Genomic DNA, 72,089 nt, shown 5'->3' with positions numbered 1-72,089 from the left:
TTTGTTTTATTTCAAAAAAATTTGGGGTACATATATTTTATCCTAAGAATATTATTAAAAGTTAAGTTTTACGTAATGCATATCCTCAATACTTACTCGTGGTCTGATGCGGAGGAATGTCTGTAACTGGGGAGCAGCGCCTTAAATATGTTTAGCACTATCGGTAGAGGATGAGGAGGCAGAGTCGCACACTGTCGCAGGACCAATGGCCTGAGAGCGTGGAGTCGGAAGCGGCGTGACCTGTCCAAGTTGCTGTTGTGGCTGCGCAGGAACCACATTCACCCAGTGGGCCGTAGAGGACATGTATTGTCCTTGACCGTAGTTATAGCTCACACGTCGGCGCTGCCGTGCACTTTGGTACACACCGACAGGTTCAGGGACTGGCCCACTTCTCTTCCAAAAAATTGTTCAGGGCTGATACTGCCTTCTTTGCAGAATAAATGACGACTTGGGACTCTCCACCTCGGCTCCACACAAGCCATCAGTTCTCTGAAAGGTGCAGAGTACACCACTTGAAAAGGGGGGACTGCAGCACCAGCAACTTGGACAGGAGCACATTCAGCTTCTGCACCTTTGAATGAGTGGGCGCATACTGTTGTCTCTTGGACATGGCTTCGCCAATGGATTTCTGGTGGAATGACTGAGGAGTAGGAGGAGCAGGAGCATCTGGAGCAACAGAAGATGGGTATGACACACAGCTCCCTTTGGCTGAAGTGGTGGAGCTTTGGCTGGCTGAAAGGCGTGCCACCTGGTGATGCAGCAGGCTGGACCACCACATCGGAGCTACGGTTCTCCCAGGCCGCTTTATGGTGACGCTGGATATGTTGACGCAGGGCCGTGGTGCCAACATTGGGACCCTGGCCACGCTTCACCTTCTGCCGACACATCTTGCATGTGGCCACACCGCCGAGTAGCTGATTTTCCCACCAACAGTCCGCACTGATTGACTGCTACTGCCGCCGACTCCAGGAACCCCTGTACCACTACCTCCCGGGAAGGTAGGCTGCCGCGAAGCAGGTGGTCTACCCCGGGCATGTTTGGCTCCAGAATTTCCACTTCTGCCACCATGCTGACAGGCAACCATGCTACCACCTTGCTGGTTTAGCTGCTGCCTCAAGGGCAACCTGCAACCCTCTTCTCCTGATGATGATGAAGTCCCTTCTGCACACGGCTCCCAAGTGTGATCAGTGTCATCATCGTCGAGTTGTGTCTGCACGTCACTGATGTCCTCCTCAGGTTCCTCAAAAGTGTCTGTTTCAGGAGCCTGAACGCTCGCAACACCACCGCCCACGCCACTCTCCTCATCACTACTTGCCTGGCGGATGTCTCCTTCACTTCTTGGCTGGGCAGTAGCTGCTGACTGTCCTCTAGTAGATCGTTCTCACTAAATAGAGGAGCTGAACCCACATCATAAGATACTTCTGTGGGGAAGGGAACAGCATAAGACAGAGGCAATTGGAGGACAGGGACTGCTCCCGGGCCATGCCAACTGAGTGTTGTGTCTGAGGAACCCACCGACTGTTGACTGGGGGTGTCAGATGTCACTTGTGATGAAGTGGATGACCGTGTTAACCAATTGAGGAGGGCAGATGGGTTGCTGGTCGAGACAAGACCGCTTGCTAATACCAGGAGCTCAGGCCTCTCGCTGCGACTCCTGCTACCACTCGCCACTAGTCTGCTGCGACCTCTGCCTGATGAATTTAGGCCTCTGCCACTCCTTTGTGCACGTCCTGGAACTTCTTAGCCTGACATACTTAGTGCGTATATGAGGGGAGTACAATACGCTCCAGTACGGATAAAACAGTATTTGTCTACAACACCAGCAGGTGTGTACTTTTGCCGGGCCTTTCACAGTATCTAGGCCCTTAAGACTTTAACAGGAACAAAATGGTACACGACTTAGATGTATGCACAGGTTACACTTAATAGAGGACAATATGCTTTTAGTGCTCTGCTCACCCTAACTGACTGGCTACTTTTAGCTTTTCAGTTGTTATACACATCAGTGCTGCAGCACACAGTCACTGTGTACTACACCCAAAATTGCACTTTCTCTCTCAGTCTCACTCCCTTCCCTATCAGTGCTTCAAGGCTGGATTTGGGCTTGAGGTGAATAGCTGCTGTAAAAAAGCTTTTCTGTGCAACACATACTGCTCTCTTTGTCCCTATCTCTCTCTGCAATAAAAGGTTGAAGTGACTGGCTACAAGATGGCTGCCGATTATAAAGGGCTGTTACATCACAGGGGTGGCTGGCTGCTGATAGGCTGCATGTGATTAAGGGTCATCCCGCTTACCTGCCTTCCCAGGATTCCTTGCCCCATGTCCTCACATGTGGATCCGCCATTTTAGATGCCTTGGAGCCTGGACCACACTAAATGTAGTTTAATGAAGCAATTTGCTTGATCAAATCGTGGTGATATTCGCATTTGTTGCGAATCGAATTTCTCCTGAAATTCGTAAAAAATTCGGATTCGTCAGATTCGATTCGCTCATCCCTAATACCAAACTTAATTTTGTTTCATTTTATGGTAAAAAATATATAGAAAGCCTGTTCATTGCCATGTTCTAACCCCTATAACATTTACATTTTTTCTCCTACGGTGCTTTGCTAGGGTTAATTTTACATGAATTGTAATTTTTAACGGTGCCACTTTTGTGTAGTTCTGGCTTTTAGATTACTTTTTATAAAATTTTTCTGGGATGTGATGTGACCAAAAATCGGAAATGTTGTTGTTGTTCGAAATTGTTCACAAAATTTATAGTTTGCAAAATTTATAGTTCGGACAAAAATGTACGTGGTTATACCAGGGGTTAGAACAGGGGGTGAGTTTTTTTTATTTTTATTTTTTTTACACTTTGTAGTAGCCAGTAGAAAGCAGGCGGTGATGGACAAGTGCTAGTATTAGCCAGTGGACAGCAGAAGTGATACTTCTAACCAGAACTTGTGATGCCGCGCCACGTGCTTATGTAGAACCGTAATTCCTAAACTATGACCCTGGCTATGCCTTACCTTTTTATCTTGTAGATACAGCACTGGGCTGGTTTTCTGCATCTGGTAAGATAGAAAAGAATTTCCATACGGCTGGACACTACCTGACTGACCCTCCTCTGGAAGGCTTTTTTCCTCAAGCTTGCAGATGCAGCAGTGTCGCCATCACCTGCTTCTAAGCTGATAAAAGCAAGAGGCCTCCTGACACAATCATCATCAATCTCCCTTTCATTGTCTCCACCAGTCCTTTCAGTATGAGCTTCTAATCTCTGCTCTCCTTGTTCCTCTTAGGCTAGGTTCAGACTACGGAATTTCCGCCTGCAATTCCTCTTTGAAATTGCAGGCGGAAATTCCGCTTGCTAAAATGTATAGTGTAGTGAATGGGTTTCCGTTCATAAATTCACACTTCGGAATTTGTGAAGCGGAATTTGTGAACGGAAAATCCGCTTGGAAATTTCCGCCTGAAGAATGGGGTTGCTCTTTCTTCAGGTTGAAATACTCGCGGAACACATTGCAGTCTATTGGAGTCTGCAGTGTCCGCGCTGTCCTAGCGCCGACTGATCCAGTCAGCGCTGGCCACACTCAGAAACTCCGGGCAGAAATTTTCTGTCCGGAGATTCCCTAGTCTGAACCTAGCCTTAGTGCTATGCTTGGCTACTGCTTCCACATCCACCTCCAGAACATACATTTATACTGTATCATGGTTCTGTCATCAAGTGAGAAATCCATTGACACCTTGCACAACATCATATTGTCAGACTTTTTTTTCCTTCAGCTGACCTTAAAAGAGTCAACCAGTTCACAAAGGCCGTACTATGCTCTTAAACCACACAACCCCTGGAGGACAATGACAGCTTTGGCTACTACTACCACCTTGCCGCTGCTACTACTTCTTCTGGTGCTGATACTTCCGCCCACATTCTTACTGGCAAAGACTTTGCAGGGATGCTCTGTTCTCTACTCCATTCAACAATTCCTTTACCAGACATATTTTTTATTATTTAAAAAATTCGGAGGTTACTCTCTATATATATTTTTTGTTTTTGGGATGAAATCTGAAATGTGTATTTATGTTAAACAAAGGTAAAAATACTGTATTTTTGATAAATACCCAGCAAAAACACATACTTTGACCTTTGATGGCTATTCCCTGTTCACTCTCAATGCTTTCAATGCATATTTATGTTAAACCCAGGTAGAAATACTAGAGGTTTGATTCAACCCAGAAAATACAGGTAACTTGGCCATAGTTGGCTGTTCACTCTCATCAGTTTTAATTCACATTTATGAAAAACCTTAGTAGAAATACTACATGTTTGTTTAAACCTAGAAAATACATGTAACTTGGCCTTAGATGGCTATTCTGCGTTCAATTTCAACATTTTAAAGGAGTACTCCAGCGCAAAATAACTTATCCCCTATCCAAAGGATAGGGGATAAGTTATAGATCGCAGGTGGTCCGAGTGCTGGGGCCCCCCGGGATCTCCTCGCGGCAGTCTGCCGTAAGTGAAGTTTCGTTCCCTGCACTAGAAAGCCGCGGCAGACACTCCCCCTCCATGTATCTCTATGGGATTCATGGAGGGGCCGCCACGTCATGCGGGGACGGAATGCCCCCTTTCCTGTATATTGCCGCGGCCCCGTACCGAAGATGGCGGGGGGCCCCAGAGCTCGGACCCCCGCGATCTATAACGGTGGTAATAGTACCAGAAGGGATGAGGAACACATATCGTTTTGGCACCCAAATGAATGAAGGTAGTACTATGAACACTGAGAAGATGTCAGGGTAGCCCATCATGGATAGGGGATAAGTTATTTTGCACTATAGATGTCCTTTAAGAGTAGTATCACGCGTGACATATTTTACTGCATATTTTCTACAGGTTATCTTGCTACCCATTGACAGTGCATAGGGCTCTATCAGCCTCCTAAAAACTCACCCCTATGCTGTCTCCTAAATGGCCTTGTTACGCTGAGCGCTCCGGGTCCCTGCTCCTCCCCGGAGCGCTCGCGGCGTTCCTCTCTCTGCAGCGCCCCGGTCAGACCCGCTGACCGGGAGCGCTGCACTGACTCTGCCGGCGGGGATGCGATTCGCATAGCGGGACGCGCCCGCTCGCGAATCGCATCCCAAGTCACTCACACGTCCCGGTCCCACGGCTGTCATGTTCTGGCGTGCGCGTCTCCGCTCCTTAGGGCGCGCGCGCGCCAGCTCTTTAAGATTTAAAGGGCCAGTGCACCAATGATTGGTGCCTGGCCCAATCAGTCTGATTAGCTTCCCTTGTGTATCCCAAGCCAGTGTTCCAGACCTCTTGCCGTTGCCCCTGACTACGATCCTTGCTGCCTGCCCTGACCTTCTGCTACGTCTGACCTTGCTCTTGCCTATCCCTTGTACCACGCCTATCTCAGCAGTCAGAGAGGTTGAGCCGTTGCCGGTGTATACGACCTGGTTGCTACCGCCGCTGCAAGACCATCCCGCTTTGCGGCGGGCTCTGGTGAAATCCAGTAGCAACTTAGAACCGGTCCACCGACACGGTCCTCCTGCCTTCCGAATCCTAACAGGCCTGAAAGCTGTATGTCACATAAATGCAGGCAATGATTGGATAACCTGTGGGTCATGGGATCTTGCTGCTAGCCACAAAGTATGATGGGCCACCCTGACATCTTCTCAGTGTTCATAGTACTACCTTCATTCATTTGGGTGCCAAAACGATATGTGTTCCTCATCCCTTCTGGTACTATTACCACCATTGCCAGGCCTGGGCAATCTCAGCCTGGCAAAGTTTGATAGCTTAGTGAGCCTCTGTCATCCCAAATTTCTAAGTGAGACTGGGTTCGCTGGGCTCGGCTCACATGTCTGTCTGCCAGTACGGATTAATGCTGGACCTATTTTACAGTAAATCACCTTGTATATGTTTATTGTGGGTGTTTGAGACCGTTAAGGCTGATTCACAGTAAGGAATTTCCGAGCAGGAGATGGCGCGTGTCCAAGCAGTCCTAGTACTGACTGATATCAGCAGCTGCTGCTGCATGCATATTATCTACCCAGAATTTCACCAGGTGGATATTCCTTATTGTGAATGGGCCCTTACAACTGGTTGAGGTAATTTTTTACTGCTCCAAGGGTCTGACAGTATAGAGATCTGTACTGTCACCTAAACAGTTACGTGCAGGGCCACTTTACCTCACAATTCTGCAGAACAGCCACTGAACCCTTGAAGCAGAAGACTTTACTACAACCAGTTTAACCCCTTAAGGACCAAGCGTTTTTCAGTTTTTGCACTTTTGTATTTTCCTCCTCACCTTTTAAAAATCATAACCCTAAAAATCCATATGATGCAGCAAAAAATCCATATGATGGCTTATTTTTTGCGCATCCAATTTTACTTTGTAATGACATCAGTTATTTCAACCAAAAATCTACGGCAAAACGGGAAAAAAAATCATTTTGCGACCAAATTAAAGAAAAAACGCCATTTTGTAACTTTTGGGGGCTTCCGTTTCTACGTAGTACATTTTTCGTACAACTTTATCTTTATTCTGTAGGTCCATATGATTAAAATGATACCTTACTTATATAGGTTTGATTTTGTCGTACTTTTGGAAAAAATCATAACTACATGCACAAAAATTTATACATTTAAAATTGTCCTTTTCTGACCCCTATAACTTTTTTGTTTCTCTGCGTAAAGGGCTATATGAGGGCTCATATTTTGGGCTGTGATCTGAAGTTTTAATTGGTAACATTTTTGTTTTGATCAGACTTTTTGATCGCTTTTTATTCATTTTTTTATAGTATAAAAAGTTACCAAAAAATACGCTATTTTGGAATTTGGAATTTTTTTGCGTGTAAGGTTTAATTAACAATATATTTTTATAGTTCGGACATTTACGCACACGCCGATACCACATATGTTTATTTTTATTATGTTTATATATTTTAATATCGAATTTAGGAAAAGGGGGGGGGTGATTTTAACTTTTAATAAGAAAGTGGTTAATGTGTGTGTTTTTAAACTTTTTAAAACTTTTAAGGTAAAAAACATCTCATCTCAAAAGGACAGAAGAACCCTAATATATAGGAAGGGGAAAATAATAAACAATAAATACTCAGGGCACCCTAAACAATCATAGCATAGCATAGTATTAACCTCTTCAGGACGCAGGGCATATCCATACGCCCTGCGTCCCGAGTCGTTAAGGATGCGGGGCGTATGGATACGCCCGTGGGAATTCCTCTCCCCGCCGCTAGCCGGTTGGGGACCGGATCAGGATGCCTGCTGAAATCATTCAGCAGGCACCCCGGCACATCGCCCAGGGGGGTCCTGAGATCCCCCCCATGTCGGCGATCGGAGAAAATCGCATGTCAATTCAGACATGCGATTTTCTCCAATTCCGGGCTGATCGGGTCTCTGGTAGTGTTGCTCACGAATATTCACAATATGAATTTTATTCGCGAATATCGCATATTCGCGAATTCGCGAATATTAGCGAATATAGCACTATATATTCGTAATTACGAATATTCGTTTTTTTTTTTTTTTTTACAGTACACATAACAGTGATCCTCCCTCTCTGCTTCCAGCTTGTGTGGTGTAAAGAAGGCTCTAATACTACTGTGTGAAACTGGTGTGCGAATTTGCGCATATGCGAAAATTAACATATGCAAATTTTTAGCTTGAACTGATTTTTGTATATGCTAATTTTCGCATATGCTAATTTGCGCATATGTGAATTTTTGCATATGCGAAAATAATACGCGAATATTCGCGGACATATGACGAATATTCGTCCATATATTCGCGAATATTCGCGAATTCGAATATGGCCTATGCCGCTCAACACTAGTCTCTGGTAACCCGATCACCCGGAAAATAGGGCTGATCGGAGTTGTCAGCGACAGCTCCGATCAGCCTAAGGGATAGGAGTGAGGTCACAGAGCTGCGATCTCCTCCTATCCCCTGCCATTAGTCAGAACGGAGTTCTGACCAATGGCAGTGCAGGACAGGGGGTTGCCATGGCAACCCCCGTTCTGCCTACCCCTGGATGTCGAGGGGATCCTGGGAAGAAGATGGAGCCCGTACCTGCAGGAGAAGATGCCTGGGGACCCGGGATCTTCGCTGGAGACTGCTGGATACTGGATCAGGTAGGGAATCGATGGAGGGGGGGGGGGGAATTGAAAGTGAAAGTAAAACGTTCTTTACTGTGGCAACCACTAGGAAGGCCAAACTGCAACTCCCAGCATGCCCATACAGCCAAAGGCTGTCTGGGCATGCTGGGAGTTGTAGTTTTGCAACATCTGGAGGGTCACAGTTTGGAGACCACTGTTACAGTGGTGCCCAAACGGTAGCCCTCCAGATGTTGCCAAACTACAACTCTCAGCATGCCTGGACTGCCCAGGCATGCTGGGAGTTGTAGTTCTGTAACATCTGTCCCTTCAGATTTAGCAATTTTCATGAATTTTTTGAAAATTGCTGCTCTACTTTGAAGCCCTCTAGTTTTTTCAAAAAGCAAAAATATGTCCATTTTATGATGCCAACATAAAGTGGACATAAGTATGGACATTTATCAACGGGTTTAGTCAGGTTTTCTTTACTATAATTGTCGCAAAATTTTCGCAACTGCGACTACGCGATTTTTCGTGAAACATTTTGACTGGAAAGCGAGAAAAGCAAGTTTTCCAAAAATTAACTTAGTTTGTTCAAATAATGAATTGTCATTTGATTTTTTCCATTGGCTGATATAGTGTAGTTAATTGCATACCGATAGTAATAACATTACCAGTTCTCAGTTAGTGATGATAGGCCATATTCAAATTCGTGATATTTCACGAATATATGGACGAATATTTGTCATATATTCGCAAAATTCTCATATTCGTTATGTTCATTTTTTTCCGCATATGCGAAAATATATGAGCATATTTGCGAATATTGAGCCCTCCCTTCTTTAATGGTATAGGGACCTATGACTAGTGCATTAACTCTGTGATATTTTGCCTGTTGAAACCAATAGGCCCATTGTGGTCTATGGGGATTTCATGGCAAGTAAAACAGTAAGATAAGCAGGACCGTCCCGGCAGCACAGTGGATGGGAGACCTCCACTGGTTCGAGTTACAGTGTTGTGGTTAAACTTTACTTTCCTGGAAAAGCTGCTGAGTTGCCCATAGCAACCAATCAGATTGCTTCTTTCATTTTTCACAAGGCCTCTGCAAAGTGAAAGAAGCAATCTGATTGGTTGCTATGGGCAACTCAAACTTTTCCTGGAAAAGTTTCTGAGTTGCCCATAGCAACCAGATTGCTTCCTTCATTTTTCAGAGACCTTTTCAAAAATGAAAGAAGCAATCTGATTGGTTGCTATGGGCAACTGCACAACTCTTCCTCTACACTGGTTTTGATGAATCTCCCCCATAGAGGGAGATTTATCAAGCCCTGTCCAGAGGAAAAGTTTCTGAGTTGCACATAGCAACCAATCAGATCGCTTCTTTCATTTTTCAGAGGCCTTTTCAAAAATTCAGAAACCAATTTGATTGGTTGCTATGGGCAACTGCACAACTCTTCCTCTACACTGGTTTTCCGCATATTCGCGAATATTGAGCCCTCCCTTCTTTAATGGTATAGGGAACTATGACTAGTGCATTAACTCTGTGTTTTTTTTTGCCCATTGAATCCAATAGGCCCATTGTGGTCTATGGGGATCTCACGGCATTGAGTCCCGGGGTGGGACAGAGTGTTACAGTGTTGTGGTCAAACTTTACTTTCCTGGAAAAGCTGCTGAGTTGCCCATAGCAACCAATCAAATTGCTTCTTTCATTTTTTAAAAGGCCTCTGAAAAATGAAGGAAGCTATCTGATTGGTTGCTATGAGCAATTCAGAAACTTTTCCTCTGGACAGGTTTTGATAGATCTCCCTCTATGGGCGACATTTTGACTGGAAAGTGAGAAAAGCAAGTTTTCCAAAAATTAACTACGTAGTAATAATTTTAAAATGGACTACGGGTAGTCAGGTATTTATTAACTGCGACAGTAGCAACTGCGCAAAGAAAATCGCAACAGGGTTAAAAATGTACTAAATTTACTCCAGCTCGAACATGGAGCAGAAAAAGCTACTACCAAAGTAAAAAAGGAAAAATTGCTTACGTGAAAGAAAATTAACAGGCTCTGAAAGCAGTTGATAAATAAGTCACACATAAGCAAAAAAAAAGTAAGGAAAAAATTACTAAAAAAAAAAGAATACATAAGCAAACATTGATTAATGTCCCTCCATATGTCCATATATCAACCTTGGGGGAACATGACTGTCTGGTCTGATCATACAGAATAGGTATTGTGGTATTCAAAAGGAATGATGGATATGTTGCTTAACAGTGTGGTGTTAACCCAATGTCCTTTTGTGAGCCACAGAACAAATTGTTAAAGCAAAATGTAATGCCAACAAGAAATGCATTATTAAAGGAGTACTCCAATGCAAAGCATTCCCTGTGCCAAGTAACCAGTTAGTAAAGTTATATAACTTACCCATGTACTTGCATTTACAATTCTGAAGTGATCATGGACTTTTCTGCATTTTTCCGCCGACCGGAAGCTGAGTAGTTCTCCCTGGTTTGATGACGCTCGACCTTCTTTCTGCAGCGGGTGTCCGCCATGTTTAGCCCGATGACTCATCAGTCCCATGCATCTTTGCGGCTTTTCCCTGCCTCCAGGCCCAGAGTCGGCTACGCCCCCGTTCATAAATATTCATGTATTCAGTGTTTGCAAAGCTGTAATTGGTCAGCTCTGCAAATGCCCATCTTTCAGCCTTGTCACAAAGCCGCCATGTGTTCTGCCTGGGCCAATAGGAATGCCCCTATCTACGCTAGCGTAGCTACTACGCCAATTCACAAAATGAATTGCACAGTTTAGTTACCTATCTCCATACAGTAGCGTCGGCGCTGGAAACACGGCACATAGCAGGCTGACTTAGATTGTATTACTGCTAATGTTTGCATGTATTCTGTGTATTGTAAAGCTCATATTCGGCACATGTGAGGAAGGACATATTTTGGACGGGTGGGGATATGGAGATGGGAGGCCAATGGGGGCATTTATTATAATTTGGGGAGTGGGCCGAGCTGGGGAAAAGCAGGGTGAGGGCAGGAGCGGACTGGACATTATGCTAGGGCATTGTGGGAGATGTAGTCTTTTACACTACAATCCCTATGCACTGAACCTGGAAGTGACAGGAGCTTCGGACGGGCATAGCGGAGGAACTGCTGGACTGATTAGCGCGATAGTGGGCTCTATCAACAGGTACAAGCCTAGGCTACATTTAGGGATTACTTTATTTCTAATTGGGAGCATCGGAGTTTTCCTTTAAGGACTTTAATTGAAGCTTGCTTATGGGGCTGTGTAGCCACAGGCCAGTCAGAGGGCCCATGATGATAACCACCAAAGGCTTATCGGATATGTGAACATCCTAACTGGAACAAGGAGCAATTTAAAAAGATGGCTTTGTCGGTTAGACACTGTTTTCTTTTACATAGTGTAGACAGCCAGGTGTGGGTTCACTTTTTACCTAAGGAACAGATGGCACCAGAGTGCAATGTGACTAGACAGCAAGTAGATGGAGGCAGTGTGATGCTCTGGACAATGTTCTCCTTACAAATCTTGGTCCTGGGACTCATGTCACTGTTAGGCTGGAACTCCACTGAGGTTTTTTTTTGCAAAAACGCCAATTTTCCCGCACGGCATTTTTTCAGTGAAAAAATGCCGCGTCCATATGTTAGCTGCAAGTCAATAGTAAAGTGCAAAATGTCAGAAGTGTCAGAAGTGATACCCGCTGTGATCTTTCTTTAACTACAAGTACTACTACTCTCAACATGGAGTACACTCTGCAGATTTGAAAATTACTTCTATTAAAAAATCTTAATCCTTCCAGCACTTATTAGCTGCTGAATACTACAGGGGAAATCCTTTTCTTTTTTGAACACAGTGCTCTCTGCTGACATCACGAGCACAGTGCTCTCTGCTGACATCTCTGTCCATTTTAGGAACTGTCCAGAGCAGCATATGTTTGCTATGGGAATTTTCTCCTACTCCTGGACAGTTCTTAAAATGGACAAAGATGTCAGCAGAGAGCACTGTGCTCATGATTCAGCAGAGAGCTCTGTGTTTCAAAAAGAAAATAATTTCCTCTGTAGTATTCAGCAGCTAAGAAGTACTGGAAGGATTAAGATTTTTTAATAGAAGTAATTTACAAATCTGTTTAACTTTCTGGCACCAGTTGATTTTAAAAAAAAGTTTTTCACCGGAGTACTCCTTTAAGGTAGGCCTTTCCTTGCTGCAGTTTCTTCATAACCGCAATAATTAATAATTTACCAAAATGACTCCTAACACCAGAAGAAGCTCTAAAGTCTTGGACACGAGGCTTCTCTCTTCAATCTTCTCTGCAATCTGCTGTCCACTATTTGTTCCATTTCTAGTAACAGACACAGTAAAATGGAACATAGAAGGTGGCAATGTGCAGGAGAGAGGAAGAGAGAAGACTGAGTACCTGCAAGCTGTTTCCATTCTCCAGAGGTCTGTTACTAGAAATGAAACAAGTAGCGGACAGCAGATTGCAGAGAAGAGAGAAGCCTAGTAGCCAAGACATTAGAGCTTCCTCTGGGGTAAGGAGTCATTTAGGCAAATTAACCCCTTAAGGACCAAGCGTTTTTCCGTTTTTGCACTTTCGTTTTTCCCTCCTTACATTTTAAAAATCATAACCCTTTCAATTTTGCACCTAAAAATCCTTATGATGGCTTATTTTTTGCCCCACCGATTCTACTATGTAATGACATCAGTCATTTTACCCAAAAAACTACGGCAAGGCGGGGAAAAAAAATCATTGTGTGACAAAATTGAAGAAAAAACACCATTTTGTAGATTTTGGGGGCTTCCATTTCTACGCAGTACATTTTTCGGTAAAAATGACACCTTATCTTTATTCTGTAGGTCCATACGATTAAAATGATACCCTAATTATATAGGTTTGATATTGTTGTACTTCTGGAAAAAAATCACAACTACATGCACGAAAATTAATACGCTTAAAATTGTCATCTTCTGACCCCTATAACTTTTTTATTTTTCCGCGTATGGGGCGGTATGAGTTTTTATCAGTACCATTTTTGTTTTGATCAGACTTTTTTATGGTATAAAAAGTTACCTAAAATACGCTATTTTGGACTTTGGAATTATTTTGGACGTACGCCATTGACCGTGATGTTTAATTAATGATATATTTTTAAAGTTCGGACATTTACGCACGTGGCGATACCACATATGTTTATTTTTATTTACATTTCTTTTTAAATGGGAAAAGGGGGCGATTCTAATTTTTATTAGGGAAGGGGTTAAATCACATTTATTAACTTTTTAAAAACTTTTTTTATGCAATGTTATAGCCCCCTCTAGGGGCTATAACATTGTATACACTGATTGCAGGCACTGTTCAATGCATTGCCATAGCAATGCACTGATCATTGTTTTCTGTGCTTGATTGCTCAAGCCTGGATTTCAGGCTTGGAGCAATCAAATGCTGAACAGAAAGCTAGGAAGAAGGTAAGGCAACTCCCGCTGTCCTCTCAGCTGTTCGGGACACCGCAATTTCACCGCAGCAGTCCCGAACCACTCTGCTGAGCTAGCCGGTATGGATTCCTCACGTTTTAGACACTGCGATCAACTTCAATCGTGGCGTCTAAACCGTTAATACCGGACATCAGCCCGATCAGTGACGAAGCATGCTCAGCTTCTGAGCACGCTTCACAGATCGGGAGCCGGCCACACAGACGTAAATATACGTCCGTGGCCGTTAAGTGGTTAAAAGGGTACTCTGAGGAGCTAAACCCATAGCCCATCCTTTCCCTTTCATCAACCAATTTAATTGTCTTAATATCATTCATTAGTTATATAGAGCAGTTTCCCCTCTTTGGTTCACACTTACATGCATTAAGTGAGGGAATGACATCATCCAGCCACCCACTCTGTCTCTGTCCAAATCCCTCTCTGAAAGCAGCCCTTACCCTCCTGAGAGAGGGTTTCTGCCCTGCACTGATGAGTCATGCTCTCTTTATTGCTGAGAACTGGGAGGTGTGTGCAGCCTCAGCCAATCAGACACTGAACCTCTCTCTGCTCCTCAGAGCATGTGGGTGAAAGTTTCTCTCAGAGAGTGAGCTGGCTGGCAGAGATGAGCTGCAATTATTGCTGGGGGATGTAGGCAAGGGGAGGAAAGGATGGCAAAGAACATCAAGCAGCCAGAGAAAACAACAGGGGCCACAGGAGCAATGTGCATGAATATCAGGCAGGATGGTTTACAGGGAACATATCCAAGTAGTGGGGTGGCTTTGGAGCTTTTTGTTTGTAATTTACAGAAATATTGGCAATCACATAGTATTTTAAATAGAGGGAATTTGTTTGCAGTGACTCACAGTCTTCACCCCATAAAAGAGGGTGCTGGCACAGCTTTTATACACATGCTGTAACTAAGATATACATTTGTGATAAGGTTTGCATGGCTATACACCCATTATAATTGTATTATCTCTCGCCCGAAACAGCTTTTAAGAACAATTCTGCAGAATTTGCATGTAACTTGCATGCAGCCTAATTCACCCCAGGTTTCATTGATGAATTTGCTGTGTGACAATTGGCAGTATATCTCATGAAAACTGTACGTTCAAGAGACTCAATGGAAAGGTTTATGAAAACTGAGATTTTGTTGCATGATAGCTCTCACAATCCTAGTCCATAACAATATATTGGGTGTAATTTATGGAAAAGGTCCAGCGGAAATACTGTCTTTATTGCCAGAGCAACCAATCAACGTACAGTTTTTATTTCTTAGGCTGCATTCACATCACGATTTCTCCAATTTCTCCATCCGACCTGAGTACACGATTTTTATAACTTAAAATCGTATGAAATCGTATATAAAGTCTGATCCATTGACCTCCATTAAAAAATCGGATCCATTACACACATCCGATTTGATCCGCATCCGATTTCACACGATTTTTGTTCAGGTCTGAAATCGTGGTCAACCCCGATTTCAGACCTGAACAAAAATCGTGTGAAATTGGATGCGGATCAAATCGGATGTGTGTAATGGATCCGATTTTTTAATGGAGGTCAATGGATCAGACTTTATATACGATTTCATACGATTTTAAGTTATAAAAATCGTGTACTCAGGTCGGATGGAGAAGTCGTGATGTGAATGCAGCCTTACAGTACTGTATATGGCTATGGACAATAATATACAGTTTTGTTCCTTTATTTTATTCATGCAACTGTAATCATTCATGCTACAAAATCTGGCCTTAGTGTCACAAATGCAGAGTATTGCCACTGCTTCACTAAGTATTGATTCATGTTTCTGACAATACATAAATAAAATATTTTTGCAAAAAGGTTAAAAAGAGGGCCTCAATCTAAGAACAGTAATTCCTTTATTTTCCAATTTTGCTTTTCTACATTGATGAATGACACAATAAAGCCTGAGAAACAAACATTGGTTATCAAATTTAAATGTCAGTATTTTCTTTTACTATGGAGAGCTGTATTTGCCAAAGAAAAGAATATTTTTAGTTTCATTATGCCTGATGAAGAAGAGAAATGGGTGATCTGCATTGAATTCCACATCAAGGATCATGCACATCATTACAATCCCAGCAGTGGCAGCCGCAGCCTCTGTGCCTTCTTCATTCACCTCCACAAAAGATTTATGAATTACTTCAGATAGGAAAAGATTCTGAGATCCTGATAACCCGGATAGATCTGCACAACCTGCATTAAAAATATCAACCATTCCCAGTGCAGATAGTGTTGATTTAAGCCGATAGCTTTCTTCTAATTTGAATTTAGGCAGATGCACACGTACATCAGTTGGATTCATGTTTTCAGGTCGTGTCCATTCCTGAAGTTTTTCTAAGGAAATGTCCTTTTCAAGCTGAAACAAAATATACATATTTTGTATCATGTATCCTACTTTTATTGATGAGTAATTCTCACATGAGTTTATTACAAAAAAAGTTATTCCACAAATATACACATTTCCTACCATTTCAATTATGTGATATAACTTCGCTTGATGTGAGTTTAGAAAGCCTTTATTGTACACCCGTTCAATATTTGCACATTTTGTAGAGGCCTTGTGCTAAAATGTAAGTTTTCCACCGTCAATCTGCATACAATAGCCCATATTGAGAATGTGAAAAAAGAATTTAAACATGAATGCAGATATATTAAAAAACTTAAACAAAAAGGTATTCAGACTGTCTGCTATGACACTTGAAATGTACCGTATTTTTCGTCCTATAGGACGCATCGGCGTATAGACGCACCCAATTTATAGGTGCAAAATCTAAAAAAATTAAGATTTTGAACCCAATAGTGGTCTTCAACCTGCGGACCTCCAGATGTTGCAAAACTACAACTCCCAGCATGCCCGGACAGCCGTTGGCTGTCTGGGCATGCTGGGAGTTGTAGTTCTGCAACATCTGGAGGTCCGCAGATTGAAGACCACTGCATAGGAGGTGATACTCACGTGTCCCCGCCTCTCCGGACCCGTCACCGCTGCCCTGGATGTCGCTCCATCGCTGTCGCCGTGTCCCCGTCGCTCCGGAACGTCTCTGCTGCCGGCCGGGTATCCTTGCTCTCCGTCACCGCCATCATGTCGTTACGCACGCCGACGCACGTACGCGACGACGTGATGACGAGAAAGGAGAGCGTCGGCCATACAGGGGATCCCTGAACGGAGAAGACACCGAGGAGGCAGGTAAGGTCCCTCCCGGTGTCCTGTAGGCACTAACCCGACTGTTCAGTCGGGCTGTTCGGGACCGCCGCGATTTCACCGCGGCGGTCCCGAACAGTCCGACTGAACAGCCGGGTTAGTGTCACTTTCCCTTCAGACGCGGCGGTCAGCTTTGATCGCCACGTCTGAAGGGTTAATACAGGGCATCACCGCAATCAGTGATGTCCTGTATTAGCCGCGGGTCCCGGCCGTTGATGGCCGCAGGGACCGCCGCGATAGGGGTGTATTCACCGTATAAGACGCACCGACTTTCCCCCCCCCAGTTTTGGGCAAGAAAAAGTGCGTCTTATACGGCAAAAAATATGGTAGGAGTCACCTGTGGTAAATCCAGTTGACTTGATAGGATTTGGTAAGACACAGCTGTCTCACAGCTGACAATACATATCAGAACATAAACCAAGCCATGAGGGGTAAGAACTGTCTGTATAGCTCAGATAGGTCTAGAGAAGGGTGCAAAACAATTCTGCTATACTGAAAGTTCCCAAGAGCACAGTGGCCTCCATAATGCTTAAATGGAAGAAGTTTGGAACAATTAGGACGCTTCCTAGAGCTGACCACCACCCCAAACTAAGTAATTGGGAGAGAAGGGCTTTAGTAAGAGAGATGACCAAGAACCCAATAGTCACTCTGGCTGGGCTTCAGAGATCCTGTGTGCACATGGGAGAAACCTCCAAAAGTGCAGCCATCACTGCAGCACTCCATCAATCTTGACTTTATGGCAAAGTGGCCAGAGAGAAGCCTTTCCTAAGTAAAAGACAAAGGAAGGCTTAACCGGAGTTTGCAAAAGAAAAAGCACCTAAAGAACTCTCAGACTGTGAGAAACAAGGTTATCTGATCCAATTGAACTTTTTGGCCTCAATTGTAAGCATCATGTCTGGAGGAAACCAGGCATTACACACCACCTGGACAATACCATCCCTACAGTGAAACATGGTGGTGGCAGCATCATGCTTTGGGGGTGTTTTTCACCAGCTGGAAAAGGGTGACTGGTCAGGGTTAAGCCAACGCTACATAGAGCACAGCACCTAGATATTCTCAATGAAAACCTGCTCCAGAGTACTCTGCAGAGTACAGGAAAATAAACCTTGTCAGAAGGCGCTGTTCAGAACATCAGAAGAATCAGGTGGAAGCCAGATTGAGATGAAAGTGCTAGAAAGCACTGTGTTTATTTAAATACCAGATAGACGCGTTTCGGAGGATCATACCTCCTTCCTCAGATGCCATTCTGAGGAAGGAGGTATGATCCTCCGAAACGCGTCTCCGGGTCTGATGACGCGGCCGGTGATCGTGACGTCACAGCTCCGCCCCGTGTGATGTCACGCTCCGCCCCTCATTGCAAGTCTTTGGCAGGGGGCGAGACATTGAGGGTGCGGAACGTGACATCACATGGGGGCGGAGCCGTGATGTCACGATACTCCGGCCCCGTGTTCGGCAGTCATCAGACCCAGAGCGATGTTTGCTCTGGGGCCTGACGAGAGCGGAGTGCTGCGTGCGAGATTGCGGGGGTCCCCAGCGGCGGGACCCCGCGTGATCAGGCAATTTATCTACTATCCTTTAGATAGGGGATAAGTTGTCAGCTCGGTAGAACCCCTTTAAAGGAACAAGCATTCTTTCCACAGCTGTATTAAATTAAAGTAAGTAAATAGAAAAACATCCATAGACTAATGCACTGTCTCTAGTTAGACATAGACGTGACAGGGAAACTATATACAGTACAAGTATTATCTGTATGCATGATTCCTCTATCCTGCCTAATCTAAACCTCCTGCAACTGAGATTTAATAGTAATTCAATGACTTTTCTGACCCTGTATATACAGCAAAGTGAGCTGCAGAAAATAATCAGTATCAGTCCATTGTGCAGGTTTGGATGGCTAGTGGGAAACTGCACTGTTATATCATTTTTATTATATTGTATGCCTGGCCACATGACAGAAAGAAAGCATTTTGTTTTTAATTTTGAAAAAAATGATATTCTCTTTTGTCTTCCATGGTAATTAACCCACCTTTTCTAAACCAGTTGTTTCATCTTCAATGTTGTCTGGCAGCAGGATAATCATACTGAGTTCATTTCCCACATATGGGAGCTCTAGGATTCCACAGCTGAGTTCTGGGATGTAGTTGTAAGGCAGTTTTTTCTTCTGATACATCATTTTAACAAGTTTTTGTTCATTCTGGACAAAATAACATGTTGTATGTTATTTTAGGTTATGTTTTATCTTACAAAGTATATTTGCTAGGATTTTATGACAATAAAATATGCCGATTATTACAAGGTTCTTTACTAGGAATATTAAATGGCCACTGTCATTTCAAACAACTCTCCTCTATTTCATAGCTTGTGTGATTCCTAACATTTGTGTAAATCAATTCATTGACAAAAATGAACTCCTTACTAGAGAAAGACTCTAGCTCTAAAACGTTTTCCACTTGATATCTGTTAGTACTGTTAAGTGTAGGAGAAGGGGTTAGAGAGCAACCCTTGACGATGTAGCTGGAAGCTGAGCCTCTCTACTTTCTCCAGAGGATCTGCACTGTCCCTGAAAATGTAATTCTGTTTTTTTTCTCTCATCTCAACAGCAGCAGTTTAGTGCTTCCCTGCTGTGCTGCTGCTGTTTCTTTAATTTCTGCTTCCACTGCACCTTGCAATAGGCATCAGTAACTTATCTCTCCACATGCCATCTTTAGTAGTGTGCTGTACTGTATTCATTCCTCAGCACAGTGCCAGTCTGTTCATTGTAGTGCACTTTTAACAGCACTCAGTGTCATGGCATAGTAGTGAGGATTAGATGCAGTGCAGTGATTGGCCAGACAACTAAAAAGGAAGCAACTGTTTGTTACTGGCAAACAGCCCAGCTCTGGTCCTGCCCCTTGAAATGAGGAGAATATGAAATAGCTATGCACCATGGGAGCACGCAGGGGGCTCAATAACTGCACTGAAATGAATGGTTATTCTAACAAAGCTAAGTCGTTTTAAAAAATATATATTTTAAAACAATACGTACACTTTACTGATTTGGAGTATCTACCTAATATATTTTATGGTGCTGTATTTTATTTTTTCACTACATACTCTTCTTTTTTTTATTAAAAAATACACCCTTTAAGCGGGGTTTTTCACTTGGCAGTTTTTTTTTAACTGCCACTGCAGCTTTTGAGCCAAAACAGAAGTGGATTCAAATGAATGGAAAATATTTAAGCAAGGTCTTATACCTGTCCTTCCTGCTGGATCCAATTCTGGCTTTGGCTCAAAAAACAGTAGTGGCAGTTTAAAAAAAAACAAACAAACTGCCAAGTGGAAACCCAGCCTTAGGGAGATCATTTATTTGGAACCATATGCTTTTCCCATTTAGTTTAATAATACCAGTGCACCGCTGCATGTGAATTGTCCCCCCTAGTGGTAGCAACAGATGACTAAGATGTGTAGGGGTAAAAAAAAACGGCAGATCTCTAAAATTAATTTAAGATATTACCTTGTTTAACCTAAAAGGTTCTTCTGTTGTATGTTCAGGGTTAAATTTTTCAGCCCAGTCTCCTTTAAAATATATGGCATTCACCAGCACTAGTTTGGTTGTTCCATCTACTGACCCCTCAGTTAGAACTTCTGGAATTTTTCCTATAAAGCACAGGAAATGATGTGGTCAACAAGAAGCTATGTTAATATTTTCCTTATTACAAATCTTAAAGGGTCACTCTTCTCATTGAAACTAATTATTGCTATTGCACTCCTTATGGTAAATGAAAAATATTTCTAATATACTTTGTTTAAAAAAATGAAGTTTTCTATGTTTTATTTGTGCTTAAAAAAGCTCAAGAGCACATTTTCCTCAACTCATACACAGACTTTGGACCAAAGTCCAAACACAGGAAGTGCCACCTGGAGTGCTGAGGGGGGGGGGGTGTCCAGCCTCATCCAATCATAGCTCCTTTCACACATAACTGCCATATGCTGTTGGCTGAACACCCCCCCTCCCCTCAGCACTCCAGGCGGCACTTCCTGTGTTTGGACTTTGGTCCAAAGTCTGTGTATGAGTTGGGGGAAAATGTGCTCTTGAGCTTTTTTAACCCCTTAAGGACCAGGCCATTTTACACCATAGGACCAGAGCGTTTTTTGAACATCTGACCACTGTAACTTTAAACATTAATAACTCTGGAACACTTTTAGTTATCATTCTGATTCCGAGATCGTTTTTTTCGTGACATATTCTACTTTAATATGGTGGTAAATTTTAGTGGTAACTTGCATCCTTTCTTGGTCAAAAATCCCAAAATTTGATGAAAAAATTGAAAATTTTGCATTTTTCTAACTTTGAACCTCTCTGCTTGTAAGGAAAATGGATATTCCAAATCATTTTTTTTTGATTCACATATATTATATGTTTACTTTATGTTTGCATCATAAAATTGACGTGTTTTTCCTTTTGGAAGACACCAGAGGGCTTTAAAGTTGAGCAGCAATTTTCCAATTTTTTAAAAAAATTTCAAACTCACTATTTTTCAGGGCCCAGTTCAGGTTTGAAGTGGATTTGAAGGGTCTTCATATTAGAAATACCCCATAAAAGACCCCATTATAAAAACTGCACCCCCCCCCAAAGTATTCAAAATGACATTCAGTAAGTGTTTTAACCCTTTAGGTGTTTCACAGGAAAAGCAGCAAAGTGAAGGAGAAAATTCACAATCTTCATTTTTTACACTTGCATGTTCTTGTAGACCCAATTTTTGAATTTTTACAAACTTATATTTGTAGCCCAATTTCTCTCGAGTAAGCACATACCTCATATGTCTATGTAAAGTGTTTGGCGGGCACAGTAGAGGGCTCAGAAGCGAAGGCGCGACAAGGGGATTTAGGAGAGTACGTTTTTCTGAAATGGTTTTTGGGGAGCATGTTGCATTTAGGAAGCCCCTATGGTGCCAGAACAGCAAAAAAAAAAAAAAAACATGGCATACCATTTTGAAAACTAGACCCCTTGAGGAACGTAAAAAGGAAAAAAGTGAGCCTTAACACCCCACAGGGGTTTCACAACTTTTGCATATGTAAAAAAAAAAAAAATTTCCACTAAAATGTAAAATGTGTTTCCCCCCCAAATTTCCCATTTTTGCAAGGGTTAATAGCAGAAAATACCCCCCAAAATTTGTAACCCCATCTCTTCTGAGTATGGAGGTACCCCATAAGTTGACCTGAAGTGCACTATGGGTGAACTACAATGCTCATAAGAGAACGAGTCATATTTGGCTTTTTGAAAGCAAATTTTGGTCGGGGGGCATGTCGCATTTAGGAAGCCCCTATGGTGCCAGAACAGCAAAAACCCCCCACATGGCATACCAGTTTGGAAACTAGACCCCTTAAGGAATGTAACAAGGAATAAAGTGAGCCTTAATACCCCACAGGAGTTTCACGACTTTTGCATATGTAAAAAAAAAAAATGTTTCACTAAAATGTGTGTTTCCCCCCAAATTTAACATTTTTGCAAGGGTTAATATCAGAAAATACCCCCCAAAATGTGTAACCCCATTTCTTCTGAGTATGGAAATACCCCATGTGTGGACGTCAAGTGTCCTGCGGTCGAACTACAATGCTCAGAAGAGGAGGAGCGCCATTGAGCTTTTGAAGAGTGAATTTGTTTGAAATGGTAGTCAGGGGCCATGTGCGTTTACAAAGCCCCCCGTGGTGCCAGAACAGTGGACCCCCCACTTGTGACCCCATTTTGGAAACTACACCCCTCACAGAATTTAATAAGGGGTGCAGTGAGTATTTACACCCCACTGGCGGTGGGCTGAGCAAACAAAAAATAAAATTTTTCATTTTCACAGACCACTTTTCCAAAAATCTGTCAGACACCTGTGGGGTGTAAATGCTCACTGTACCCCTTATTACATTACGTGAGGGGTGTAGTTTCCAAAATGGGGTCACATGTTGGGTGGTCCATTGTTCTGGCACTATGGGGGCTTTGTAAACACACGTGGCCTTCAATTCCGGACACATTTTCTCTTCAAAATCCCAATGGCACTCCCTCTCTTCTGAGCATTGTAGTTCGCCCGCCGAGCACTTTACATCCACATTTGGGGTATTTTCTTACTCAGAAGAAATGGGGTTACAAATTTTGGGGGGCTTTTTTCCTATTTTCCCTTGTGAAAATGAAAAATTTAGGGTAAAACCAGCATTTTAGTGAAAAAAAATAATATTTTTCATTTTCCCATCCAACTTTAACGAAAATTTGTCAAACACCTGTGGGGTGCTAAGGCTCACTATACCCCTTGTTACATTACGTGAGGGGTGCAGTTTCGAAAATGGGGTCACATGTTGGTATTTGTTTTTTTGCGTTTACGTCAGAACCGCTGTAAAATTATCCACCCCTGTGCAAATCACCAATTTAGGCTTCAAATGTACATAGTGCGCTCTCACTCCTGAGCCTTGTTGTGTGCCCACAGAGCATTTTGCGCCCACATCTGGGGTATTTCCGTACTCAGGAGAAATTGCGTTACAAATTTTGGGGGTCTTTTTTTCCTTTTACCTCTTGTGAAAATAAAAAGTAAAGGGCAACACCAGCATGTTAGTGTAAAAATTTTTTTTTTTTACACTAACAGGCTGGTGTAGACCCCAACTTTTCCTTTTCATAAGGGTTAAAAGGATAAAAAGCCCCCCAAAATTTGTAGTGTAATTTCGAATACGGAGATACCCCATATGTGGCCCTAAACTGTTTCCTTGAAATACGACAGGGCTCCGAAGTGAGAGAGCGCCATGCACATTTGAGGACTAAATTAGGGATTGCATAGGGGTGGACATAGGGGTATTCTACGCCAGTGATTCCCAAACAGGGTGCCTCCAGCTGTTGCTAAACTCCCAGCATGCCTGGACAGTCAGTGGCTGTCCAGAAATGCTGGGAGTTGTTGTTTTGCAACAGCTGGAGGCTCCGTTTTGGAAACACTGCCGTACAATACGTTTTCAATTTTTATTGGGGGGACAGTGTAAGGGGGTGTATATATATTGTTTTACCCTTAATTGTGTGTTAGTGTAGTGTAGTGTAGTGTTTTTAGGTTACATTCACACTGACTGAGGTTTACAGTGAGTTCCCTGCTATGAGTTTGCGCTGTGGCGAAAAATTTGCCGCAGCTCATACTTGAAGCAGAAAACTTACTGTAAGCCTGCCCGTGTGAATGTACCCTGTACGTTCACATGGGGGGGCAAACCTCCAGCTGTTTCAAAACTACAACTCCCAGCATGTACTGACAGACCATGCAAGCTGGGAGTTGTACTTTTGCAACAGCTGGAGGCACACTGGTTGGAAAACCTTCAGTTAGGTTCTGTTATCTAACTCAATATTTTCCAACCAGTGTGCCTCCAGCTGTTGCAAAACTACAACTCCCAGCATGTACTGATCACCGAAGGACATGCTGGGAGATGTAGTTATGCAACAGCTGGAGGGATCGCAACTACAACTCCTAGCATGCTGAGACAGCTGTTTGCTGTCTGTGCATGCTGGGATTTGCAGTTTTGCAACATCTGGAGAGCTACAGTATAGAGACCACTGCAAACTGTGGCCCTCCAGATGTTGCAAAACTACAAATCCCAGCATGCCCTGACAGCAAACAGTTGTGTGGGCATACTAGGAGTTGTAGTTTTTCAAGATCTGGAGGGCTATAGTTCAGAGACTACCACATAGTGGTCTCAAACTGTAGCCCTCCAGCTGTTGCAAAACTACAACTCCCAGCATGCCCAAACAGCTGTCTCGGCATGCTGGGAGTTGTAGTTTTGCAACATCTGGAGTGCCACAGTATAGAGACCACGGCCCTCCAGATGTTGCTAGGCAACTTACCGGCTTCCGTTGGATCCAGGGAGCCTGCTGCACGACATCACCGCCCGCCGATCTCCGACGCCGATTGTCGCCCGCAGCCTCCGCAGATTGGTAAGTGGACTCTGGCCCCGGTCCTCTGTCGTTTCCCCCTTTCTGCCCCACCTATTGTGGGTGGGCAGGACGGGAAAAACGAAAGTTAACCCCCCCGCCCCCGATCTGCTATTGGTGGTCGCGTCTAGACCACCAATAGCAAAGATAGGAGAGGTGGCACCCCTGCCACCTCACTCCTATCTCTTCAGGGGGATTGTGGGTGTCATAGACACCCGCGATCCCCCTTATATTCCGGGTCACCATAGACCCGTAATGACCCGGAATCACGCAAATCGCAAGTGTGAATTCACTTGCGACTTGCGCCGATCGCCGACATGGGGGGTCTGATTACCCCCCTGGGCATTTGCGCGGGGTGACTGCTGATCGATATCAGCAGTCACCCCGGTCCGGTCCCCGCCTGGCGCGCGGCGGGGACCGAAATTCCCACGGACGTATGAGTACGTGCCTGGTCCTTAAGACCCAGGGTGCAGGGACGTACTCATTCGTGCTTGGTCCTTAAGGGGTTAAGCACAAATAAAACATAGAAAACTTCATTTTTTTTTAAACAAAGTATATTAGAAATATTTTTCATTTACCATAAGGAGTGCAATAGCAAAAATTAGTTTTAATGAGAGTGCCCATTGAAAGCAGATCTGTCAGCAGGAAAACAGGGGTGTAAATAAGCCCATGGCTAGATAAGGCTAGTCATCATGAGATAAGACATACCATTATTTATTTAAAGGGGTACTCCGGTGGAAAACATTTTCTTTAAATCAACTGGTGCCAAAAAGTTAAACAGATTTGTAAATTACTTTTATTAAAAAAATCTTAATCCTTCCAGTACTTATTAGCTACTGAATACTACAGAGAAAATTATTTTCTTTTTGAATATCTTTTCTGTCTGTACACAGTGCTCTCTGATGATACCTCTGTCCATTTTAGGAACTGTCCGGAGCAGCATATGTTTGTTATGGGGATTTTCTCCTGCTCTGACAGTTCCTGACATGGACAAAGGTGTCAGCAGAGAGCACTGTGGACAGACAGAAAAAATATTCAAAAAGAAAATAATTTTCTTTGTAGTATTCAGTAGCTAATAAGTACTGGAAATCAAAAGAGAAAATAATTTTCTCTGTAGCATACAGCCACTAGAAAGTACTAAAAGGATTAAGATATTTTAATAGAAGTAATTTACAAATCTCTTTAACTTTCTGGCAACAGTTGATTAAAAAAAAAATAATAATAATAAATAAAGTTTTCCACAAGAGTACCCCTTTAACTTGTCCTTGCCTATTGTTAAAATATAAGCTTTTTTGTTGTTAGGCTCAAGTGCCAAGGGGGTATTTGTGAGCATGGCAATAACCAATGTAAGTTTAGCCATTTCTTCTTAATCTGGTATCAGTCACACAAAGTTAGCAGATGTAAGTAGACCATAGGGTAGTAATATAAAGGACATGGGCTGGACTTTCCTGGGCTTTTGCCATACAAGGGAATGCCCCCCGGGCACCTGATCGTCATTTACATATTACCTAATGGCTTATATCTCACTGGTAGAGAAGACTATTAAAATAAAAAATGTATTTGTGGAATTATTGTGACTAGTCCTATATAGCCATTGACCCTTGTTTTCCTGCAGGCCTACTTTAAAATGGTTGCCCCCCACATATAAATGCAGGAAGTACTGCTCAGTCAATCAAATGCTGAGGCGGGTCATTGCTACAATAAGTGACTGGCTTAGCACACCCTGCCTGCATGTTTATCTGAAAGCCAAAAGTGCTGCTCAGCCGGGACTTAGGGCTGTTGAGTCAGATGTGGTGGAGGGAAGGCCACAGCCCATATGTAACAATTTTGTGGTGTTGGACAACCTTTTAATTCAAGAGGAATTTACTCGAGTAATTCCTCTTGAATTCTCCGCTCCAAATTAATGCACATCTCCTCTGCCCATTGACTTTAATGTTATTTCTGCTGGCCTGTTCACACTGCGGAAATTCTGCTAGCGGAATTCCGACGCTGAATTCCGTTCAGCTTGAAGAAAGAACATGTTCATTCTTCAAGCGGAATCCGCTAGCAGAAATCAATTGAAGTCAATGGTAAAAAAAAATTCCGCCCGACATCATTCTCACGCGGAATTCGCGTGCAACTCGCGCGCAATTTTCGCGGAAATGGCTGAAAAACCCTTCACTTCTTTCTCCCCCATTTCCGCGCGCAATTCCCCGTGCAATTTTGCGCGAATTTCCTGCAAATTTTTTTTTTTCGCCCGTAAATTTTTCAGCCTGAATTACTCTTCATTTACTCCGTGTGAACACACCCTAAAGGGTTTTTCCAGTGTTACAAATACATTTCTTACCTTTTATCTTTACCTTTTATTAATGGAAAGGAATTGTATTAAGGTACGTTCACATGGAAAAATCTTCTGTGAGTTTCTCACCGCTGGTTTTAATTGTGGCAGATTTTCCTTTACAGTATTTCAGCAAGGAAAATCTGCCGCAAACTTCTTTAAAGTCAATGTAATCTGCTGCAGTTCTGCCAATGTGAACATACCCATAGGGTAAAAACTGCTAAGGTGTCATTGCAATGATGATACTATTATAATAATATCTCCGGTATGATAATGTTGAAAAATATTGTATGAACAGTATATACTGTTCTTCATTGAAGATTAATTGAAGATTTTTGATAAAAAAAATAATATATTAGACTCAGTACAGTGTTAATAATCATAATATCATGATTATAACAATAATATCATAATACTAACAATTATAATATCGTAATAATTGTTATTATTATTATGAGTATTTTTATTTTGACAACTAGATGTGTTTGTAGACATAGTACCATTATCTTTTTTAAATGGGCACAGTCATTAAAACGAAGTTTTGCAATTGCACTCCTTACAGTAAATAATAAATCTTTCTAATGGACTTTTTTTTTTAAATGAAGTTTTCTATGTTTTATTTGTGTTTAAAAAAAGCTGCCACTAGGTGTCTCCCTACTTCTCCAGAGCACATTTCCTTCCATCTCTTGCACAGACTTTGGACTCCTGTTTGCCTGGCCGAAGTCTAAAACCAGGAAATGCAGTCTGGAGGGCTGAGGGTGTGTGTGCAGCCTTAGCCAATCATAACTCATCTCACACTAAACTGCTCTGGGCTTTGTGTAGCAGAGTGAGGGAGGAAGTTCTCCCCTGTATGGCTTCAAATGATATCATAGCCTGCTGGGGAACGCCCCTTCCCAGTCTGTGAATCTGACTGAGACTGAGCAGAAAATACAGAGCAATATCAAGGTAGAAAACTAACAAATAATAAAAATAAATGCAGGGGGTGGTTTATCATGATGGGGGCAATGATCTGGGAGGATTATAAAATTTAACAAGATCATGACAGGTACTCTTTATTGAAACGTTAACATACTTCTTTGCTATTTGTGCCTGATATTAATTAGTCTTTGTTGATATATACACCTAATTTTCATCTAAATTGTCTGCTATCTAGCCCTCCTAATTTGTACCTGGTTCAATCGTATCAGGAATCTGACAATACCAAATTACTATGCAATGGCCCATTAGAATATTGTTGTTGCATCCCTTTCGCTTTTATGAACATGAGAATGACAACTTCAATAAACTCAATTGGACTCACCAGATCTTAATCAACCAGAGATGCTGAGAATGTAATGGCGGGAGTTTCTCAGTACGAAAACCTACCAATTCTTAAGAAATTACCAAAAGAGGTTGTCAAGGAATTATGTTTTACAGTTAAAAGTGCTCAGGCTGGGGTTAGAACAAAGAAAAACATTTGCACTTAACTGTTCTATCCCCTGCCACTGTCGTTCTGACAGTGTTCAGACCCTCTGCATTGTCCTGGCTTTGGTTTTGACACAAGGAGATGCCTGCCCACCCAATTGTTGAGTGGCTAAGTTTGCACTTCCCTATGTTGAGCCCAAGACCAAGACGTGGTATGCAGCAGGACTGAACACCATCAGAGTGGTGGCAGCAGGAATCAGGTAAAACAAAGTACACAGTTTTTATTGTTTTTACACCTTCCTGACTACACTTAACTGTAAACAAGTATTCCTGGAAAACCCCTTTAATACCATGGACTAGGATTTTTAAAGCAAACATGTCTCATTAATGGTGGTGTCCTTTTATATTATGCTATTGAGCAGGAGTATCTGAGTGGGTGTATACAGAGTTTGAAAGAAAAAAGGTTTAGTATAACTAGTAATTTTCTGCTTTTAATGGGGTACTCCAGTGAAAAACAATTTTTTTAAATCAACTGGTGCCGGAAAGTTAAACAGATTTGTAAATTACTTCCATTTAAAAATCTTAACCCTTCCAGTACTTATCAGGTGCTGTATGCTCCACAGGAAGTTTCTTTAAAAAAAAAAAATTCCTTCTGACCACAGTGCTCACTGCTGACACCTCTGTCTGTCTCAGGAACTGTCAAGAGCAGGAGCAAATCCCCATAGCAAACCTCTCCTGCTCTAGACAGTTCCTGAGAGAGACAGAGGTGTCAGCAGAGAGCAATGTGGTCAGACAGAAAAGAAAATTCATACAGCAGCTGATAAGTACTGTAAGTTTTTTTTTAATAGAAGTAATTTGCAAATCTGTAAGTACAAAGAAGATGTGAAAAGTATAAGACGGCACTCACCGGGATTTTCAGGCTTGCAAAAAGCTTTCTTTATTGCATAAGCAAAAGGTGCATAGCGGTGCGGTGTGAAGGCAGGTATCCGGCCAGGACGCCGGGGAACGAATGCGGCGTGATGGTTACAGCTGTGTCGTGCTTCCGCACTTCCTAAGACCATGAACGCCCACTGTGTGGTCACTGGTATATACCTGTGTGACCTCATCAAACAGGGGCGGGTAATTCAAAACACAAAACAAGTGAATACAACCAGTGCATGAATAAAAACTGTTAAAAACAATACAAAACAAGTTGCAAATATATTATTGAATAATACAGTCTAGATAAAAATGCCTAAATCTAGCTTATCATTTAAACCTAGATTTCCCTGAGCTCCAGTGCGTATTATCCAACGAGCTTCAGTTTGCAGGAGTAGTCTCCGCCTATCTACTCCGTCTCGAGGGTGCACCCTTTTGTATGGCCAAAATACTGTAGGGCTAGAGGGTCTCCATTGTGGGCCTCCCACATATGTTCTATTATTCTGGGCGATCCTTTTTTGCTTTTTAAGGAATATAGATGCTCTCTGAACCTCACATGCATTGGGCACGTTGTGCTTCCGATATAAAATCGTCCGCACTTGCAGATCAAACCATACACGATAAAGTTGGTTTTACAACAACAAAAATCCTTAACTGTTATATTGACTCCCCCCAACATGAAGTTGTTTTTGCAGATTAATGGAGGACACCATTTACATTTACCACATTTGTGGTTCCCTTTTAATAATAGCCAATCCTTTCTGCTTTTAGAGGCAGAAAAGCTGCTATGTGTTAGTGTTTCACCCAAATTTTTAGATCTGCGAAAAGCAATAATAGGGTTCTGGGAAGTTAAGGAAGAAAGTGCTGGATCATTTTGCAATAAAAACCAGTTTTTTTGAATTACTGTTTTTATCATATTTTTCAAAGGACTGAATTTGAAGGAGAACGTAAATCTATATTCCTTAAAAAGCAAGAAAGGATCGCCCAGAATAATAGAACATATGTTGGAGGCCCACAATGGAGACCCTCTAGCCCTACAGTATTTTGGCCATACAAAAGGGTGCACCCTCGAGACGGAGTAGATAGGCGGAGAGTACTCCTGCAAACTGAAGCTCGTTGGATAATACGCACTGGAGCTCAGGGAAATCTATGTTTAAATGATAAGCTAGATTTAGGCATTTTTATCTAGACTGTATTATTCAATAATATATTTGCAACGTGTTTTGTATTGTTTTTAACAGTTTTTATTCATGCACTGGTTGTATTCACTTGTTTTGTGTTTTGAATTACCCGCCCCTGTTTGATATATACCGGTGAACACACAGTGGGCGTTCATGGTCTGAGGAAGTGCGGAAGCACGACACAGCTGTAACCATCACGCTGCATTCGTTCCCCGGCATCCTGGCCGGATACCTGCCTTCACACCGCACCGCTATGCACCTTTTGCTTATGCAATAAAGAAAGCTTTTTGCAAGCCTGAAAATCCCGGTGAGTGCCGTCTTATACTTTTCACACCTTCTTTGTACTTACAATTATTGTGTTTTTGGACCGTGCACCTAGTTGGATTGGCTTGTGTCAGTATCTACCTGTGTCCTCGTGGTTTACCGCAGTGATCACCGTTGCAGTGCCGGACTCTGTACCTTGTATACTTTAATTTGCAAATCTGTTTCACTTTCTGGAACCAGTTGATAAAAAAAAAATGTTTTCACCGGAGTACTCCTTAAGGGTGCGTTCACACTCTATTTGTTCTTGCGGGTTTTCCTCTGCGTATTTGAAAGTGGGCGGGCTCTTCTCGGCTGTCCGTAGAAGATTTTCCCGTGGCGGAATTTCCTCAGTGGAAAATCTGCTGCAGACAGCCAAAAAGAGCCCGCCTCCTTTCAAATATACAGCGGAAAACCCGCAAAAACAAATAGAGTGTGAATGCACCCTTAAGCTCTGCTCACTCTGGGATCAGAAAATCCAGTGGGGTGAGGGACTCAATGATTGACAGCCTTCTCAGTGTAAACATGCAGACTGAGATAGCTGTAAATCCCTGGATAGCACAACCCCAATTTATCTGTCCAGCTCATTGCTTAGTGCCGAGATGTCAGCACTGCTCAACGCTGCATGTCCCGGTGGTCCGCAGAGGCAAATTTCTGAAGATAGATCATTAGATTAGAAAAATAGTTCAAATGACAAGTGAAATTACACCCCCACAGCCTTGGGTGTTGAATAGCGTCTACGCCAGTCATCAGAAAGTGCTTGCATAACATTGGGCTATAAGCACACTGCTCTCAAAGGTGCAGACAGAATGATAGCCAGGAATAGGTCTAAAGACCACCTAGGTAATGCCATGAATAAGACTTCATGAAGGAATGTCACAGCAGAAATATTGGGTGACATAATGTATATTAGCTGGACCCCTCTAGTCTTCCTTCTATATACACTGACACCTGGGTGTTACATTGATTTGGTCGTGGTTCCAGTGGTATGGTCATTTCTCCAAAGTTTTCCAGAAGCTGTTTTTAACACAATGAGCAGTCTGCATGGCTTAAACATAAACATTAATAATCTCATTGATAGCATTCCAAGTGCACTCCGTGTGTAAGTGCATGTATTTCTGTGCGTGGCTGTTACGCCGAGCGCTCCGGGTCCCTGCTCCTCCCCGGAGCGCTCGCGGCGTTCACCTCCGTGCAGCGCCCCGGTCAGACCCGCTGACCGGGAGCGCTGCACTAGTGTCACCGGCGGGGATGCGACCCGCGTAGCGGGACGCGCCCGCCAGCGGCTCGCATCCCAATCTCCTCACCTGCCCCGTCCTCCGTCTGCTCAGTCCCGGCGCGCGCGGCCCCGCTCCCTAGGGCGCACGCGCGCCGGCTCTCTGAGATTTAAAGGGCCAGTGCGCCATTGATTGGCGCCTGGCCCAATCAGTACCTGCACCTGTGCCCTCCTTATAAAAACCCACTTCCCCTTCCTGTCATCGCGGGATCTTGTTGCCTAGTGCCCAGTGAAAGCGTTTTCTGTGTTCCCAAGCCTGTGTTCCAGACCCTCTGCTGTTGCCCCTGACTACGACCCTTGCTGCCTGCCCTGACCTTCTGCGACGTCCGACCTTGCTCTTGCCTTGTCCTTCTGTACCGCGCCTGTCTCAGCTGTCAGCTGGGGTTGAGTCGCTATCGGGTGGAACGACCTGGGGGTTACCTGCCGCTGCAAGTCCATCCCGCTTTGTGGCGGGCTCTGGTGAAAACCAGTAACCCCTTAGACTCCGTTCCCCTGGTACGGCCCACGTCATCACCTCTCTGACACAGAGGATCCACCAGTGTCCTCACTGCATACCTATCCGGATCCTGACAGTGGCGTTCATACTCCATACTGAATAAATCAAGATTTTTTGATCATTGACATTTTTTATCAATCCTTTAATTTCAATTATTCTATGACTTTTCCTTCTTGGTGTTAATATTTCAATGCTGAGGAGTGTTCAATATGTAATAAACTGACCTCTTGTCTGTTCTGAAACCCATTTATTGATTTCCTTTCTAGCAGCTTCACATGCAGATATAAAGTCAACTGTGCCCAATTCAGCTTTGTATAAACTTTGGATAGATGACAAAAATTCCTGCAACAAAAACAAAATATTTAATATGTCAATATAGTTACACCTTTTCATGTAATTTTTCAATCCGATAAACATTTTCCTTTAAAGATTGCACCTACCACTTGGAATTTAGTAGCAATTGTAAAGCATATCTGTTTAGGATTTATTCTTTGTGCAATACATTCTTATATACTTATTATCAAATACAATCACAACTTATAGAGCTAACAAGTCTGCTTTTGTCCACGACCAAACCTAATTCTTGGTATTTTTGGTAAATTGTTCTATTTGATGTATTTACGTATAAAGAATATTTTGTTAAAGAAGCCTTCTGGGATTTATTTATTTTTGCATATAAAGTGCAGCATAGGCTATGATTAGAGAATAAAGTAGAGGTTCTTGTGCTTTCATTTTTTTTTTCATCCTCGCATTTTAATAGCAATACCATTTTTCCTTTCACAGACCCATATGCAGGCCAAAGGATAGGGGATAAGATGCCTGATCGCGGGAGTCCCGCCGCTGGGGACGCCAGTGATCATGCACGCGGCACCCCGTTTGTAATCAGTCCCCAGAGCGTGTTTGCTCCAGGTCTGATTACGGGCGACCACCGTAGCTATCATGCCCCCTCCCGTAGGCTTGCATTGAGGGGCGGAGTGTGACATCACACAGGGGGCAGAGGCGTGACGTCACACGCTGCCGGCCCGGTGGTCGCCCGTAATCAGACCTGGAGCGAACACGCTCCGGGGACTGATTACAAAAGGAGTGCCGCGTGCATGATCACAGGCATCCCCAGCAGCGGGACTCCCGCAATCAGGCATCTTATCCCCTATCCTTTGGATAGGGGATAAGATGTGTAAGCACTGGAGAGCCCCTTTAAGGAACAAAGCGTGTTTTGCAAATCTGACCACTGTCACTTTAAGCATTACTAGCTCTGGAATGCTTTTACTTTTCATTCTTATTCCGAGATTGTTTTTTCGTGACATATTCTACTTTATGTTAGTGGTAAATTTTCATCGATACTTGCATCATGTCTTGGTGAAATATTCCAAAATTTGATGAAAAATTAAAAATGTTGCCTTTTTTTAACTTTGAAACTCTCAGCTTATAAGGAAAATGGACATCCCAAATAAATCATATATTGATTCACATATACAATATGTCTACTTTATGTTTGCATCATAACAAAGTTCAGCAGCAACTTTCCAATTTTTCACAACATTTTCAAAATCAGGATTTTTCAGGGACCAGTTCAGTTTTGAAGTGGATTTGAAGAGCCTTCATATTAGAAAAAACCCATAAATAACCCCATTATAAAAACTGCACCCCTCAAAGTATTCAAAATGACATTCAGAAAGTGTGTTAACCCTTTAGATGTTTCAAAGGAATAGCCGCAAAATGAAGGAGAAAATTCTAAATCTTCATTTTTTACACTTCTAGACCCAGTTTTTGAAATTTTACAAATGGTAAAAGGAGAAAAAGCCCACCGAAATTTGTAACCCAATTTCTCTCGAATAAGGAAATACCTCATATGTGGAGGTAAAGTGTTCTGCGGGCGCAGTAGAGGGCTCAGAAGAGAAGGAGCGACAATGGGATTTTGGAGAGTGAATTTTGCTGAAATGGTTTTTTGGGGGCATATTGTATTTAGGAAGCTCCTATGGTGCCAGAACAGCAAAAAAAGAGCCCACATGGCACACTATTTGGGAAACTACACCCATCAAGGAATGTTACAAGGGGTACAGTGAGCCTTAACACCCCACAGGTGTTTGACGACTTTTCGTTAAAGTCGGATGTGTAAATACATTTTTTCCCCCAAATTTACCATTTTTACAAGAGGTAATAGGAGAAAATGCCCCCCAAAATTTGTAACCCCATTTCTTCTGAGTATGGAAATATAAAGTGCTCTGCAGGTGAACTACAATGCTCAGAAGAGAAGGAGTGCCATTGAGCTTTTTGAAAGAAAATTTTGCTGAAATGGTTTTTGGGGGCATGTCGCATTTAGGATGCCCCCACATGGCCCCCAGTATTTTTGAAACTACACAACTCAAGGCACGTAACAAGGGGTACAGTTAGGCTTTACACCTCACAGGCGTTTGACAAATTTCCGCTAAAGTTGGACGTGAAAATGAAAAATTCGATTTTTTTCACTAAAATGCTGGTGTTACCCCCACATTTTTAATTTTCACAAGGGGTAATAGGAGAAAAAGCCTCCAAAAATGTGTAATTCCATTTCTTCTGAGTATGGAAATACCCCATATGTGGATGTAAAATGCTCTGCGGGCAAACTACAATGCTCAGAAGAGAAGGAGCGCCATTGGGCTTTTGGAGAGAGAATTTGGTTGGAATAGAAGTAGAGGGTCATGTGCGTTTACAAAGCCCCCGTGGTGCCAGAACAGTGGACCCCCACATGTGACCCCATTTTGGATCCTACACCCCTCACAGAATTTAATAAGGGGTGAAGTGAGCATTTACACCCCACTGGCGTTTGACAGATGTTTGGAACAGTGGGCTGTGCAAATGAAAAATAAAAATTTTCCCTGTGGGGTGTAAATGCTCACTGCACCCCTTATTACATTCCGTGAGGGGTGTAGTTTCCAAAATGGGGTAACGTGGGGGGGGGGTCCACTGTTCTGGCACCATGGGGGCTTTGTAAACACACGTGGCCTTCAATTTCGGACACATTTCCTCTCCAAAAGCCCAATGGCGCTCCTTCTCTTCTGAACATTGTAGTTTGCCCGAAGAGCACTTTACATGCACATATGGCGCATTTCCATATTCAGAAGAAATGGGGATGAAAATTTTGGGGGGCTTTTTTTCCTATTTCCCCTTGTGAAAATGAAAAATGTAGGGTAACAATAGCATTTTAGTGAAAAAAAATGTTTTCATTTTCACATCCAACTTTAACGAAAATCAGTCAAATACCTGTGGGGTGTTAAGGCTCACTATATCCCTTGTTGTGTTCCGTAAGGGGTGTAGTTTCCAAAATGGGGTCACATGTGGGTATCTAGTGTTTTGCGTTTATGTCAGAACCACTGTAAAATCAGCCACCCCTGTGCAAATCACCAATTTAGACCTCAAATGTACATGGTGCGCTCGCAGAGTACTTTGCGTCCACATATGGGGTATTTCCGTACTCAGGAGGAGTTGCATTACAAAGTTTGCGATTTTTTTTCTCCTTTTTCCCGCTTGTGAAAATTAAAAGTATGGGGCAACACCAGCATGTTAGGATAAAAAAATAAAACATTTTTACACTAACATGCTGGTGTACACCTCAACTTTACCTTTTCATAAGGGGTAAAAGGAGAAAAAGCCCCCAAAAATATGTAACGCAATTTCTCCCAAGTATGGAAATACTTGCCTTGAAATACAACAGGGCTCTAAAGCGAAAGAGCGTCATGCGCATTTGAAGCCTAAATTGGGGATTTGCATCCGCCACCAAAATACCCTGCGGTAGTGTTTCCCAAACAGAGAGTCTCCAGCTGTTGCAAAACTCCCAGCATGCCTTGACAGTCAGTGGCTGTCCGGCAATACTGGGAGTTGTTGTTTTTCAACAGCTGAAACAGTGCTGTTTTGGAAACAGTGCTGTAAAAGGTGCTTTTTATTGGGGGGGGGAACTGTGTAAGGGTCTACATATACATTGTTTTACTTTTTACTTTGTGTCGTGTAGTGTAGTGTTTTTAGATTCACACGGCGGCGAAAAATTTGCTGCATCTCAAACTTGCAGCAGAAAACTCGCTGTAAACCCCCGCCTGTGTGAATGTACCCTGTACATTCACATGGGGGGGGGGGGGGCAACTAAAACTACAACTCCCAGCATGCACTGACAGATCATACATGCTGGGAGTTGTAGTTAGGCTACAGCTGGAGGCACATTGGTTGCGAAACACTGAGAGTTTGTTACTTAACTCAGTGTTTCACAGCCAGTGTGCTTCCAGCTGTCTCAAAACTAGAACTTCCAGCATGTACAGTCTCTCAGTGCATGCTGGGAGTTGTATTTTTGCAACCACTGGAGGCACACTGGTTGCGAAACACTGAGTTAAGTAACAAACTCTCAGTGATACACAACCAGTGTGCCTCCAGCTCTTGCAAAACTACAACTCTCAGCATGCATTGACAGCCGAAGGGCATGCTGTGAGTTGTAGTTATGCTGGAGGCACACTACTACAACTCCCAGCATGCCCTTTGGCTGTCCGTGCATGCTTGGAGTTGTAGTTATGCAACAGCTGGAGGCACACTGGTTACAAAACACTGAGAGTTTGTTACTTAACTCAGTGTTTTGCAACCAGTGTGCCTCCAGCTGTTGCAAAACTACCACTCCCAGCATGTATGGTCTCTCAGTGCATGCTCTGAGTTGTATTTTTGCAACAGCTGGAGGCACACTGGTTGCAAAACACTGAGTTAGGACACAAACTCTGTTTCACAACCAGTGTGCCCTCAGCTGTTGCAAAACTGCAACTCTCAGCATGCATAGACAGCCGAAGGGCATACTGAGATGGGACTGGGATGCCCTTCGGCTGTCCTTGCGTGCTGGGAGTTGAAGTTATGCAACAACTGGATGCACACTTTTTCATAGAAAAAATGTGCCTCCAGCTGTTGCATAACTACAACCCCCAGCATGCACAGACTACCAAAGGGCATGCTGGGAGTTGTAGTTGGAACCCCAGCTTTTGCAAAACTACAACTCTCAGCATGCCTTTTGGATGTGAATGTTGATGGTTGTTGCTAAGCAACAGCATGAGGTGAATAGGCCTCACCTCCTGCTGTATCCTGCCTCCTGACCACCGCCACTGCTGCCACCGCTAAATAAAACATTTTTACACTAACATGCTGGTGTAGACCTCAACTTTACCTTTTCATAAGGGGTAAAAGGAGAAAAAGCCCCCAAAAATATGTAACGCAATTTCTCCCAAGTATGGAAATACTTGCCTTGAAATACAACAGGGCTCTAAAGCGAAAGAGCGGCATGCGCATGTTGCATAACTACAACCCCCAGCATGCACAGACTACCAAAGGGCATTCTGGGAGTTGTAGTTGGAACCCCAGCTTTTGCAAAACTACAACTCTCAGCATGCCTTTTGGATGTGCATGTTGATGGTTGTTGCTAAGCAACAGCATGAGGTGAACAGGCCTCACCTCCTGCTGTATCCTGCCTCCTGTCCACCGCCACTGCTGCCACCGCTATTGCTGCTCCTGTCCGCCACTGCCACTCCTGAGGAGACCCCCGCCATGCCAGGTAAAGGTAGGAGACCCCCACTGGCCACGATCACTGTCCCAATCACCGCCCGGATCACCGCCCAGCAGGGTAGTGATTGGTCAGTTGTTCTGACCGATCAATCGCATGAGGTGAATTGACTGGCGATTTGTGGCGATTGCCAACATGGGGGCGGACCCCCCCCCCCAGGGGTTTGCACGGGTTCCCTGCTGAATGATTTCAGCAGGCATTCCGGTCCGATCCCCGCCTGGCAAGCGGCGGAGACCGGAATTCCCACGGTCCTTAAGTACCAGGAAGTCAGGGTGTACCTATGCACCCTTGGTCCATAAGTGGTTAAAATTGCCCTATTCTGCCTCCCTATAACTTTCTTATTTTTCTGCATATGGGACTGTATGAGGGCTAATCTGTGGTTTTTATTGGTACCACTTTTGCATGTATGTGACTTTTTGATTACTTTTTATCTGAGATGTGATGCGAACAAAAATTTTGGACTTTGGTATTTTTTTATGCTTATGCAGCTCTCTGTACAGGATCAACAAGAGGTGGGGTGCTTCTGGATCTTATACTAAACAATAGGCCAGACAAAGTATCGGAGGTAGATGTAGGGGGTCATCTTGGTAATAGTGACCACAACATAATAAGTTTTTGTTTATCCTATAAGAGGATGTCTACTATTGGGGCTACAAAAACATTAAACTTCAGGAAGGCCAATTTTCAACAACTAAGAGAGGACCTCAGTGACATAGATTGGGACCATGCCCTCAGTAATAAAAGTACACAAGCTAAATGGGAAACTATTAAGAACATCTTAACCCCTTAACAACAATTGACGTAAATGTACGTCATGGTGCCATGGTACTCAACGCACCATGACGTTCATTTACGCTCCGCAATGACCGCGAGCACCTGTCCGGTCATGTGCGGCAGATCCCAGCTGCTATCAGCAGCCAGGGACCCGCCGGTAATGGCGGACATCATTGATTGCGTGGATGTCTGCCATTAACCCCTCAGATGCCGTGATCAATACAGATCACGGCATCTGCGGCAGTGCGGTACTTTGAATGGATGATCGGATCGCCCGCAGCATTGCTGCGGGGATCTGATCATCCAGCATGGCGGCCGGAGGTCCCCTCACCTGCCTCCGGCCATCTCCAGGGTTCTTCTGCTCTGCTCTGAGATCGAGCAGACCAGAGCAGGAGAAAGCCCATGACACTGATCAGTGCATAGCACTGAACAGTATTAGCAATCAAATGATTGCTATAAATAGTCCCCTATAGGGACTATTAAAGTGTAAACAATGAAATTTGAAAAATCCCCTCCCCCAATAAAAATGTAAATAATCAGTTTTTCCCATTTTACCCCCAAAAAAGAGTAAAAAAAAAAAAAAAGGAATAAACATATTTGGTAATGCTGTGTGCATAAAAGTCTGAACTATCAAAATATATTGTTAATTATCCCGTACGGTGAATGGCGTAGACATAAAAAAAAAAGGCCAAAATTTAAGCTTTTTGTCACATTTTGTTAAAAAAATTTTTTATAAAAAAATAAAACCCAAGCAAAAGTGGTAGCAATACAAACTACAGACCAAGTGCAAAAAAGGAGCCCTAATACCGCCCTGTATACGGAAAAACTTGAAAGTTATAGGTGGTCAAAATAGGGCAATTTAAAACATAATTATGTTGAAATAGTTTGAGATTTTTTTTAAGCGGTACAATTATAGAAAAACATATAACATGGGTATCTTTTTAATCGTTATGACCCACAGAATAAAGAAAACATGTCATTTTTACAGTAAAGTGAACAACGTGAAAAGAAAACCTTCCAAAATTTGCTAAATTGCGCTTTTCTTTTCAATTTTTCCCCATAAATAATATTTTTTGGGTTGCGCCGTACATTTTATGGTATCATAAGTGATTTCATTACAAAGTCAAATTGGAGATGCAAAAAACAAGCCCTCACATGCATCTGTGGATGGAAATATAAAAGAGTTATGATTTTTAGAAGGCGAGGAGGAAAAAACAAAAATGCAAAAATAAAATTGGCTTGGTCCTTAAGGCCAAAATGGGCCTGGTCCTTAAGGGGTTAAATAGATATTGTTAACAACATAGACCTTACAGGAATAAAAGGGCTAGAAATAGGAGAAAACTAATTAAGGAAGCGATAAAGGATAAGAGGAAAGCGTTTAGACTGCTAAAACAAGAAGTTAGTGGGGAAACAGTAAAGAATTATAAGGAGAGAAATGAAATCTGTAAAAAAGAAATAAACCCCAAAATATTCTTTACCTACATAAATAACAAAAACATTTAAACTGAAAATGTTGGCCCATTAAGAAATAATATGGATGTAATGGTGGAGGAGGATGTGGAAAATGACTTCTTCTCTTCTGTATTTACAAAGGAAAATCCAATGTCAGATAACAGGGGAGGGAACAAAATAAATTCTACTGCAAATCTCACCTGTTTAAACCAAGAAAAAGTGTGTTACCGCCCTAGTAACATAAAAAACACACAAATCACCAGGCCCAGTGCAAGAATTAAGTACCGTAATAGACAGACCTTTATTCCTTATATTTAAAGATTCTATAATGACAGGGATTGTTCTACAGGATTGGCGCCTAGCAGATGTGGTACCAATATTCAAAAATGGGGTCAAAAATTGATCCTGGCAATTATAGGCCTGTAAATTTAACATCTGTTGTGAGTAAGATTTTTGAGGGTTTTCTGAGACAAGCTATTCTGAGGAATCTCAATTAAAAATGACCTTTTGACACAGCACCAACATGGGTTTATGTGGGATCGGTCCTGTTAGACTAATCTGATCAGCTTTTATGAGGAGGTCAGTTATAGACTGGGGTGAACCTGTGGATGTCATATATCTGGACTTTTCTAAGGCATTTGATACTGTGCCACATGAAAGGTTAGTACATAAAATAAGGATGCTGGGACTGGGGTAGGGGACATATGTAAATGAGTTAGCAACTGGCTCAGTGACAGGAAGCAGAGGGCGAGTATCAATGGAACTTACTCTGGTTGGGTGACAGTTACTAGTGGGGTACTTCAGGGTCAGTATTGGATCCACTTCTTTTCAATATGTTTATTACTGACGTTGTAGAGGGAATACAGAATAGAAATTCTATATTTGCAGAGGACACCAAACTGGGTTGGGTTATTACCACAGAGAATGATAACATAATATTACAGAGAGCAAGACCTAACTCCCTGTTATGAAGCTTTGTTGAGCCTACAACTTGTCTCAAGTTGCTGTTCTGTTCAAGAAAAGACTAATTTCCAGAATCGTTGATTTCATAGTACTTTCTATTTTAAAAGATACCACAATAGAGTATATCTAAAAGGCAGACCTAGTCTTAAAATAACACATTAGAGGATGATTTTATTTTATTTTTATTTTTTATAAAGGAATGTCCACTCTGAATATCATAGCTAGTCTGACAGATTTCTGAACCCTCTTGTCCATTTAATCACAACAGCTGTTGCTCAAGTGTCCATGATGTGACTCAGCACAGCCCTGTGGAGTCAGTTAAAGCTCTGTGCTCAATCTATCAGCTGGATGGGCCAAGGTGACAAGTTCTTACAACAGGTGGTGTGCAACCCAAAGACCACTTCATCACCAATCTTCAGGAATATTTTGTCTATTAATCAATGGTACAGATCAAGTTTTTTTTTTTTTTTTTCATTTTTACTAGCTGAACTCTTTAAATATAAAAATAATAGTTCAAAGTTATAAAAAACAGTATAATAGTTATTACAGGCATTTCCTTTTTGCAAAATTTAAAAAACAACAACAACATAATATTATGATCATAAGAATAATAAAAAAGGAATTGACTTACAGGAAGAAAGTTGAAGGTCTTTTCTCCATATAACCGGTTAGCCAGATTTAGGGCGTGGGAGCTAGATTTTTTATTAATCTGAGCGTTCAGGGTTTGGAAGTTTAAATGAATATCCTGAACAGCATCAAAATGCAGTGCCTAAATGCCCAGATAAAAGAATAAGTACATATATATGAAAATCATTTATTGCATACAATAAACATTACGAGACTGTTACATTGTATTATTACTGCATTATAATATAACTTCAACTTCCCCTTTTGATAGCCTTTAGTGATCGCTAACATATTTCTATATCACTTAATTTACCAAAATTGAATTCTTGCTCCAGAACTAAAAGACATCTAAAGTCTTGGCCACCAGACGTCTCACTTTCCTGCAAACTAATGTCCACTGCCTGTTGTTAGGCTCAGTCCTTCTCTAGTAACAGAGACACTAAGAAAGAACACGGAAATATGGCAAGGCTTAGAAAGTGTTGTAAGTAGGAGAGAGAGTGTGAGAGAGAGAGTGCCTGGACTGAGTAACTACAATTTGTAAGTCTGTCTGCTTCTTCCTGAGGATCTACGGTAAAAGGTCTAGAGTCCAAGGTGAATTAAGGCTTCCCTTTCATCTCTGGCCATGATGTTTTTGGAAGCTGTGACTTATGTTTCCACAACTGTGCTTAAGTGTAACTCTCCCTTCCTTTTAGTCAGCAGGCTTGTCACCATCATTACCATCAGTAAAGTTCAGTTCTGCAGTGCCTTACCTTTCTGCAAGGTAAGTACACTGCTAACTGTTTGCAAAACCTAGGTAAGTCTGTAAAAATAGAAGATTTTTCGACTATCCATAAAAAAACAACTGTCCATTTTTTTTAAGATAGAGGAACTTTTAAAAAATATGGTAGTTGTTATTATCATCATTTTACAATTTCCAGTATATGCAGCTAATGTGTTCATATCACAAATAGGCACATATCACTTATAATCTTTTTGATTTATTATTGTTTTCCAATGTGTGCATAAAATTGTCAGCTTTCTGTGACTTTTGGATCAGTTGCCAAAAGAAAATTTTTTAACTATTAGTTTGGCCAGGCTGGTAGCTCCTTTATCAGCACTATGCTGTGGCAGAGCAAATAAGTTCTGTCCTGTGATTGGCCTGATAAGTAAGGTAAAGGAAGTCAGGGTGCGAGTACTGCTGGCCAAAGGACCAATTCTGGTCCCACACCTATGAAATGAAGGGAATGAGATAGTAGAACATCTACTGTAGAACAAAATCCTGAAAAAGTTCATGCATGCTCTGAAAGGTGTCAGAACACACATAACATTTTACTGTGTTTTGGACTGCTTAGCCACAGACTGGTTAGAGTGCCCATGCTGACCCCTATCCACCACAATGCAACTGCTATGAGCTTGTATGCATTAGAACTGGACCATGAAGGGAAGAGATGGCACCAGGAAGTAGGAAAGGTAAAGGCAGTGTGATGCACTGAAATGTGAGGAATGTTCTGCTGAGCAAACATGGGTCAAGGGTCATTTATGTGGAGAGGACTGGGACAATTGGTGGGGTGCAACTGCTGGCTATTACTAAATCCCTGGGCAAGAGAGAGCTGCTCTCAATTGTGTGCATGTCCTTAGCAAAGGCATACAACTGCAAACTGTGGCAGAGAAGAGAGCCATTGGGTCACTGCTTTGCTACTTACTCTTGTAGGCACCAGGCTGCTTATGGGCCTGAGGCCACAAGAAACAGGGATGGGTCAGCACGTTAGTGGCCTGGAACAGGTGCATGTGATGACATTACTTATCATGGTGTGTGCTCCAGAGCAAAGGGAAAAGAGAAGATCCTTCCCCTCAGCAAGGGAGTTTCTGTTGTTTTTTCTTTTTTTACCCCTAACCACGCAAGGACACAGCAAAATTTCATTTTTACCTCTTCAGGAAATTTAAATATTGATTTAGTCACTGTATTAAAAATTATCTATTACAGAATCAACTTTGCCCATGGTAACAGCATTGCATGTGTTGTGAATTGCAAGTCTAAAGTTCATCAGGTACATGAGTAACTTTTACAACCTGATTATATGTACAAGCACTATCATGGCAGATGTTGACATGGTGACGCTATGACTATTGGATTTTCCTTACTGATAAGAAAAAGAATAGCATAGCTTAAGTTGACTCAGAAAATGAACTATATTGCTGACTATTCAACAATTATACTGCTCAGTACCCATGTTTAAATAAAATGCTACCAGTGAGTGTATTCCGTAAATATGCGCTGTCCCAGTTTCTGCTGTTTGGGTACATGTTACCTACCTTGGATACCTCTTCAGCAGTTCTACCTCTTGCACCTAAGAAAACCATTGCTAATGCTGTTGAGATACTTAGTGGAGAGTAAAAAACATTCCCATTAGGGTTGTTGAGACATAATTTCTTGAACAAATCAAGTGAGAAACTGGTGCATGCAGAACTCAGTGCTTCCATCTTAGGGCCTGAAACAAGAATGAAGGTGAAATTCAATGTGTTGCATTATATATATATATATATATATATATATATATATATATATAACATTATATTATTAGTAGAGCTATTTGCCAGAGATATAGTAGAGCAGCTGCCTAACCTCCTACTATGACTAACTGTAGCAGTGGCCCCATTTTATATAAACAATAAAGCCTGTTCCTCTCATGTAGTCCAATGCATCGCTGCACCTCTGTAAGTAATGTTGACAGCTGTGATCAGAAAGAAATAAGAAACTGAGTGGACAAATAAGTAGTGGTAAGTTAGGCTGCACACCCTACATCAGTCATTTATTTAGCCTAGATATGGAAAGTCTTATGTAAAGAATTATTTCATTGCTGTATGGGATAAATCCCCATACATGCATGTGATAAGGTATTTACAACATGTTTGGAAACACAATACAAATAAGGCTGTGTTCGCATATGTCTGGCATTTGGCATAGTTTCCTTCTGGCGTGCACCAGAGGGAAACTGATGCTAGATCTGATCCTATTAATTTGAATGGGACAGTTCACAATCATCCAGCGTCTCAATTTTAACGCCGGATAGTTGGACACGCCAGATGGCACCCGACAGGGGACCACAGCTTGCTGTATTCCCCTGTCCGCCATCCAAAAACAATGGACGCCGGATGCCATACAACTGATGACAACATGTGGCATCAGTTGTGTCAAGATCTAGACTGAGTTCACCTATGCCTGATGCTGGACGTATGTGAACCCAGCCTTAGACCAGAAAATGAATATGATGGTCACAGAAACAACATACACATTAGTCTGAGATACAAAAGAAATAGGCATGAAATATACAGTGGGGAAAAAAAGTATTTAGTTAGCCACCAATTGTGCAAGTTCTCCCACTTTAAAAGATGAGAGAGGCCTGTAATTTTCATCATAAATAAAACAAAGGAATGTCCAGCACCCAATGCGGTAAAACAACAGGTATTTTATTGTAGGATCAGCGGATACAAACTTGCATCAGGCAGGAGCCAACGCGCTTCGGACCGTTACAGATCCTTAATCATGGCATAACACACAGGATAAAATCCAAACTTTAAGGAACATCACATGTATCATGACATCACACTTAATAAAGACATGTGGAAAACATGGAAATGGAACAATGGATGTGTATGTATACATGAATTCAGGCAGTAAAAACCTACACAAAAAATGTATGCAATTATATAACAGCCCTACACAAATTAATAAACAATAGAAAAAGTGATTATGAATTAAAAAAAATAATAATAATAATAATAATTTTCATCATAGGTACACTTCAACTATGAGATCTCCTGACGAAGTGGGGAGACCCACGAAACGACATCCGTTGAGGGTGCACGGGGTCCCCGGATGGCCACTGGGAATATGCCTGCTACAGGTAATGTGTGATTTCACTATGTGATGGGATTACCCTGTATATTATTCTAAGTTTGTGGTTATTACCTTACTATTTATGGAGGATTGGGAATCATTGGTCATATTCCTTACCATTGTGATATATGTGGCAGGGGAACCTGTGTTATTTTGGGGTATATGTTTTTTAAGGGTTAGGGGTTGTCTGTCCGGATTTGTAACTTTTGTTATATTAATATGGATCTTCAATAAAGCTGAATTTTGTATGATACATTGTGTCATTTCTGAGGTGACAATTGAAGGTTATATACACTTCAACTATGAGACAGAATAGGGGAAAGAATACAGGAAATCACAGTGTAGGATTTCTAATGAATTAATTGGTAAATGTCATGGTAAAATAAGTATTTGGTCACCTAAAAACAAGCAAGATTTCCAGCTCTCACAGACCTGTAACTGTAAGAGTCTCCTCTGTTCTCCACTTGTTACCAGTATTAATGGCACCAGTTTATACTTGTTATCAGTATAAAAGACACCTGTCCACAACCTCAAACAGTCACACCCCAAACTCCACTATGGCCAAGACCCAAGAGCTGTTAAAGGACACCAGAAACAAAATTGTAGACCTGCACCAGGCTGGGAAGACTAAATCTGCAATAGGCAAGCAGCTTGGAAAGAAGAAAATCAACTGTGGGAGCAATTATTAGAAAATGGAAGACAAACAAGACCACTGATAACCTCCCTCGATCTGGGGCTCCACACAAGATGTCACTCTGTGGTGTCAAAATGATCACAAGAACGGTAAACAAAAATCCCAGAACCACATGGGAGGACCTAGTGAATGACCTGCAGAGAGCTGGGACCAAAGTAACAAAGGCTACCATCAGTAACACACTAAGCCGCCAGGGACCCAAATCATGCAGTGCCAGACGTGTCCCCCTGCTTAAGCCAGTACATGTCCGTGCCTGTCTGAAATTTGCTAGACAGCATTTGGATGATCCAGAAGAGTATTGGGAGAATTTCATAAGGTCAGATGAAACCAAAGTATAACTTTTTGGTAAAAACTCAACTCATCGTGTTTGGAGGAGAAAAAATGCTGAGTTGTTTTCAAAGAACACCATACCTACTGTGAAGCATGGAGGTTGGAAACATCATGCTTTGGGGCTGTTTCTAAGCAAAGAGACCAGGCCGACTGATCCGTGTAAAGGAAAGAATGATTGGGGCCATGTATCGTGAGATTTTGAGTAAAAACCTCCTTCCATCAACATGGGCACTAAAGATGAAACGTGGCTGGGTCTTTCAGCGTGACAATGATCCCAAACACACCACCCAGGCAACAAAGGAGTGTCTTTGTAAGAAGCATTTCAAGGTCCTGGAGTGGCCTAGCCAGTCTCCAGATCTCAACCCCATAGAAAACCTTTGGAGGGAGTTGAAAGTCTGTGTTGCCCAGCGACAGCCCCAAAACATCACTGCTCTAGAGGAGATCTGCATGGAGGAATGGTCAAAATTCCAGCAACAGTGTGTGAAAACCTTGTGAAGACTTACAGAAAATATTTGATCTCTGTCACTGCCAACAAAAGGAATATAACAAAGTATTGAGATGAACTTCTGTTATTGACCAAATACATATTTTGCACCATAATTTGCCAATAAATTCTTTAAAAATCAGACAATGTGATTTTATGGATTTTTTTTCTCATCATTTGTCTCTCATAGTTGAGGTATATCTATGCTGAAAATTACAGGCCTCTCATCTTTTTAAGTGGGAGAACTTGCACAATTGGTGGCTGACGAAATACTTTTTTCCCCACTGTAGGAGAGGGGTAAGAGGCAAAGACAATAGGGGAAGAAGGATGGAAATAAATAAACAACGACATAAGGGAAGGATCTACTCCCACATGGGAAATGTAAAGAAGGCCAAACTGTCTCTAGTAAGCCTTCTGACAGAACTGAAGTGACAGATGAAATTAAAATAATGTATACCAGGTGTTATACTGTAGGAAAGTTCATATTCTACAGTGAGTCACATACTTCCTCAGAATGTGACGTGGGTGTGAATACAAGGGGTTGATCTACCTCCATACACTTTTGTACTCACCGTCCACCTAGGTTGCAAAAAGAGCACCTGACTCCTGTTTAGACACCTCCAATACACGCTGCCACCTCTTATCGAACTCTGCTCTCTAGCAGTCATAAGGTGAAACACTGTCAAAGCCTATTGATTCTTTTAGAACACCTATAACATTTTTAATATTTAATGTAAAACATATGGTACAAAAGGATGAAAAAATATTACAACATATAAAACAAGCAAAACAATAACAGAAACAAATAAGAGAGTGGACCCTACACTGGTAACATCTTTCTGTTGTTGAAAATCATATTTTATACCCTAATTCTCTATCTCTGTCCAATATTTTAGGCCAGTGTGTGGTTATTTACTGGACAGTCAGATGACAAAGAGGAGAGGCCCATTAATATTTATGTGTATCTTAAATGATGGTTGTGTTCAGCTTGGACAGACTATACCCATGATACAGATACAGACAGATCCACAACACAGGTCTAAAGTATTAAATATGACCAAACTACAGCACCAGCATAGGAGAGAAGCAGATGTTAGTATTCAGCGTAGTATGCAATGATTATCTATATATATATAAAACTCAATGGGGGATATTTATCAAAGGATTTAGACTGGTTTTTCCAGTCTAAATATGTGCAACTTTTCTGCGACTTTTGCTCTAGAGGATTTTTAGAACATTATGCATTTAGAACTATTCTATTTTAGATGGAAATGCATTGGAAAATGCGTTGGTGCTGAATTTATCAAAAGCGACTTTTCAGCGTCAAGTCGCATCGGCTTAAAGTACGCCGAAATGTCAGACCATGTTGGAGCAGGTTTAAATATAGACTAAAGCATAGATTATGCAGTCTGTGCACAGAATTTATCAAGAGCTGTGCGACATTTGATAAATTAGGCGCACAATAGACCAGCCAAACACTCTGTAGTTTGGTCTATATTGATGCGGGACATAGACCGCTTTGATAAATATCCCCCAATGTGTGTGTGTATGTGTGTGTGTGTGTGTGTGTGTGTGTGTATGTTCCAGCATCACGTTCAAATGACTAAAGATATTAACATGAAACTTGGCACAAATGTTACTTATATGTCAACAACAAACATAGGATAGGTGATTTAACCCTTACTCACCCCCATTTGCCAGGGTCAGGGTTTTTGTTTAAAGTCCCATACAAGTCTATGGGAAATATATGTTACTGCATAACTTCCAAACGGCTGGAGATATTTCGATAATACTTGGTCTTGTTTCTTACAGTGGGGATCAAAAGTTTGGGCACCCCAAGTAAACATTTGTATTAATGTGCATAAAGAAGCCAAGGAAATATGGAAAAATCTCCAAAATGCATCAAATTACAGCTTAGACATTCTTATAATATGTCAACAAAAGTTAGATTTTATTTCCATAATTTACACTTTCAAAATAACAGAAAACAAAAAAATGGCATCTACAAAAGTTTGGGCACCCTGCAGAGTTAATATCTTGTACTGCCCCCTTTGGCAAGTATCACAGCTTGTAAACGCTTTTTGTAGCCAGCCAAGAGTCTTTCAATTCTTGTTTGAGGTATCTTTGCCCATTCTTCCTTACAAAAGTCTTCCAGTTCTTTGGAATTTCTGGGCTGTCTGTCACTCTTAAGGTCTATCCATAGATTTTCAATAATTTTGAGGTCAGGAGATTGTGAAGGCCATGGCAAAACCTTCAGTTTACGCCTCTTGATGTAATTCCCTGTGGATTTCTAGGTGTGTTTAGGATCATTATCCATTTGTAGCCATCTTCTCTTTAACTTCAGCTTTTTCACAGATGGCATCAAATTAGCATCCAAAATTTGCGGAAATGTTATTGAATCCATTTTTCCTTCTACTCCTGAGATGTTCCCTGTGCCACTGGCTGCAATACAACCCAAAAGCATGATTGATCCACCCCCATGCTTAACAGTTGGACAGAGGTTCTTTTCATTAAATTCTGTTCCCCTTCTTCTCCAAACATACCTTTGCTCATTCTGGCCAAAAAGTTCAATTTTAACCTCATCGGTCCACAGAACTTGTTTCCAAAATGCATCAGGCTTGTCTATATGTTCATTTGCAAAGTTCAAATGCTGATTTTTGTTGTGAGGACATAGCAGAGGTTTTCTTCTGATGACTCTTCCATGAAGACCATATTTCTACAAGTATCTTTTTATAGTGGAATAGTGTACCACAACTCCAGCATCTGCCAGATCTTTCTGGAGGGATTGTGTAGTCAAACGTGGGTTTTGAATTGTTTTTCTCACAATCCTGCGAGCTCTTCTGTCTGATATTTTTATTGGTCTTCCAGATCTTGCTTTAACTTCCACTGTTCCTGATGACTGCCATTTCTTAATTACATTCTGAACAGAGGATATTGAAAACGTTTTTGCGGTCTTCTTATAGCCTTCTCCAGCTTTGTGAGCGTCAACTATTTTCAGTTTCAGATTTCTAGACAACTGCTTAGAAGAACCCATAGTGCTGATTGTTGGGGCAAGGTCAGATGAGTCTGGGCATTTAAAACCTTTGAGATTGACATCACCTGGTCTTCCCAGATGATGATTGAGAACAATCCATGACACTGGCAGGTCTCAGCTTTGCAAAGGGGGCAATGCATGCTATAAATTCTGCAGGGTGCCCAAACTTTTGCAGACGCCATTTTTTTGTTTTCTGTTATTTTGAAAGTGTAAATGATGGAAATAAAATCTAACTTTTGTTGACATATTATAAGAATGTCTAGTCTGTAATTTGATGCCTTTTGGAGATTTTTCCATCTTTCCTTGGCTTCTTTATGAACATTAATACAAATGTTTACCTGGGGTGCCCAAACTTTTGATCCCCACTGTATATGTCCACTTGAAATATTGGATAGTTAATTTAATCCTTAACCCTTGTGAGGGTTGCAAATCAATGAGAAATGTATGTTCTGGAGATATTTCAATACCTGGTACACATATTACGGGTCAGGATATGAGGATGGGATATAAGGTCGGGAGAGGAGGTCGGGATAGGAGGTCGGGATAGAAGGTCGGGATAGAAGGTCGGGATAGGAGGTCGGGATAGGAGGTCGAGATAATAGGTTGAGATAGGAGGACGGGATAGGAGGACGGGATAGGAGGACGGGATATGAGGATGGGATAGGAGGTCGGGATAGGAGGTCAAAATAGGAGGTCGAGATAGGAGGATGGCATAGGAGGAAGGGATAGGAGGTCGGGATAGGAGGTTGGGATAGAAGGTTGGGATAGAAGGTCGGGATAGGAGGACGGGATGAGGACAGGATATGAGGATGGGATATGAGGAAAGGATAGGAGGTTGAAATAGGAGGATGGGATAGGAGGATGGGATAGGAGGTCGGGATATGATGACGGGATATGGGGTTGGGATATGACTACAATATATGAGGATGGGATATGAAGTCAAAAGCTTCCTCCTTTGTTGATTTTCCTCCCCAACAAGGATTAGGAAGGAAAAACCGGGCAATGCCGGGTACTCAGCTAGTGAAATGATAAAATAAGCTGATCACAAGGTGTCCTACAGATGAGCCCTCAGCAGCTAGCTTTAATATGCAGGGGAACCTTAGTTGCCCCTGTATCAACACCATATGAGAAATTAACCCTTTAAGGACCAAGCCCATTTTCACCTTAAGGACCAGGCCAATTTTTGTTTTTGCGCTTTAGTTTTTTCCTCCTCTGCTTCTAAAAATCATAATGCTTTCAATTTTGCACCTACAGACTCATATAAGGGCTTGTTTTATGCACCACCAATTCTACTTTGTAATGACATAAATCATTTAATAACAAAATCTACAGCAAAACCAAAAAATATATATTTGTGGGGTAAAATTGAAAAAAAAAAACATTTTGTAACGTTTGGGGAATTCTGTTTCTACAAAGTGCAATTTTTGGTAAAAATGACACTGTATCTTTATTCTGTAGGTCTATACGGTTACAAGGATACCCAATTTATGTAGGTTTTATTTCATTACTTAAAAAAAAATCCAAACTACGTGCACCAAAATTAGTATGTTTAAAATTGTGATATTCTGACCCCAATAACTTTTTTATTTTTCCGCATACGGGGCTATATGAGGGCTAATTTTTTTTCGCTGTGGTCTGTAGTTTTTATTGGTACCATTTCTATTTTGATGGGACTTTTGATCACTTTTAATTAATATTGGATTTGGTATTTTTTTACGTGTGTGCCATCGACCATGCAGTTTAGCTAACCTTATATTTTAATAGTTTGCATTTGCACACGCGGCAGTGCCAATATGATTATTTTTTATTACATTATTTTATTTAAAAATGGGAAAAGTGGGGTGATTTTAACTTTTAATAGAGAAGGGGTTAATTCATTTTTATAAACTTTAAAAAAATTAATAAATTTTAAGCCCCCATAGGGGACTATACCATGCAATCTTCTGATTGAATACACTGATCATTGTTATGCCATAACATAACATTTATTCGTGTTACCAGCGCTCTGCTGCTCTAGCCTGCTGCGCAGGCTTGGAGCAGCAGATCGCCGAACAGACGACGGAGAGGAAGGTGAGGACCCTCTTGTCGTCCAGTAAGCTGATCGGGACATCGCGATTATGTTGTGATAGTCCCGATCAGCTCAGCTGAGCTGCCAGGACAGTTTCACTTTCATTTTAGACGCTGCGATCAACCATCTAAAGGGTTAACGCCGGGCATCGGCTGGATCGGCGGTGCCTGTACGTCCTGACTCCTTAAGTACTGGGACATCAAGACATACCTGTATGCCCTGTGTCCTTGACAGGTTAAAGGGGTACTCCACTGGAAAACATTTTTTTTTATCAACTGGTGCCAGAAAGTTTAACAGATTTGTAAATTACTTCTATTTATACATCTTAACCCTTCCAGTACTTATCAGCTGCTGTATGTTCCAGAGGAAATCCTTTTCTTTTTGAATTTACAAATCGAGACAATAGAAAACAGATGTCAGCGCATGGTATTCTCCACAAGAAGCAGGCAAAACAAGAACAGGAGCCAGCGCTGAAATGTCTTCAGATTTAGTGGAGGGTAAAACGCAGGAAAGGATAAGCACACATACCAACAGGCGGAGATGGCAGTAACGCATTTCAGGTCACGTGACCCTTCGTCAGACTAATCATATCTGAAGACATTTCAGCGCTGTTTCCTGTTCTTAATTTACAAATCTGTATAACTTTCTGGCCCCAGTTGATTTAAAAAATATATAAAAAATGTTTTCCAGGGGAGTATCCTTACGTGGAGCTCATAGAAAAAAATGGGTTGTCCATGACACTCTTTGTAGTTACTCCAAATCCCTCTAATAACTCAGACTACTCATATTGAATATTTTAAAATGGGTTAAAATGTCTAAACCACACAATTCAAAGAAATAAACATAAGAGCGTCTCTTGCTCCAGCAAATGTAATGCTACATTTGGCCGGAGAGGGGTTAGCAGAGATGATCTGCAGGCTTTATTTTAAAGGGTGTGTCTTCATGAGATGCACCCTTTAAGCAACATTATGGTGTTCAGATTAAATCCAGCATGTATCTTCTGAATAGTAAAAAGGCCTTATGTGGCAAGAATTATATACACATCAAAAGAAAGACTTCGAAAGATGTGCTTGTAGAGGGCGGAACATGTAGGGAAAGGTCCCCTCTGGTATCCTGGGCTGGGTATCTTATCTGTATTGAACCTACCATGTACATTGTTTCCTTTCTAGGTCCCTCTCTCATTTTTTGCTTGCACTTTTAATATAGTGAAAAGGTTAAACCTTCCTTGCTTTGGCTTTTGCACTAGTTTGTTGTATACGCTTGATATCAATGTATTTTGTCTGTACATATTTTTGGAGGTTAGACTGGTTTATATATATATATATATATATATATATATATATATATATATATATATATAGATGTATTTTTTATGTACTTTCTAGCAGTCTACGTACCTAGCACATATTATGGCTGTGTCCATCCTGCTTTGTATAGGGCAAGAATTAGCCAGAAAGTGACACATAATATAGTCGCTTATGCATTATCCCAACATTCTTATTCTTTACAAATACAATAATCTAAAGTGCACACTACATTGGAGGTTCATTTCACAGTCACAACTAGTGCTTTGCCTGCGGCTTTAGTCATTGAGTAAATACTGTATGCCTTTTATACTTTTCTCTTTGACAAAACTGGCAATGGTGACTGTACTGGATAAATACTGAGGATTCCAAAGGCAGATATACACATATACATGAGAAACAAAGAGGAAGCTGCTCTGGCTGTCAACCGGAACCTGTTTAATGCTTCTTCTCTTACAGCAACTTTGTATTTTGCTTAAAAAAGACCGTATATAGAGCCTTACCTTGTTTGCACTTTCCTCTGTTTCTTGCAGAGCGGTCACAGCTGTATATTTCACAGAGGTGGGTAGTGGCCAGTTACTGCAGCCTTCTCCTGCTGTAAGGGAAACGTGAAGAAGAATCTGGCAGAGGAAGAAGAGGAGGAGGTTATTCAAGCACAGCAGATCTGATGTAATGGTTCCCATTGATCAGTCTAAGAAAACAGTGACTGTTCAGTGTAATGAAGAGCCTAAGGTAGCTCTTACACAGTGCAAGTTTTTTGTGTATGTTTCAAAACAAAACTAAGTCTGGATCATAGAGCATTCGATACTATCAAGAACACGTGCTACTTTTTCTCTTTTTTTGTCCATTTTACACCAGGAGTTGATTTTTTTTTTAAAAGAGTAAAAGTAGCATCTGTCCTTTATGGTATGTCATTGGCTTAAAACTGCACAATGTAAGAGCACCCTAAATAATGTATACGGATTAACCATAACAAAACCACTAACAAGTAAAGTGAAATAACATTGATAATCTCATGACAGTTGCCCCTGATGAGGGCTTGGATATATTCATTAGTGTTGCTCGCGAATATTCGCAATTCAAATTTTAATTGAGAATATCGCATATTCGCGAATTTGCGAATATTGCGAATATAGCACTATATATTCATAATTACGAATATTCCCTTTTTTTGCGCATATGCGAAAATGTATGCGCATTTTCGCGAATATTGAGCCTTCCCTTCTTTAATGGTATTGGGAACTATGACTAGGGCATTAACTCTGTGGACCGTCTCGGCAGCACAGTGGAATGGGAGACCACCACTGGTTTGAGTCCCGGGGTGGGACGGAGTGTTACAGTGTTGTGGTTAAACTTTACTTTCCTGGAAAAGTTTCCGAGTTGCACATAGCAACCAATCAGATTGCTTCCTTCATTTTTCAGAGGCCTTTTCAAAAATGAAAGAAGCAATCTGATTGGTTGCTATGGGCAACTGCACAACGCTTCCTCTACACTGGTTTTGATGAATCTCCCCCATAGAGGGAGATTTATCAAAACCTATCCAGAGGAAAAGTTTCTGAGTTGCCCTTAGCAACCAATCAGATCGCTTCTTTCTTTACAACACTGTAACAGGACTTGAACCAGTGGTGGTCTCCCATTCCACTGTGCTGCCGAGATGGTCCTTGAGATCCCCATAGACCACAATGTGTCTATTGGTTTCAATGGGCAAAAAATCATAGAGTTAATGCACTAGTCATACTTCACTATACCATTAACCCCTTAAGGACTGAGCCCTTTTTCACCTTAAGGACTCATTTTTTGCAATTCTGACCACTGTCACTTATTAATAACTCTGGAATGCTTTTACTTATCATTCTGATTCCGAGATTGTTTTTTTGTTACATATTCTACTTTAACATAGAGATAGTCACCTTTCTTGGTGAAAATCTCAAAATTTTATGAAAAATTTGAACATTTTGCATTTTTCTAACTTTGAAGCTCTCTGCTTGTAAGGAAAATGGATATTCCAAATACATTTTTTTATTCACATTTCCAATATGTCTACTTTATGTTTGCATCATAAAATTTACGTGTTTTTACATTTGGAAGACACCAGAGGGCTTCGAAGTTCAGCAGCAATTTTCCAATTTTTCACAAAATTTTGAAACTCGCTTTTTTCAGGGACCAGTTCAGGTTTGAAGTGGATTTGAAGGGTCTTCATATTAGAAATACCCCACAAATTACCCCATTATAAAAACTGCACCCCCCAAAGTATTCAAAATGACATTCAGTCAGCGTTTTAACCCTTTAGGTGTTTCACAGGAATAGCAGCAAAGTGAAGGAGAAAATTCACAATCTTCATTTTTTACACTCGAATGTTCTTGTAGACCCAATTTTAGAATTTTTGCAAGGGGTAAAAAGGAGAAATTTTTTACTTGTATTTGAAACCCAATTTCTCTCGAGTAAGCACATACCTCATATGTCTATGTAAATTGTTCAGCGGGCACAGTAGAGGGCTCAGAAGGGAAGGAGCGACAAATGTTTTTTTGTGGGGCATGTCACCTTTAGGAAGCCCCTATGGTGCCAGAACAGCAAAAAAAACCCCACATGGCATACCATTTTGGAAACTAGACCCCTCGGGGAACATAACAAGGGGTAAAGTGAACCTTAATACCCCACAGGTGATTCACGACTTTTGCATATGTAAAAAAAAAAATTTTTTTCCTAAAATGATTGGTTTCCCAAAAGTTTTACATTTTTATAAAGGGTAATAGCAGAAAATACCCCCCAAAATTTGAAGCCCAATTTCTCCCGATTCAGAAAACACCCCATATGGGGGTGAAAATTGCTCTGCTGGCGCACTACAGGTCTCAGAAGAGAAGGACTCACATTTGGCCTTTTGAAAGCAAATTTTGCTCTGGGGAATGCTGCATTTAGGAAGCCCCTATGGTGCCAGAACAGCAAAAAAAAAAAAAAAAAAAAAACATGGCATACCATTTTGGTAACTAGACCCCTCGGGGAAAGTAACAAGGGGTAAAGTGAACCTTTATACCTCACAGGGGTTTCACGACTTTTGCATATGTAAAAAAAATAATTTTTTTCCCTAAAATGCTTGTTTTCCCAAAACATTTACATTTTTAAAAAGGGTAATAGCAGAAAATACCCCCCCAAAATTTGAAGCTCAATTTCTCCCGATTCAGAAAACACCCCATTATGGGGGCGAAAAGTGCTCTGCTGGCACACTACAGGTCTCAGAAGAGAAGGAGTCACATTTGGCTTTTTGAAAGCAAATTTTGCTCTGGGGGCATGCCGCATTTAGGAAGCCCCTATGGTGCCAGGACAGCAAAAAAACAACAACATGGCATACAATTTTGGAATCTAGACCCCTCGGGGAACGTAACAAGGTGATAAATGAACCTTTATACCCCACAGGTGTTTCACGACTTTTGCATATGTAAAATGCTTGTTTTCCCAAAAATTTTACATTTTTAAAAAGGGTAAAAGTAGAAAATACCCCCCAAAATTTGTAACACAATTTCTCCCGAGTACGGCGATACCCCATATGTGACCATAAACTGTTGCCTTGAAATACAACAGGGCTCCAAAGTGAGAGCGCCATGCGCATTTGAGGCCTAAGTTAGGGATTGCATAGGGGTGGACATAGGGGTATTCTACGCCAGTGATTCCCAAACAGGGTGCCTCCAGCTGTTGTATAACTCCCAGCATGCCTGGTTAGTCAGTGGCTGTCTGGTAATACTGGGAGTAGTTGTTTTGCAACAGCTGGAGGCTCTGTTTTGGAAACAGTGGCGTACCAGATGTTTTTCATTTTTATTGGGGAGGGGAGGGGGGCTGTGTAGGGGTATGTGTATATGTAGTGTTTTTTACTTTTTATTTTATTTTGTATTTGTGTAGTGTAGTGTAGTGTTTTTAGGGTACAGTCGCACGGGCAGGGGTTCACAGTAGTTTCTCGCTGGCAGTTTGAGCTGCAGCAGAAAATTTGCCGCAGCTCAAACTTGCAACCGGATACTTACTGTAAACCTCCGCCCATGTGAGTGTACCCTGTACATTCACATTGGGGAGGGGGGAACATCCAGCTGTTGCAAAACTACAACTCCTAGCATGCGCTGACAGACTGTACATGCTGAGAGTTTTAGTTTTGCAACAGCTGTAGACACACTGGTTGTGTATCACTGAGTTTGTGACCTAACTCAGTGTTTCACAAACAGTGTGCCTCCAGCTGTTGCAAAACTACAACTCCCAGTATGTACGGTGCATGCTGGGAGTTGTAGTTTCCAACAGCTGGAGGCACACCGGTCGTGAAACACTGAGGTAGGTAAAAAAAAAACTGAGTTTCACAACCAGTGTGCCTTCAGCTGTTGCAAAACTACAACTCTCAGCAGTCACCGACAGCCAAGGGGCATGCTGGGAGTTGTAGTTATGCAACCAGCAGATGCACCACTACAACTCCCAGCATGCACTTTAGCTGTTTGTGCAAGCTGGGAGTTGTAGTTAAACAACAGCTGAAGGTAGACTTTTCCATAGAAAAAATGTGCCTCCAGCTGTTGCAAAACTATAAGTCCCAGCATGCCCATAAGGGAATGCTGGGAGTTGTGGTGGTCTGCCTCCTGCTGTTGCATAACTACAGCTCCCAGCATGCCCTTTTTGCATGCTGGGAGCTGTTGCTAAGCAACAGCAGGAGGCTGTCAATCACCTCCAACTGCTGCTCCACGCCGCCGCACACAATTCAGTCCTTCGCCGCCGCCGCTCCTGGGGCCCCGATCCCAACAGGGACGCCGGGGATCGGGGTCCCCAGCTCCCGGGGTCCACGTCCTGCACCCGCTCACGTGCTCCAGAAGAGGGGCGGAGCGGGTTGCGGGAGTGACACCCGCAGCAGGTGCCCTGATTGGTCGGTCGGTAAACCGGCCGACGAATCAGGGCGATTGTGAGGTGGCACCAGTGCCACCTCACCCCTGCTGGCTATGGCTGTTCGGGGCCGATCAGCCAGTAATTCCGGGTCACCGGGTCACTGGAGACCTGATTGACCCGGAATCCGCCGCAGATCGCTGGGCTGAATTGTCCAGCGATCTGCGGCCATTGCCGACATGGGGGGTCATCATGACCCCCCCTGGGCGATATGCCGCGATGCCTGCTGAACGATTTCAGCAGGCATCGGGCACCGGCTCCCCTCCGGCTAGCGGCGGGGGGCCGAGATTTGACAGGACGTACTCAAACGTCCTGAGTCCTTAAGGACTCGGAAAAGGGGCCGTTTGAGTACGTCCTGCGTCCTTAAGGGGTTAAAGAAGGGAGGGCTCAATATTTGCGAATATGCGCATACATTTTCGCATATGCGCAAAAAAAGGCGAATATAACGAATATGCAAATTTTGCGAATATATGACGAATATATCGCAAATTTGAATATGGCCTATGCCGCTCATCACTAATATTCATTAGTAAGTGATCGGGAAGTCCTTGAAGGTTATGTGTTACAAGAAGAAATATTGGGCAAGTGTGAAGATCTCAGCAACTTTGTTAAGGTCCATATTGCAGTTCAAAATGATCCATATATTTTTAATATTTGCAGTGCAGTGTGGTATGTTTTTTGTGTTTACTTTCTTCCATTGCTTAAAGTGAAAATGACAGATAACTAACCTGAATGTACAGCTGGATGGTGTGGGTGATCCTGAGTAAATCAATGTATTCTTTAACCCAATCTGTCAACTGTGGCGGAGATATAGCATAATCCTGTGTGGTGACAAGAAATACCTGATCACTTCGTGATGCCAGGACACCATTAGCCTATACATAGTCCGAGGTATGAGGCAGCTTCTCCTGGGCCAGACACAGGGAGTAAAGAAACACACAGACGTCAGGTTACAGATAAATGCCTTTTACTGAGGAGGGTGTAGATGGTATTACATGCCAACAGTATGGTGCAGAGTGGAGAGGATGCAGAGCAACCCCTTGGGAGCCCTGTTGCCTTGCTGGGACTTATGGTGCTTTTCACCCAATTGTTTAATACTGACTTGATATGAGACTGAATATGGTCCAGGTCGCTAGGGTTCTGACAAGGTCCCGTGACTTTCTCCACCAGAGCTCCAATTTCCTCTGTGCGGGGGATTTCTTGCAGAATGGCTGGATAAGACTTGAAAGGAGATTTGTTCTGGACTTCCCTCAGAGCTTCTCCACAGCTCACACCTTTACCACACTTAAGCTCAGCTTAGACTGAACTGGTCTGGGGCAACTCCTCCCCCACTACTCTATATAGTTAGCAATTTAAGGGTTCCCATTGGCAGGCAGGGTCACATGGGCTTGCACTGCTTCTCTCTCTGAAAGTTACCACACAGATAAAGAACATATAACACAGTACTTTCATAAACATTTGATACAGTGCTTGAACATAATAACTGTACCAACCAGTCCTTTAGTGGGCCCAACACCTGTGCCACAGGTCTGTCTGAGGACGCCGGTCCTGGGACATCACACTTGTAATATGCAAATTAACTATTAACTGCACCTCTATCTACACCTCTGATGCTGTCCCCTGGGTTCCATTTGCGCCAAACTACTATAATTAAGGAGATGATTATGGATGAGCGGGGTGGTGCAAAGGAACCCAGGGGACAGCAACAGAGGTGTAGATTGATAGGAGAAGATGCAGAGGAAAAGTCATCAAGTTGCCCATAACAACTGAGAAGATCACTTCTTTAATTTTTAAAAGGCCTCTGAAAAATCAAAGAAGAAATTTGACTGGTTGCAATGGGCAACTTGACAAATTTTCTTCTGCACAGGTTTTCATGAATCTCCACCTATGTGTTCTCACATCTATCATAGTCAGCATTAACGAGGTTATCTAGGAATAGAAATATAGAACTAATTTCTTTAAAAAAGAACATCTCCATGTCTGTCCCCAGGTTGTGTGTGGTATTACAACTTGGCTCAATTCACTTCAATGGAACTGAGCTGCAGAACCACATCCAACCTGAAGACAGACGGGGAGCGGTTTTTGAAAGAAATAAGGGCAGGGTCACACATAACGGACCCGCAGCATATTTTAAGCTGCGTTTCCACCGATGAACTAACCCAATTTGTGCCTCCAGCTGTTAACACCCCTCCCCATCCCCACCTCTCCCGCCCCTGGCATGCTCGCAGCGGCAATCCGCTTCTACATGGGCTGAATAAACTCACTTGTTATCTCACAACTCCTGATCGGGTTTGGATCACTGGCACCCAGTGCTTGTTTTTGATAATTTGAAGTAGTGCTGCTATACCTTTTGTTTACATATATATACATATATATATATATATATATATATATATATACAGGGGCGGACTGACAGGCCGGTCCATTCGGCCCTCGTCCGAAGGCCCGGACGGGGGAAAGGGCCCGCTGTCCACCGCCTGCCACATTAAATAAAATAAAAATTTTATCTAATTGCCCGGCACACACTCTGACCCGGGCCTGGCACACACCCGCGTCGGAGAACGGTGCTGCCGGCTGCTGTTTGGCATCTCCCAAACAGCCACGGTAGCCCTGTAAGAGAACCGCAGTGACTTCCTGGGTGATGCGCTTCGAACTCCGGCGTGGCGCCGCGGCGCGTGAGGTCACGTCACAGTGGGAGGTGACGTGACCTCGCATCTAAGTGCTGCAGCGCCACGTCGGAGCTCACTGTGCGCCCGCCGCCCTGCTCGCTCGCTCTCTCGTACAGGGCCCACTTGTCCTCAGGTACGGATCCCTGCTTTTCCTCATATACGGAGCCCCGCTTGTCCTCAGTGTACGGAGCCCCGCTTGTCCTCAGTGTACAGGGCCCCGCTTGTCCTCAGTTTAAAGGGCCTGCTTGTCCTCCGAGGACAAGCGGGGCTCTGTACACTGAGGACAAGCGGGGCTCTGTACACTGAGGATAAGCGGAATTCTGTACACTGTGTACAGAGCCCCATCTGTCCTCAGTGCACAGGGCCCTGCTTGTCCTCAGTGCACAGGGCTCCGCTTGTCCTCAGTGTATAGGGCCCCGCTTGTCCTCAGTATACAGGGCCCCGCTTGTCCTCAGTGTACAGGGCCCCGCTTGTCCTCAGTGCACAGGGCTCCACTTGTCCTCAGTGTAGAGGGCCCCGCTTGTCCTCAGTGTACGGAGCCCCGCTTGTCCTCAGTGTACAGGGCCCCGCTTGTCCTCAGTGTACAGGGCCCCACTTGTCCTCAGTGTACAGGGCCCCGCTTGTCCTCAGTGTACAGGGCCCCGCTTTTCCTCAGTGTACGGAGCCCCGCTTGTCCTCAGTGTACGGAGCCCTGCTTGTCCTCAGTGTACAGGGCCCCGCTTGTCCTCAGTGTACAGGGCCCCGCTTGTCCTCAGTGTACAGGGCCCCGTGTCCTCAGTGTACAGGGCCTGCTTGTCCTCTGAGGACAAGCGGTGCTCTGTACACTGAGGACAAGCGGGGCTCTGTACACTGAGGATAAGCGGAACTCTGTACCCTGTGTACAGAGCCCCGTCTGTCCTCAGTGCATAGAGCCCCGCTTGTCCTCAGTGCACAGGGCTCCGCTTGTCCTCAGTGTAAAGGGCCCCGCTTGTCCTCAGTGTATGGAGCCCCGCTTGTCCTCAGTGTACAGGGCCCCGCTTGTCCTCAGTGTACAGGGCCCCGCTTGTCCTCAGTGTACAAGGCCCCGCTTGTCCTCAGTGTACAGGGCCCCGCTTGTCCTCAGTGTACAGGGCCCGCTTGTCCTCAGTGTACAGGGCCCCGCTTGTCCTCAGTGTACAGGGCCCCGCTTGTCCTCAGTGTACAGGGCCCCGCTTGTCCTCAGTGTATAGGGCCCCGCTTGTCCTCAGTGTACAGGGCTCCACTTGTCCTCAGTGTACAGGGCCCCGCTTGTCCTCAGTGTACAGGGCCCTGCTTGTCCTCAGTGTACGGAGCCCCGCTTGTCCTCAGTGTACAGGGCCTTTCTTGTCCTCAGTGTACAGGGCCCCGCTTGTCCTCAGTGTACAGGGCTCCACTTGTCCTCAGTGTACAGGGCCCCGCTTGTCCTCAGTGTACAGGGCCCCGCTTGTCCTCAGTGTACAGGGCCCCGCTTGTCCTCAGTGTATAGGGCCCCGCTTGTCCTCAGTGTACAGGGCTCCACTTGTCCTCAGTGTACAGTGCCCCGCTTGTCCTCAGTGTACAGGGCCCTGCTTGTCCTCAGTGTACGGAGGCCCACTTCTCCTCAGTGTACGGAGCTCCGCTTGTCCTCAGTGTACAGGGCACCGCTTGTCCTCAGTGTACAGGGCCCCGCTTGTCCTCAGTGTACAGGGCCCCGTGTGACCTCAGTGTACAGGGCCTGCTTGTCCTCCGAGGACAAGCGGGGCTCTGTACACTGAGGACAAGCGGGGCTCTGTACACTGAGGATAAGCGGAACTCTGTACACTGTGTACAGAGCCGCCCCGTCTGTCCTCAGTGCATAGAGCCCCGCTTGTCCTCAGTGCACAGAGCCCTGCTTGTCCTCAGTGTACTGGGCCCCACTTGTCCTCAGTGTACAGGGCTCCGCCTGTCCTCAGTGCATAGAGCCCCGCTTGTCCTCAGTGCACAGGGCCCCGCTTGTCCTCAGTGCACAGGGCCCGCTTGTCCTCAGTGTACAGGGCCCCACTTGTCCTCAGTGTACAGGGCCCCGCTTGTCCTCATTGTACAGGGCCTGCTTGTCCTCCGAGGACAAGCGGGGCTCTATATACTGAGGACAAGCGGGGCTCTGTACACTGAGGATAAGTGGAACTCTGTACACTGTGTACAGAGCCCCATCTGTCCTCAGTGTACAGGGCCCCGCTTGTCCTCAGTGTATGGAGCTCCACTTGTCCTCAGTGTACAGGGCCCCGCTTGTCCTCAGGGTACAGGGCCCCGCTTGTCCTCAGTGTACAGGGCCCCGCTTGTCCTCAGTGTACAGAGCCCCGCTTGTCCTCAGTGTACGGAGCCCTGCTTGTCCTCAGTGTACAGGGCCCCGCTTGTCCTCAGTGTACAGGGCCCCGCTTGTCCTCAGTGTACAGGGCCCCGTGTCCTCAGTGTACAGGGCCTGCTTGTCCTCTGAGGACAAGCGGTGCTCTGTACACTGAGGACAAGCGGGGCTCTGTACACTGAGGATAAGCGGAACTCTGTACCCTGTGTACAGAGCCCCGTCTGTCCTCAGTGCATAGAGCCCCGCTTGTCCTCAGTGCACAGGGCTCCGCTTGTCCTCAGTGTAAAGGGCCCCGCTTGTCCTCAGTGTATGGAGCCCCGCTTGTCCTCAGTGTACAGGGCCTTTCTTGTCCTCAGTGTACAGGGCCCCGCTTGTCCTCAGTGTACAAGGCCCCGCTTGTCCTCAGTGTACAGGGCCCCGCTTGTCCTCAGTGTACAGGGCCCGCTTGTCCTCAGTGTACAGGGCCCCGCTTGTCCTCAGTGTACAGGGCCCCGCTTGTCCTCAGTGTACAGGGCCCCGCTTGTCCTCAGTGTATAGGGCCCCGCTTGTCCTCAGTGTACAGGGCTCCACTTGTCCTCAGTGTACAGGGCCCCGCTTGTCCTCAGTGTACAGGGCCCTGCTTGTCCTCAGTGTACGGAGCCCCGCTTGTCCTCAGTGTACAGGGCCTTTCTTGTCCTCAGTGTACAGGGCCCCGCTTGTCCTCAGTGTACAGGGCTCCACTTGTCCTCAGTGTACAGGGCCCCGCTTGTCCTCAGTGTACAGGGCCCCGCTTGTCCTCAGTGTACAGGGCCCCGCTTGTCCTCAGTGTATAGGGCCCCGCTTGTCCTCAGTGTACAGGGCTCCACTTGTCCTCAGTGTACAGTGCCCCGCTTGTTCTCAGTGTACAGGGCCCTGCTTGTCCTCAGTGTACGGAGGCCCACTTCTCCTCAGTGTACGGAGCTCCGCTTGTCCTCAGTGTACAGGGCACCGCTTGTCCTCAGTGTATAGGGCCCCGCTTGTCCTCAGTGTACAGGGCTCCACTTGTCCTCAGTGTACAGGGCCCCGCTTGTCCTCAGTGTACAGGGCCCTGCTTGTCCTCAGTGTACGGAGCCCCGCTTGTCCTCAGTGTACAGGGCCTTTCTTGTCCTCAGTGTACAGGGCCCCGCTTGTCCTCAGTGTACAGGGCTCCACTTGTCCTCAGTGTACAGGGCCCCGCTTGTCCTCAGTGTACAGGGCCCCGCTTGTCCTCAGTGTACAGGGCCCCGCTTGTCCTCAGTGTATAGGGCCCCGCTTGTCCTCAGTGTACAGGGCTCCACTTGTCCTCAGTGTACAGTGCCCCGCTTGTCCTCAGTGTACAGGGCCCTGCTTGTCCTCAGTGTACGGAGGCCCACTTCTCCTCAGTGTACGGAGCTCCGCTTGTCCTCAGTGTACAGGGCACCGCTTGTCCTCAGTGTACAGGGCCCCGCTTGTCCTCAGTGTACAGGGCCCCGTGTGACCTCAGTGTACAGGGCCTGCTTGTCCTCCGAGGACAAGCGGGGCTCTGTACACTGAGGACAAGCGGGGCTCTGTACACTGAGGATAAGCGGAACTCTGTACACTGTGTACAGAGCCGCCCCGTCTGTCCTCAGTGCATAGAGCCCCGCTTGTCCTCAGTGCACAGAGCCCTGCTTGTCCTCAGTGTACTGGGCCCCACTTGTTCTCAGTGTACAGGGCTCCGCCTGTCCTCAGTGCATAGAGCCCCGCTTGTCCTCAGTGCACAGGGCCCCGCTTGTCCTCAGTGCACAGGGCCCGCTTGTCCTCAGTGTACAGGGCCCCGCTTGTCCTCAGTGTACAGGGCCCCGCTTGTCCTCATTGTACAGGGCCTGCTTGTCCTCCGAGGACAAGCGGGGCTCTATATACTGAGGACAAGCGGGGCTCTGTACACTGAGGATAAGTGGAACTCTGTACACTGTGTACAGAGCCCCATCTGTCCTCAGTGTACAGGGCCCCGCTTGTTCTCAGTGTACAGGGCCCCACTTGTCCTCAGTATACAGAGCCCCGCTTGTCCTCAGTGTACAGGGCCCCGCTTGTCCTCAGTGTACTGGGCCCCACTTGTCCTCAGTGTACAGGGCCCGGCTTGTCCTCAGTGTACAGGGCCCCGCTTGTCCTCAGTGTACGGAGCCCCGCTTGTCCTCAGTGTATGGGGCCCCACTTGTCCTCAGTGTACAGGGCCCCGCTTGTCCTCAGTGTACGGAGCCCCGCTTGTCCTCAGTGTACGGAGCCCCGCTTTTCCTCAGTGTACGGGGCCCCACTTGTCCTCAGTGTACGGGGCCCCACTTGTCCTCAGTGTACAGGGCCCCACTTGTCCTCAGTGTACGGGGCCCCACTTGTCCTCAGTGTACAGGGCCCCACTTGTCCTCAGTGTACAGGGCCCCGCTTGTCCTCAGTGTACAGGGCACTGCTTGCCCTCAGTGTACAGGGCCCCATGTGTCCTCAGTGTACAGGGCCTGCTTGTCCTCTGAGGACAAGCAGGGCTCTGTACACTGAGGACAAGCAGTGATCTGTACACTGAGGACAAGCGGAACTCTATACACTGTGTACAAAGCCCCGCCTGTCCTTGGTGTACAGGGCCCCGCCTGTCCTCGGTGTACAGGGCCCCGCCTGTCCTCGGTGTACAGAGCCCCGCCTGTCCTCGGTGCACAGAGCCCCGCCTGTCCTCGGTGCACAGAGCCCCGCTTGTCGTCGGTGCACAGAGCCCCGCTTGTCGTCGTTGTACAGAGCCCTGCCTGTCCTCGGTGTACAGATCCCTGCCTGTCCTCGGTGTACAGATCCCTGCCTGTCCTCGGTGTACAGATCCCCGCCTGTCCTCGGTGTACAGATCCCCGCCTGACCTCGGTGTACATAGCCCCGCTTGTCCTCAGTGTACAGGGCCCCGCTTGTCCTCAGTGTACAGAGCCCTGCCGAAGAAGTGCCCTGATCTCTCTGCCAACTTTCTCAGTCGGCATCTGCATGGACACATAAACAGGGTAGCCTGGCTAGGTGGGTGGCTTATGAATTGTATAATTGTATGTATCTTCTACCTGCCTTTCACCGCCCCCTACATGATGGAACAGTCTGACTTAGTTATATGTGAAATATAACTTATATCTCTGACTGTGCCATCATGTAGGGGGCAGTAAAAGGCAGATAGAAGATGGAGTAGGCTTCCCAGCAGCACAGAGTATTTCAGACAGTCTGCCTCACTACAGTTCCCTCCAGAAATACTCTGTGCTGCTGTGCTATTTCTGTAATAAATCTAAGAGGCCTCACCCAAGCAGGAGGCAAAAAAGGTAAAGTGTGTGGCTTATGAATGGACTAGTTGCTATTTTCTACCTGCCTTTCACCGCTCACTATATGATGGAACAGTCAGAGAAAAGTTATATATCTGACTGTGCAATCATGTAGTGAGCAGTACTCCTGTGAAAAACTTTTTTTATTTTTAAATCAACTAGTACCAGAAAGTTAAACAAATATTAAAATTATTTCTATTAAAATGTTATAATTCTTTCAGTACTTATTAGCAGGTGTATACTACAGAACAATTTCTTTTCTATTTAAAGGGATTTCTTTTCTGTCACGACCACAGTGCTCTCTACTGACACCTCTGTTCATTTTAGGAACTGTCCAGAGCAGAAGAAAATCCCCATAGCAAACATATGCTTTGGACATTTCCCAAAATGGACAGAGGTGTCAGCAGAGAGCATTGTGGTCGTGACAGAAAAGAAATCCCAAATAGAAGAGAATTTCCTCTGTAGTATACAGCAGCTAATAGGTACTGGAAGGAATAAGAATTTTTAATAGAAGTAATTTACAAATCTGTTCAACTTTCTGGCACCAGTTGATTAGAAAAAAGTTTTCCACCGGAGTACCCCTTTAAAGGTGAGTGGAGGCTGGAGCCAAGTTGGACTGGGTATCACAGACAGAGATCCCAAGTTGGCACAAAAAGGAGGAGTTCAGTGTTTTAAGGCACTTGGGGGGAGATTCATCAAAACCTGTCCAGAAGAAAAGTTGCTGAGTTGCCCATAGCAACCAATCAGATCATTTCTTTCATTTTTGAAAAGGCCTCCGAAAAATGAGAGAAGCAATTTGACTGGTTGCTATGGGCAACTGGACAACTTTTTCTCTGCACAAGTTTTGATAAATCTCCCCCTCGGTGTAGTTAAGGTGATTGGCATTGCCATCCCTCAAAGTACCCCATAGCCTCAAGCGCACTGCACCCCCTATTCCTTTCTATGGCAAATATTCATAGGCATACTGGGCGGGAATAGGGGCGGGGCAGAGGTGGGGCCAGGGGTGGAGTCTTGCTGGGGGCCCTTGCTTTATTTGGTCTGGGGGCCCTGGGTGGTGTCAGGCTGCCCCTGTATATATATATATATATATATATATATATATATATATATATATATATGTATATGTATATATATATGTATATATATATATATGTATATATATATATATATATATATATATTTATATATATATGTATATATATATATATATATATATATATATATATATATATATATATATATATAGGGGCAGCCTGACACCACCCAGGGTGGTATATATATATATATATATATATATATATATGCAGAAACATGCAATAAAGGCAAAGTATTATTATGTATGGATACACAGGGGCATAGAAGATTCATATCACATGCTGAAGGAGAGCATTGTTGTCAACCAGGATAACAAGCCAATGTATACAATTAAAGGGGTACTCCACCCCTAGACAGCTTATCCCCTATACAAATGATATGGGATAAGATGTCTGATCATGGAGGTCCTGCCGCTGGGGACCCCCACAATCTCTTCTGCAGCACCCCCATTCATCAGCTGCATGGAGTGAAGAACGCTCCGTGGCTGATGACGGGCGATACAGGGGCCGGCGTATTGTGATGTCACAGCCCCGCCCCTCCCCCCACTCAATTCAAGCCTATGGGAGGGGGTGTGGCAGCTGTCATGCCCACTTCCATAAACTTTTATTGAGGGGGCAGGGCATGATGTCAGGAGGGGGCGGGGCCTTGACGTCACGATACTCCAGCCCCTGTTTCGCCCCCACGTAAGCCATGGAGCGTTCTGCAGGACCCTCGCGATCAGACATCTTATTTCCTATCCTTTGGATAGGGGATAAGATGTCTAGGGATGGAGTACCCCTTTAAGAACAGTGATGTACTGTATATAAGAGGGTCATGTGCCAGGGAAATGCCAAAAAGCCACTTTTTTTGTAGTGTTTAAATACATTGCTATAGTAGTAAACTGAACATTTGCTCCGAATAAAGGAAAGCCTAGCTACGCCCACTGCTTTGGCATACAGAGTCTTATGTGTATTATTTTTATAGGGTGGAGCAAAAATGTAGCTAGACTTTTCTTCACCTTGGGTTTGCTGCCCAAACTGAATGACATAAAACACACATCCTGCCAATCCCGTATTGTCTCAACTATTTTCAAAATAATTTTTTGTTCAGGTAAGAAAGCCTTTCTATTATGTGTGCAATAATATGTAATGTAGTGCTCACAGGTTTAGGGCTCATGCACAGGTTTAAGTCTGCTAATGCACAATACTGTATTTAGAATAGGCATTACATAGATCTCAAAATTTTTATAAAGTTTTGTGAGCCCTTTGATAAAAAAAATGTAGCTGAAAATTTGTTCAGTTAAAGGAGTACTCCGGTGGGAAAAGAACAAACAGTTTTTAAATCAACTTGTACCAGAAAGTTAAACAGATTTGTAAATGACTTCTGTTTATAATTCTTAATCCTTCCAGTCAGCATCTGTATACTACATGTACATAGAAAATTGTATAGTTCCTTTCAGGCTGACCACAGTGCTCTCTGCTGACACCTCTGTCCGTGTCAGGAACTGTCCAGAGTAGGAGAGGTTTTCTATGGTGATTTGCTGCTACTCTGGACAGTTCCTGACATGGACAGTTCCTGAAACAGCTGACAGGTTCCGTTAATGGCTGAACCATGGCATAGAGTTGCTTATGTTTGAATCACTTTTAAAACCAGTTGTATGTCCAAACACAATGGAAACGTGTCAGATTATGTTTACTATTATTAATGATAGTTGGATCACAGAACCAGGATCTGAACATTTAAGTTTTCTAGGATAAATTAAGTGGTGGCCTATCTTCAGGATAGGCCATCAATAGCTGATCAGCAGGACGCTGACACTGATCAGCTCTCCAAGTGGTCTGAGTTTGATGTTGCGTGCTGAAAAATCTTCTTGCTTCCTCTGTTAGTGTGGTGTCCCGGTACAGGACCTTGTCCTGTCCCTTATGTTGAGTCCCCTCAGCTAGAGTTCCTCCATCTCCACAGGGCTCTCCTGCAGGGCTTGCCCCTTGGTCGCCTCACATAATTGTGTTTATATGCATATTATTAAATGTATAGGTAAAATAAATGTATAAGACCTTCCCAGGTCATGTGATCTACAGTTGTGAATGTACGGATGTTTAAGGACCTTCCTGGGTGATGTGATGTACCCAGAGTTCACTGGGTTCAGGACCTACAGGTTTGCTGGCCGATGAGCTTAGTCCAGCCCCCTAGTATATAAGGGGCTGTAGTCTGTAAATTCTCTCTCTTAGTTCCTGCTCTCTCTTCCTGCTGGACACCAAAGCAAGCACAATCAGCATATCTCAATTCATCTCAACTAGGCCAAAGCCTAAAGAACCAGCAGCCACTAAAACCGTGAGTTATAAAGCTCAACCTACCAATCCTGTGTGACTACTATTCTACTCAAATCTTATAATTAGTAGCACGGTGGCCTGCATAAAGCTCATTACTACAAATCCCAGCAAAGCCTGTGAGGAACCTGCATCCCGGTTACCTCAAGAGAAACTGTACAATTGTAAAGACTGTTTGCATAAAAGTTCAAGTAAAAGTTTCCAGTTATCTCATAAATAACTGTGGACTGTGGACATTCCGTTTATTATCCCTGCCGTTTGTGGGCCGGTTGGCGGCAGGACCTTCAATACTAAGCAAACCTCACCCTGGCGTCACGATAATCAAGGGTTAATACCATCAGACCCTGCATCACCATTGCAACACCCAGCTCACCACATTAGTTTATAGATTTATTCAGTGTTATGTCTCATTGTTCATCTACATATTACTTGAATAAATAAAACTGTCTGAAATCTCACCAGTTTCTAAATGCCTAAAACACATCCTATTACCTGTCGTATAATAAATGCCTGCCCACAGGCTTTGTAAAATTTGATGGGTACCCTAATTGTGCCACTTCTGCGCCTTTTTTATACCACATTTTTGGCACATTTTGTGTGTTAATGTTGCCACTAGTAAAACAAGTATCTTAAAGGAGAACTCCAGAGTAGAAAAATTGTCCTCCATACTGCTGGCAGTAAAAAAAATAAATAGATACATACCTTCCTTCGCTCCTCCGGTAACCCACTCCAGTCTCCGCTGCGATCCTCTTCCTGGTTGCCGGTGGTCGGCGAGTCATACTGCACTCAGCCAATCACCGGCTGCAGCAAAGTCCCGACTCGGCCAGCGAGAGGCTGAGTGGCAGTGTGACGTTTTTGGCCCCAGCACCTACTGCCGGGGCCAAAAACGTCACACTGCCGCTCAGCCTCTCTCTTATAGGGAGATATCTAAATATATATTATAGATCTATATTCCACGAGAATAATGTCACATGGCTACCTTAGACTAACCAGCCGGATCTGGTCAAGGACAGGTGAAGAGGCTCTGCGTGGCCTGGAAAGGGCAGGGTCAGAGTATGAGATGTCCACAATTTAGTGGGATGAGCTTTAATGTGAACACAAGTTGGAGAATGGAAAGCAGATAATGGGCACTTAAAGGGAGTAAGGAATGGACGGACCTATAAAGGAGATGTGAGAAAACCAAATTGAGGAAAAGGAGGAAACCATAGAGCAGGCTGCTAAATAAGGAAAATAAAACACATGGGATTATAGCAATGGAGGACACTGGGATAGAAAATGGGACCAAATCTGTAAAAGTAAGCAACAGAGAATGAATAAAGTGCTGGCTGTGCAGTCACACTGCCACTCTATTTATTTGTGGGACAATTAACCTCTATTCTCAGGATTAGTGGGGATCCCAGTGATCAAGCCCACACCAATCAGCTATGGATAGTAGATACATTTGGATCATCTCTTTAACTAAACTAAAGGACAGGTAGGGATGGACATATCTGTATGTGTGATAGTGTACATTCAAGTTCATACATTAACATTATCTGGGTAGTAGAAAAGGGCATGGTTTTATCCACATGCGATAAAAAGAGTACCTGTTCCTGCCCCGTCTCAGAAATTATATTTCTTAGGTGGGACCCAATTTAAAAAAGGATGTACCACTTAATTGTATGTTTGAAGAATTATGACCATATATTTTATGTAGGCATGAACAAGGCCATGTTTTGAGCTGTAAAATGGGTACATTGATAAG

The 72,089-nt window shown here is 43.5% G+C and overlaps 1 protein-coding gene across 2 annotated transcripts; it reads right to left on the bottom strand.

Moving 5' to 3' along the window:
* Window positions 1-15,413: 15,413 nt before the first annotated feature.
* LOC130273745 (leukocyte elastase inhibitor-like) lies at window positions 15,414-54,408 on the bottom strand. Of its 2 annotated transcripts, XM_056521025.1 has the most exons (8): window positions 54,273-54,398; window positions 47,936-48,073; window positions 44,271-44,446; window positions 41,983-42,120; window positions 32,827-32,944; window positions 20,286-20,428; window positions 18,819-18,986; window positions 15,414-15,949 (listed from the first exon to the last, which is right to left on the bottom strand). In XM_056521025.1, the coding sequence occupies exons 3-8, from the start codon at window positions 44,436-44,438 to the stop codon at window positions 15,548-15,550; spliced, it is 1,137 nt and encodes a 378-aa protein (XP_056377000.1). In that variant the 5' UTR covers window positions 44,439-44,446; window positions 47,936-48,073; window positions 54,273-54,398; the 3' UTR covers window positions 15,414-15,547. The 2 variants fall into 2 exon arrangements, with proteins under 2 accessions (XP_056377000.1, XP_056376999.1); XM_056521024.1 differs by lacking the exon at window positions 47,936-48,073 and having other exon boundaries at window positions 54,273-54,408.
* Between the last annotated feature and the right edge of the window lie 17,681 nt (window positions 54,409-72,089).

The sequence above is a fragment of the Hyla sarda genome, chromosome 5, assembly GCF_029499605.1.
Source record: "Hyla sarda isolate aHylSar1 chromosome 5, aHylSar1.hap1, whole genome shotgun sequence".
Lineage (NCBI taxonomy): Eukaryota > Metazoa > Chordata > Amphibia > Anura > Hylidae > Hyla > Hyla sarda.
The sequence above is the reverse complement of the archived record's forward strand: the minus strand, read 5'-3'. Positions and strand labels throughout refer to the sequence as shown.

Bases quoted from the DNA above. Each gene is read 5' to 3' on its own strand.
- LOC130273745 (XM_056521024.1), bottom strand. From the start codon at position 44,438: ATGGAAGCACTGAGTTCTGCATGCACCAGTTTCTCACTTGATTTGTTC. The intron at 32,945-41,982 runs GTAAGTCAATTC...TTTTTGTTGCAG, and splicing joins AGACCTTCAACTTTCTTCCT to GAATTTTTGTCATCTATCCA. The intron at 20,429-32,826 runs GTCAGTTTATTA...TGTGCTTTATAG, and splicing joins GGTTTCAGAACAGACAAGAG to GAAAAATTCCAGAAGTTCTA.